The sequence below is a fragment of the Electrona antarctica genome (genome assembly GCF_951216825.1).
Source record: "Electrona antarctica genome assembly, chromosome: 3".
Lineage (NCBI taxonomy): Eukaryota > Metazoa > Chordata > Actinopteri > Myctophiformes > Myctophidae > Electrona > Electrona antarctica.
Window position 1 is genome coordinate 21,983,099 of NC_136808.1, and position 60,948 is coordinate 22,044,046.

A 60,948-nucleotide genomic window follows, 5' to 3' on the forward strand; every position below is an offset into this window, starting at 1 on the left:
TTTAATCTACATTTACAGGCTGCAGAGAAAATCCCCTCAAACAGCTTCTCCTGTGCCTTTCATAGGTGATGACTCTGATGAGACTATATTTTACGATCATCATTTTCCACAAGGCACTTCCTTGCGTCTCTCTCGCTGTCATATTCAAAGTAATCCCATATTGGACTGTCTTTCTTCCAACTTTTGCAGTGTTTTTGACACCAAATGTTGATGTTTTAGTCGGTCTTTTTAACTTTACTTAATTGTGTTTTCTTTCTTCCCCAGGAGTCCAGTAAATAAAATAAAAAATTCTTCAGGTTGGACAAAATTGGATTATTTGTTTCTCAACTGATTCTGACAGGACATTAAACAAATGGGGACCCCAAAAAAGCCAGGCCTCTCTGGTCAACCAACCAGCCAGGTCTGGCTAGTAGACCTAATGTCCTGTCAGAATCGGTTGAGAAACAAAATAATCCAATTTTGTCCAACTTCTGCCCCCTTCAAAAATTGGGGCGCACGGTGGCACATGCCAGTAGTGCTATCGCCTCACAGCTAGAAGGTCCTGGGTTCGATTCCCGCTGTGGGTGCTGGGGCCGTGTTCCCTCCTCCGTGTCATCAGTGCCCATACCAAATCGTGGGATAGAAATTATATTAAAAAAAATGGGGACCCCAAAAAAGCCAGGCCTCTCTGGTCAACCAACCAGCCAGGTCTGGCTTGGGTCCCCCCCCCCCCCCCCCAACTGGTCGGAATAACGTGTTCCTTCCACGTGCTATGTCTGGCCAGGGGGTTGCAAAATCGTGGGATAAAAATTATATAAAAAATAAATAAATGGGGACCCCAAAAAAGCCAGGCCTCTCTGGTCAACCAACCAGCCAGGTCTGGCTTGGGTCCCCCCCCCCCCCCCCCAACTGGTCGGAATAACGTGTTCCTTCCACGTGCTATGGCCAGGGGGTTGCAAAATAGTGGGATAAAAAAAAGAATATGGGGACCCCAAAAAAGCCAGGCCTCTCTGGTCAACCAACCAGCCAGGTCTGGCTTGGGTCCCCCCCCCCCCCCCCCCCCCCCCCCCCAACTGGTCGGAATACCGTGTTCCTTCCACGTATTATGTCTGGCCAGGGGGTTGCAAAATCATGGGATAAAAAAATAATTTGGACTCCAAAAAAGCCAGGCCTCTCTGGTCAACCAACCAGCCAGGTCTGGCTTGGGTCCCCCCCCCCCAACTGGTCGGAATAACGTGTTCCTTCCACGTGCTATGGCCAGGGGGTTGCAAAATAGTGGGATATAAAAAAAGAAAATGGGGACCCCAAAAAAGCCAGGCCTCTCTGGTCAACCAACCAGCCAGGTCTGGCTTGGGTCCCCCCAACTGGTCGGAATACCGTGTTCCTTCCACGTCCCTTCCACGGACCCCAAAAAAGCCAGGCCTCTCTGGTCAACTAACCAGCCAGGTCTGGCTTGGGTCCCCCCCCCCCCCCCCCCCCCCCCCCCCGGACCCTAACCACTAGGACAATCAAGGATTGGCTGGATTACAAAACGCCTCCCCCTTTAAGAGTCATGGGCGTGGCCACAGAGCTCTTGGCTACACCTGGCAGACCCTCCATGCGCTGCATCAAAGACGCCTCACTTTCGCCTACATAGGAGGAGGGGCATACATAGCCCCAGAAATACTGCTGGTCCCCCCAAGGTGGTGGGTAAAATATTATATATATTTACAAAGTGGCCCTTAATGTATGCAACATAATGAATGCCTGATCATTCGATGAGAAAAATATTTTTTTTGCTTTGTGTTTTTTGACTCTGGCTACAGGAATCTCCAGGTCTATCACACCTAGTGCAGAATCTGGAGATACAGGTAAGCATTAGTTAAAAACCTTAAAGTCGGCCATTCCACCCATGACCAAAAATGAAAAATTGCATTATAAAACAAAATGCCGAGGATTAATCGGTTTAATTTAGCATATAAAGAGATTATACATTCCAAGTGTAAACACCACTTGTTTAGTGTACTTTAGCTGAATTTTGGTATGTTGTCAAGTATCACATTGCATTGTGGGACATTCAGACTAGTCTAGTGCCAGTATTGCATGCTATAATATTCACCAAATTTAGTTCACATTTCATGTCTTATTGAATAGTACTAACTTAAGCTTTCGTACATGCAAAAAATGCCAAAGCATTTCCAGGGATCCCCAGCCAAAAACGTTGAGAACCCATGTTATAGTATATATCATTGTGTTGTCAATTCAAATGAATCTCACCCAGATAACATGCATTTATACAAACATTTCTACCACTTGAAGACTTTTTTTTGTTCTCGGAAACTATTGGTTTGAACAAATTGCCATTCTGCTGAGTAATATGAGATGTACATGCCACGTTTGAGACTGTTTAGTCAGGTGCTTTCCAAGTCACCCCCGAGAGACAGACACACACACATAATGAAACAAGTGTTGTCCTCTCTATATCCAGTAACCAGTGGAGTGTATTTGCTTTTTCTGTGTATTCAGGTCAAACTCGTACAGCCTCTGCTGTCCCTGCAATGAGGACTGGCCGAGCACTTGATCAGGCGAAGAGGCATGTAACGAGCAGTAGGGAGCCTTTGCCAGGAGCAAAAAGGAAAAATCCCCCCACACTCTCTGACGGCCTCTGGGCAGAGAGATTTGAGGGAATTCTTGCCTTCAACATCTACTCCCCAACCAGACACTCACTCTGTTGGCTCCACCGACAAACATTGTTGATGCAAAGCATCTCACACCTCACTTTCGCCTACATAGGAGGAGGGGCATACATGGCCCCAGAAATACTGCTGGTCCCCCCCCCCCCCCCCGGGGCACTGATGAGGGAACACGGCGTGTTCCCTCCTCCGTGTCATCAGTGCCCATACCAAATCGTGGGATAGAAATTATATTAAAAAAAATGGGGACCCCAAAAAAGCCAGGCCTCTCTGGTCAACCAACCAGCCAGGTCTGGCTTGGGTCCCCCCCCCCACAACTGGTCGGAATAACGTGTTCGGAATAACGTCTGGCCAGGGGGTTGCAAAATCATGGGATAAAAAAAAAATGTGGACTCCAAAAAAGCCAGGCCTCTCTGGTCAACCAACCAGCCAGGTCTGGCTTGGGTCCCCCCCCCCCCCCCCCCCAACTGGTCGGAATAACGTGTTCCTTCCACGTGCTATGGCCAGGGCAGTGGCGATTTTATCGACGGTGCAACAGGTGCATTGCACCGGGGCCCAGCCCCCCAAGGGGCCCATGAAGGGGAAGGAAAAAAAAGAAAAGAAACAGCTGACGCCGGGCCCCTGTTTTGTGAATGAAATAGCTGTGGCCGGTCGGTAAGGGGTTAAACGCTGAGAGAGTGGCTGGGCCCGTTTAGCAGTGGGAGGAGTAATGATAATTTGTCCAATCACCTTGATACCTGAACTGTCAATCACGAGTCGTGGAAATGAATGATGTCAGTCAGTTCCCCTTTCAAAAAAAACAAAGCGCGAATGGAATGGATGTGGAAGTTAATGTTGACACAAAAAGTGCAGCCTAGGCTAGGCTGGCTAGTGTATACTGTGCTTCTTAGCTTAGCTAGTAAAGCTAGCGCCTAGCATCATCATCATGTCTAAGAAGAACGACAAGAACAACAACAAGATTCCAACACAGTCAAAAAAGCATAAAAGTGGTAATGAAAAGAGGAAGCAAAAAGAGGAGCGCGATGAGCGTATAGCTAAAATGACAAAATTAGACAAGTTTTTTACAACACAGCAGCCTACCCAGCCCCAGGCAAACGCTAGCAGCGGTGCCTCTACAAATGAAGCGCCAGCCCCACCAGAAGCTGCCCAACTTCCCGCGGCTCCCGCCTCTCCAGGCGGCCAGGAGGAGACTTCCCCCCCGGGCTCTGCTCGTTCTTCTTCCCCTCCACCACCCCAGCCTCAGCGGTCGGAGTTGCCAACGAGTTCGACCCAACCGCCCCGTCCGGTAACAGGTACGGACGTCACGTGGCCTAGCTCAGCTGTAAATAACATAATTCTGATTATAAAAGGTATTTATCATATTAATTTATTTTATCACCCCCGTGCCGTGGCCGGTGGCCCCGTCCAGCCTCTCCAGGCGGCCAGGAGGAGACTCCCCCCCCGGGCTCTGCTCGTTCTTCTTCCCCGCCGGCGCCACCACCCCAGCCTCAGCGGTCGGAGTGGCCAACGAGTTCGACCCAACCGCCCCGTACGGTAACAGGTACGGACGTCACGTCGCCTAGCTGTAAATAACAAACATAATTCTGATTATATAAAAGGTATTTATCATATTAATTTATTTTATCACCCCCGTGCCCCGTCCCACTTCTCCAGGCGGTCAGAAGGAGACAGAGTCGGCGGACTCTGTGACTGTCACTGTGCCCAGTGTACCCGCCACCAGTGAACCTGTTGCAGCAGCAGAGCCTATTGATCCCCCCCGAATGCCCAGCACAGATCGAGGACTCTACCAGGGGGTTGCAAAATAGTGGGATAAGAAAATGGGGACCCCAAAAAAGCCAGGCCTCTCTAGTCAAACAACCAGCCAGGTCTGGCTTGGGTCCCCCCAACTGGTCGGAATACCGTGTTCCTTCCACGTCCTTCCACGTTCCTTCCACGGACCCCAAAAAAGCCAGGCCTCTCTGGTCAACCAACCAGCCAGGTCTGGCTTGGGTCCCCCCCCCCTGGACCCTAACCACTAGGACAATCAAGGATTGGCTGGATTACAAAACGCCTCCCCCTTTAAGAGTCATGGGCGTGGCCACAGAGCTCTTGGCTACACCCGGCAGACCCTCCATGCGCTGCATCAAAGACGCCTCACTTTCGCCTACATAGGAGGAGGGGCATACATAGCCCCAGAAATACTGCTGGTCCCCCCAAGGTGGTGGGTAAAATATTATATATATATTTACAAAGTGGCCCTTAATGTATGCAACATAATGAATGCCTGATCATTCGATGAGAAAAATGTTTTTTTTGCTTTGTGTTTTTTGACTCTGGCTACAGGAGTCTCCAGGTCTATCACACCTAGTGCAGAATCTGGAGATACAGGTAAGCATTAGTTAAAAACCTTAAAGTCGGCCATTCCACCCATGACCAAAAATGAAAAATTGCATTATAAAACAAAATGCCAGAGGATTAATCGGTTTAATTTAGCATATAAAGAGATTATACATTCCAAGTGTAAACACCACTTGTTTAGTGTACTTTAGCTGTATTTTGGTATGTTGTCAAGTATCACATTGCATTGTGGGACATTCAGACTAGTCTAGTGCCAGTATTGCATGCTATAATATTCAAATTTAGTTCACATTTCATGTCTTATTGAATAGTACTAACTTAAGCTTTCGTACATGCAAAAAAATGCCAAAGCATTTCCAGCCAAAAACGTTGAGAACCCATGTTATAGTATATAACATTGCATTTATACAAACATTTATACCACTTGAAGACTTATTTTTTTTGTTCTCGGAACTATTGGTTTGAACAAATTGCCATTCTGCTGAGTAATATGAGATGTACATGCCACGTTTGAGACTGTTTAGTCAGGCGCTTTCCAAGTCACCCCCGAGAGACAGACACACGCACATAATGAAACAAGTGTTGTCCTCTCTATATCCAGTAACCAGTGGAGTGTATTTGCTTTTTCTGTGTATTCAGGTCAAACTCATACAGCCTCTGCTGTCATCATCATGTCTAAGAAGAACGACAAGAACAACAACAAGATTCCAACACAGTCAAAAAAGCATAAAAGTGGTAATGAAAAGAGTAAGCAAAAAGAGGAGCGCGATGAGCGTATAGCTAAAATGACAAAATTAGACAAGTTTTTTACAACACAGCAGCCTACCCAGCCCCAGGCAAACGCTAGCAGCGGTGCCTCTACAAATGAAGCGCCAGCCCCACCAGAAGCTGCCCAACTTCCCGCGGCTCCCGCCTCTCCAGGCGGCCAGGAGGAGACTTCCCCCCCGGGCTCTGCTCGTTCTTCTTCCCCTCCACCACCCCAGCCTCAGCGGTCGGAGTTGCCAACGAGTTCGACCCAACCGCCCCGTCCGGTAACAGGTACGGACGTCACGTGGCCTAGCTCAGCTGTAAATAACATAATTCTGATTATAAAAGGTATTTATCATATTAATTTATTTTATCACCCCCGTGCCGTGGCCGGTGGCCCCGTCCAGCCTCTCCAGGCGGCCAGGAGGAGACTCCCCCCCCCGGGCTCTGCTCGTTCTTCTTCCCCGCCGGCGCCACCACCCCAGCCTCAGCGGTCGGAGTGGCCAACGAGTTCGACCCAACCGCCCCGTACGGTAACAGGTACGGACGTCACGTCGCCTAGCTGTAAATAACAAACATAATTCTGATTATATAAAAGGTATTTATCATATTAATTTATTTTATCACCCCCGTGCCCCGTCCCACTTCTCCAGGCGGTCAGAAGGAGACAGAGTCGGCGGACTCTGTGACTGTCACTGTGCCCAGTGTACCCGCCACCAGTGAACCTGTTGCAGCAGCAGAGCCTATTGATCCCCCCCGAATGCCCAGCACAGATCGAGGACTCTACCAGGGGGTTGCAAAATAGTGGGATAAGAAAATGGGGACCCCAAAAAAGCCAGGCCTCTCTAGTCAAACAACCAGCCAGGTCTGGCTTGGGTCCCCCCAACTGGTCGGAATACCGTGTTCCTTCCACGTCCTTCCACGTTCCTTCCACGGACCCCAAAAAAGCCAGGCCTCTCTGGTCAACCAACCAGCCAGGTCTGGCTTGGGTCCCCCCCCCCTGGACCCTAACCACTAGGACAATCAAGGATTGGCTGGATTACAAAACGCCTCCCCCTTTAAGAGTCATGGGCGTGGCCACAGAGCTCTTGGCTACACCCGGCAGACCCTCCATGCGCTGCATCAAAGACGCCTCACTTTCGCCTACATAGGAGGAGGGGCATACATAGCCCCAGAAATACTGCTGGTCCCCCCAAGGTGGTGGGTAAAATATTATATATATATTTACAAAGTGGCCCTTAATGTATGCAACATAATGAATGCCTGATCATTCGATGAGAAAAATGTTTTTTTTGCTTTGTGTTTTTTGACTCTGGCTACAGGAGTCTCCAGGTCTATCACACCTAGTGCAGAATCTGGAGATACAGGTAAGCATTAGTTAAAAACCTTAAAGTCGGCCATTCCACCCATGACCAAAAATGAAAAATTGCATTATAAAACAAAATGCCAGAGGATTAATCGGTTTAATTTAGCATATAAAGAGATTATACATTCCAAGTGTAAACACCACTTGTTTAGTGTACTTTAGCTGAATTTTGGTATGTTGTCAAGTATCACATTGCATTGTGGGACATTCAGACTAGTCTAGTGCCAGTATTGCATGCTATAATATTCAAATTTAGTTCACATTTCATGTCTTATTGAATAGTACTAACTTAAGCTTTCGTACATGCAAAAAAATGCCAAAGCATTTCCAGCCAAAAACGTTGAGAACCCATGTTATAGTATATAACATTGCATTTATACAAACATTTCTACCACTTGAAGACTTATTTTTTTTGTTCTCGGAAACTATTGGTTTGAACAAATTGCCATTCTGCTGAGTAATATGAGATGTACATGCCACGTTTGAGACTGTTTAGTCAGGCGCTTTCCAAGTCACCCCCGAGAGACAGACACACGCACATAATGAAACAAGTGTTGTCCTCTCTATATCCAGTAACCAGTGGAGTGTATTTGCTTTTTCTGTGTATTCAGGTCAAACTCATACAGCCTCTGCTGTCATCATCATGTCTAAGAAGAACGACAAGAACAACAACAAGATTCCAACACAGTCAAAAAAGCATAAAAGTGGTAATGAAAAGAGGAAGCAAAAAGAGGAGCGCGATGAGCGTATAGCTAAAATGACAAAATTAGACAAGTTTTTTACAACACAGCAGCCTACCCAGCCCCAGGCAAACGCTAGCAGCGGTGCCTCTACAAATGAAGCGCCAGCCCCACCAGAAGCTGCCCAACTTCCCGCGGCTCCCGCCTCTCCAGGCGGCCAGGAGGAGACTTCCCCCCCGGGCTCTGCTCGTTCTTCTTCCCCTCCACCACCCCAGCCTCAGCGGTCGGAGTTGCCAACGAGTTCGACCCAACCGCCCCGTCCGGTAACAGGTACGGACGTCACGTGGCCTAGCTCAGCTGTAAATAACATAATTCTGATTATAAAAGGTATTTATCATATTAATTTATTTTATCACCCCCGTGCCGTGGCCGGTGGCCCCGTCCAGCCTCTCCAGGCGGCCAGGAGGAGACTCCCCCCCCCCCCCCGGGCTCTGCTCGTTCTTCTTCCCCGCCGGCGCCACCACCCCAGCCTCAGCGGTCGGAGTGGCCAACGAGTTCGACCCAACCGCCCCGTACGGTAACAGGTACGGACGTCACGTCGCCTAGCTGTAAATAACAAACATAATTCTGATTATATAAAAGGTATTTATCATATTAATTTATTTTATCACCCCCGTGCCCCGTCCCACTTCTCCAGGCGGTCAGAAGGAGACAGAGTCGGCGGACTCTGTGACTGTCACTGTGCCCAGTGTACCCGCCACCAGTGAACCTGTTGCAGCAGCAGAGCCTATTGATCCCCCCCGAATGCCCAGCACAGATCGAGGACTCTACCAGGGGGTTGCAAGATAGTGGGATAAGAAAATGGGGACCCCAAAAAAGCCAGGCCTCTCTAGTCAAACAACCAGCCAGGTCTGGCTTGGGTCCCCCCAACTGGTCGGAATACCGTGTTCCTTCCACGTCCTTCCACGTTCCTTCCACGGACCCCAAAAAAGCCAGGCCTCTCTGGTCAACCAACCAGCCAGGTCTGGCTTGGGTCCCCCCCCCCTGGACCCTAACCACTAGGACAATCAAGGATTGGCTGGATTACAAAACGCCTCCCCCTTTAAGAGTCATGGGCGTGGCCACAGAGCTCTTGGCTACACCCGGCAGACCCTCCATGCGCTGCATCAAAGACGCCTCACTTTCGCCTACATAGGAGGAGGGGCATACATAGCCCCAGAAATACTGCTGGTCCCCCCAAGGTGGTGGGTAAAATATTATATATATATATTTACAAAGTGGCCCTTAATGTATGCAACATAATGAATGCCTGATCATTCGATGAGAAAAATGTTTTTTTTGCTTTGTGTTTTTTGACTCTGGCTACAGGAGTCTCCAGGTCTATCACACCTAGTGCAGAATCTGGAGATACAGGTAAGCATTAGTTAAAAACCTTAAAGTCGGCCATTCCACCCATGACCAAAAATGAAAAATTGCATTATAAAACAAAATGCCAGAGGATTAATCGGTTTAATTTAGCATATAAAGAGATTATACATTCCAAGTGTAAACACCACTTGTTTAGTGTACTTTAGCTGAATTTTGGTATGTTGTCAAGTATCACATTGCATTGTGGGACATTCAGACTAGTCTAGTGCCAGTATTGCATGCTATAATATTCAAATTTAGTTCACATTTCATGTCTTATTGAATAGTACTAACTTAAGCTTTCGTACATGCAAAAAAATGCCAAAGCATTTCCAGCCAAAAACGTTGAGAACCCATGTTATAGTATATAACATTGCATTTATACAAACATTTATACCACTTGAAGACTTATTTTTTTTGTTCTCGGAAACTATTGGTTTGAACAAATTGCCATTCTGCTGAGTAATATGAGATGTACATGCCACGTTTGAGACTGTTTAGTCAGGCGCTTTCCAAGTCACCCCCGAGAGACAGACACACGCACATAATGAAACAAGTGTTGTCCTCTCTATATCCAGTAACCAGTGGAGTGTATTTGCTTTTTCTGTGTATTCAGGTCAAACTCATACAGCCTCTGCTGTCCTTGCAATGAGGACTGGCCGAGCACTTGATCAGGCGAAGAGGCATGTAACGAGCAGTAGGGAGCCTTTGCCAGGAGCAAAAAGGAAAAATCCCCCCACACTCTCTGACGGCCTCTGGGCAGAGAGATTTGAGGGAATTCTTGCCTTCAACATCTACTCCCCAACCAGACACTCACTCTGTTGGCTCCACCGACAAACATTGTTGATGCGAAGCATCTCACACCTCACTTTCGCCTACATAGGAGGAGGGGCATACATGGCCCCAGAAATACTGCTGGTCCCCCCCCCCCCCGGGGGTGAGTAAAATATGTATATATATACACACGCACACACACAGGCCCTCATTAATGTATGTAACAATGAAAACACCTGATCAAAAAAAACATTTTTTTTTTTTTTGCTTCGTGTTTTTTGACTCTCAGGCTACAGTAATCTCCAGGTCTATCGTGACAGCCTCTGCTGTCCCTGCAGTGAGGACTGGCCGAGAGGCACGTAACGACCAGTAGGGAGCTTTTGCCAGGAGCAAAAAGATAGGTCAGTGTTTACGTTTAAATGTTTAGTTATGGCATTGAACACCCTTCCACCTCATGCCTCAAGCATCTTAGTGCTTCTATTAAAGCTAACTTGAAGTTTGCATACAAAACGGCCATCATAGCATAGAATCTTCTTGTGGACCATGTTAGCTTAACCCCAACCCCAATATTCATACTTTCACACAGACCTCATTTTGTTCACGTATAGTAAAATCTTTCTATACAGCATTCATCCAAGTTTTGTTTTTGCAAAAATCAACAATTATAAAATATATTGGCTAAAACTGATATTATTTTGATCTTGGCTATGTCAGCTTGAATCACACAGTTCTCTTGTAGGCCTACAGTGATTCTCAACACCGTTTGATATGCGTTAGGTCACAGATCCCATGTGATACAATCTCTCATATATTCATGATGAATTGCTTTTTCTTTCTTTCAGAACTGCAAAAGTTGAGGGAAGAAAAGGCCAGCTGGAAAGGATGTGATGTGTATTCCAGAATGGAGATGCAAGATCATGTTTTATTTTGTTAATAAAGTCAATTTACCAACCATGTTTTTGTCCTATACATGTTATTCAGATTACTCAATTTATCAACAAGGCTGAATTGAAAATGATTGCTCCATATGACACCAATGGGGATAAAATAAAATCCAATCCAAAGTATTGCCAGTAGGGCAACTGCAGGAGTATAGAGAATGTATCTGTGTGGGAGTAAACCGGTGTTCAGGAGTATAGAGAATGTATCTGTGGGAGTAAACCGGTGTTCAGGAGTACAGGAGTATAGAGAATGTATCTGTGTGGGAGTAAACCGGTGTTCGGAAACATACAAACACGGGGAGGGAGAACAGGTGAACTACACGGAAAGGCCCCATGCTGGGGTCATTCCAATCACCTCAGAGTGTGAGTGATGTGGGTTTATACTTATAGGAAAGGCCCCATGCTGGGGTCATTCCAATCACCTCAGAGTGTGAGTGATGTGGGTTTATACTTATAGGAAAGGCCCCATGCTGGGGTCATTCCAATCACCTCAGAGTGTGAGTGATGTGGGTTTATACTTATAGGAAAGGCCCCATGCTGGGGTCATTCCAATCACCTCAAAGTGTGAGTGATGTGGGTTTATACTTATAGGAAAGGCCCCATGCTGGGGTCATTCCAATCACCTCAGAGTGTGAGAGTGATGTGGGTTTATACTTATACGGTATTTCAAAGTGTCCTTTGGGTCATTTAATAAGATCAGTGCAGATTTGTGAAAAATAATTCTTGCGATTTTTTTTTCTTTTTGCTTTAGCTTAAGCCCTGTATATTCATTACTAACGGCAATGCTTATTTCATTCCTAATTTCTGTTATTGAACAGTGAAGTTCTGTTCTGCATTCTGTAAGTTTAATGTCCTGGCTGGTAGTGTAGGGCACTACTACCAGTACCTTGCCTTGGTCGCCCATGCGGTGAACCAGCTCCTTCAAAAGGGCTTAGGTTCCTGCAGAGCTTGAGATTGCCATTTCAGTGCTACACTGCTAGCAGGTTTCCAGGAGTCCGTCCAGAGCCAAATTAGCTATTGGGCCGGTGGGGCAGGGGCCCTTGGCTCTCAGGGGCCCTTCGGGGAAATTGGACTGCACAGTACTGGGTTTGAGGCCCTGAAAAGGGCTCTTGGGGCCATGCATTGGCTTTTTTTGTTAAATTTAGGTAAAAATTATAAAAGAAACCACATGTGTGAAGTGAGGGGGGCGCTAATTACATTCTAACTCATGTTGATTAGGGATTAGGTGATATAAAACAAACTGTGCCAACACAAACATTAAATGCCATTAACAAGAGACATGATGTACATTTTCCCTTCATTGTTAATGGCGTTTTAAAAACAAACATTAAACCTTTGTATAGGAGGGGCTAGCACCCCTCAACACAAAACAATTAAGATGTGGACAGGTGAAATATATGATCCGTCGTCAACTCATCTTCTTAGGACTCTGAAAATAGAAGTATTACACATATATTCTTGCACCCACGATCAAAGTTTAGTCCAAAACAGATGTCCATGACGATAGGAGGAATGATAGGAAACAACTGGAGTTGTGCCCTGCATGGCAGTGAGGGAACTCTGAAAGACTTCCCAGCTGCAGCCTCTAGTCCAGGGGTGCCCACTCTTTTTTGACATGAGAGCTACTTTCAAAATGACCAGCTCAACAAGATCTACTCACTGAAAACATAATACCATTGGTGAAAATGGCTTTTGAATAGCGCAGCGCTGGCATTACATTTAAGACAAATGCACTTGGAATGGGAAAGGGGAGAAATGGAATAGGTAGTTTTTTTGTATTTCATTTGTAATCTACCGACATTTGTGCGCAGCAATACTCTTGAAAACAAAGTATTGCATTATGGGTTTGAGCTGACAGGCACTTTTTTATGTCAGTCAAGTCAACTTAATTGAAGTGGCAGATGCCAAAAAAAAAATTATATTTAAATTAAATATTCTTTACAGGCATGTCATGTGATCTACCTGCACGGCCTTTGTGATCTACTGGTAGATCGCGATCTACCTTTTGGGAACCTTTGCTCTAGTCTAATGGTTGACTGGCTGGCCATCTCCATTCATGGACAGGCCAGGGACACAACTACACATTTTAGATTAAAAACCTTCATCAGTGAGTAACTATAGGCTAAATCAGTGGTTCTCAACCTGTGGATCTCAGGGTCTGGATCCTCAGGGGGTCCCCCACATGATTTTAATGGATGGATGGATGGATGGATAAATACTTTATTGTTCCCCGAGGAGAAATTCAGATGATCCTCATACAGGCATACAATAAGGTTAAAATAAATATAAATATAAGAATATATAATGAATAAGCATAAAAAATTATTTAAAAGGTGTCAGTGGATATTGCACATATAGACCCATCAATAACTAAAAACTAAAAGTTGGAAAGTTAAAGAGCCTGATTGCTGTTGGTACAAAAGTGTTCTTGAATCGTTTGTTCTTACATGTCAAAGAACGGAACAGATATTATAATATATCATATTATAATTTAATATAATATAATATATCTTATAATATCTTATAACATCACAACATAACATACAGCAACATAACAACATACACAGCCTACATATATACACCACTGGACTACAAACATACAATACATTTACTTGAGTCTCATCTTATTTTGTGTGCATCTCTCCACAACAGACTCCTGCAGTCCAGTGAGTCTGGCCTCTCCCCCAGTAGCCTACTGGGCCAGCCAGCCTTCTTCACCAGTTTGTTCAGCCGCTTGGCATCCTTGTCCATCACTCATGACTGGTAAAGGACACTTAATTGCCACTGCTGACTGGTAGAACATGTACAGCATTCTGCTGCACACACACGTCGAAGGATCTGATTCTGAGCCTCCTCAGAAAGAAGTGTGTCTTTTTATAGACAGCGTCTGTGTTCAGGTTCAGAGTCCAGGTTCTCGTCTATAGGTGAGCTCCCTGCAGGTACTTGTAGGACTGTACTGGTTCGATAGCTGTCCCTTAATTGGACATTAATACCTTTTAATACCAAAAAATAATTAAATATAAATGAAACGATAAATATAGGCCATTATACTGCATCAAAAGTAATCAACAACTTATTTTATAAAAAAATAAACTGGCCAAACTATTTTCACAATATTTAACAGAGTCAAACTAAATGTAATGCCTCAACTCCTTGTCAAAACTCTGATGCTGGCATTCAAAGCAACCAAAGGTATGGCTCCCCCATATCTTGCAAGTATGATCGAACCCTACAAACCCACCCGCGCACTCAGCCAACCCAGGGAAGCTGGAAGTACCTTCATTAAAAACGCCGGGACAATGCTCCACACGTCCCAAACTCTTCTCCCTTCTGGCTCCAAAACTATGGAATGCACTTCCTATTACAATCAGAACTGCAGCCTCATTCCCAATCTTCCGCCGTAGTCTGAAAACCCACCTCTTCAGACTCCATCATGGCCCGTAGCACTTGCCCTAGCCCCGACATTTTTATGTAGACTTTGATAGCATTTTATGTAGACTTATAGCATTTTTATGTAGACATAGCACTATAAAGTATACATGCGTAGTTCCATTAGATATTCTACTATTACGTTCTTGATTTATGATAACTACTGTCATACGTGATATCATTATTCTGTTTAGAGAATATATTTTTGCCATTGGATTACCCTACTGCAAAAATACAGTCTCATACAGTCTCGTAATCTCACACTCGCAAGACTTATTTAACACAAAAACAGCATTCAACACTTCTGTCCATATTAAAGAACCACGTAAAGGTGTGTTTGGGGTGTGTATTCACCTTTGTTTTTAAGCCCTTTTAAGTACTTAGTGCACGGATTCATCTCTGATTTAAAAAAAATGAAGCTTGGCTGTTGAAGTATTGGTATTTATAATAATAACCTCAGAGAACAACCTATTGTTATAGGTGGATATTTTTAGACGTCCGTCCATCCAAGGACAGTATTTTCCGCTGTGATTCCCCTGGCCACCACAGACACACAAAGAGCCATCAATCATCGGCACATTAGTGTACAATGCCTCCTCTGGCCCCTGACTGTCATATTTATTCCATCTGCTCTTTCAGTACAATGCCTCCTCTCTGGCCCCTGACTGTCATATTCCATCTCCTCTTTCAGCGAGAGGGTGAACTCTGGTGTCTGCCTGCCCTTCCTCGACTGCATGTCATCCTAATGTACAACGGTTCTATGTATAGAGCTGGTCTATTCTAGTATAGCCGGCGTGGACACAGAATACAAACAGTCGATACAGTTAAGCTTGTGCATCTGCTCTGCTCTGGACTGGACTGGACTGGCAGCATTTACACTGCATGGTTGCCGGTGATGCCCAAAGGACGTATTATGGAATCTTTCTAGGATTTAGATTGTTCTAATCATCCGCTGGGTGCGTTTTCTGTGCGTACGTGTGTGTGTGTGCGCGTGTGTGAGTGTGAGTGTGAGTGTGAGTGTGAGTGTGAGTGTGAGTGTGAGTGTGAGTGAGTGAGTGAGTGAGTGAGTGTGTGTGTGTGTGTGTGTGTGTGTGTGTGTGTGTGTGTGTGTGTGTGTGTGTGTGTGTGTGTGTGTGTGTGTGTGTGTGAGTGTGAGTGTGAGTGTGTGTGGTTGCATCGTAATGAAGATCTTTGCCTGTGAAGTGATGGAGGTGAGCAGCTGCCCGGGCTCAGAGGAGGCTGGCAGCCAGCGGGATCCGGAGGTCCACTGCAAAGCGCCCAACTCACCGGTAGTGCTGCACGATTCTCGCTCAAATGTGAATCTCGATTTTTATAGTCGACAAGATTTGAGATCCCGATTCTCACACGATTCTCATTTTATCCAGGAGAATATGTATTGTATCTGTAAGTTGCTGAACATTACTACATTAAAAATGTGTCACCGCTGGAGCCATAACTACGGCAGTGGCTTTAAACAGACAACATCAAGTTGTCAACAACAAGTGCTCGACTTAAACCTCTCTTAAAGTCTCTCTTGTAGCAAAAACACAAGAGTAATGAATTGGACAGCTTAACTAGTTCCTGCACCATTCTTGCTCAAATTTAGAAATTAAATCGTAAAAGTGCATGTCTGAATCTTAGCCTGGGCACCATTTCATTTAGGTATATGATCCTGTCGGGAGCGGATGATGGTCGACAGGCAGGAACAACAGGCGGCAACTTCCTTTTCCCTCAAACCGAATTTTCTCAATAAAAGCTACAGGCTACGAGAGCTTTTATTGTTTGAGGGAAAAAGAAGTTGCCGCCTGTTGTTCCTGCCTGTCGCCTACAAAACAATACTACAACATGACGTAACGATATCATCCGCTCCCGACAGGATCATACGGACTTTTGAAACAGAGACCAGGCTTTCCTCCGAGGTGGTGGAAAGCCTGGTGAGGCGAGGTTATCTGAATCTAGATCTCGATATTTTTTATTTTTTTTAATTAATTGTGCAGCACTCACTCACGGAGAGGCCGGAAAGCCTGAGGGTTAGAGTGGACGACAGCATTTTCGAGGTGGACAGAGCCCTCCTGGGTCACGGCTGCGAGTACTTCCGGGCCCTCTTCCGGTCGGGGATGAGGGAGTCCCGCCAGGAGGAGATCTGTCTGCAGGGCGTGGGCTCCCTGGGCTTCCTGGTGGCGCTGTGCGTCCTGCGCGGCGAACGGCCCGTCCTGCAGGCATGGATTAAAGTTCTCAAGTACTCGCCCCCACAACTGATTTCCGTCATTTGGATTCCATAGAAGCCATGCAAGCATGTCTTCTATATAGACGATATGTTGCGCACTGAAAATAGTCGATCTACAAGCTCACAACACGTCGCGCTGTGTTGTGAGCTTGTAGATCGGCCATTTTCTGTCATTAGTCATTTTAAGATTATAAAGGGTATGTATTTGTTGTTATAAGTTGTTAAACTAGCAATAGAATACGTATGTTCAGAAGCTTCTTCTATAAACACAAAATGTAAGAAATGCCATAAAAGCAAAGGTTTAAAGCCTCACACTGTGATTTCTGTGTAGAACAGCAGGACCATGAGGTTTAGGATGATAATAATACCTAAAACATCATCATTAATCTATAACTTTCAGTCAAAGCGTCACAATACAATAAAAACAGTTGAAAATGGGGAAAGTACAGTTGGAGGGGGTACACAGCATTTTGTAAACGGAGCTTTGTCACATTGCATCATACATCAGACTATATAAAATCGTATACAGAACAACTCAGATTTAAGATCTGTTTAAAGGTACCAGCTCTGTTTTACATGTGCAAGGTCCAGCGGTACAGATAGTAGTCCTTAGGGTGGTTGTATTCCATTGGCTAACCTTCTTTTGTCGCAACAGTTTACACATCTTGCTACTGTGTTTGCACATTGTTGTAGTTCTCCCAATAGGTATGTTTTTTTGTGTGTCATTGGTCATAGTAATCTGTGGGAAGTATACTGTAGGGCTCCATCTTGCATCTTGCGTTAGAAAGTGTAGCTCTGTTTCCACCACAGTCTGTGTGCAGTGCAGTGTTGTTTTGGCAGCAAATCTCCATTTGAATTCCATTCATTAGTCTCTTGAATAGTTTTAATTTACTTTTAGTCACATTTTAGTCAACTGGAATGTTTTGGTGTTAGTTTAGTTTTAGTCGACTAAATGTCATGTGATTTTAGTCGACTAAATCTACAGTTGATTTAGTCGACAAAAAAGTATTTTGGCGGGCCTTGATGCCGTCGTAATGACTGTTTTTGCAACCAAGTGTAAAATGACTTATACTGGATCTCATCTCCACTAGTCCCTTCCTAACATTTTAGTCTAGTTTTTATTTGTTGACAAAATTGTCAGTATATTTAGTCTCAGTTTTAGTCATCATGGCTTAGTTTTCATTTAGTTTCCAATTAGTTTTCATCAGTGAAAAAAGGTAGTCGACGAACATTTTTCGTCTTAGTTTTAGTCAACGAAATCAACACTGGTGCAATGAGTGCATAATAGTCTGTCTTCCCTTGGGAGCGGAGGGTCTGTCTGTGTCTGTGTCAGTCATATAATAGTCTGTCTTCCCTTGGGAGCGGGGGTCTGTCTGTGTCAGTCATATAATAGTCTGTCTTCCCTTGGGAGCGGAGGGTCTGTCTGTGTCTGTGTCAGTCATATAATAGTCTGTCTTCCCTTGGGAGCGGGGGTCTGTCTGTGTCTGTGTCAGTCATGATAGTCTGTCTTCCCTTGGGAGCGGGGGTCTGTCTGTGTCTGTGTCATACTAGTCTGTCTTCCCTTGGGAGCGGAGGGTCTGTCTGTGTCTTCCCTTGGGAGCGGAGGGTCTGTCTGTGTCTGTGTCTTCCCTTGGGAGCGGGGGTCTGTCTGTGTCTGTGTCATAATAGTCTGTCTTCCCTTGGGAGCGGAGGGTCTGTCTGTGTCTGTGTCAGTCATGAGATTTTTACTTATATCTTTATTCCATGTGCTGCAGGGCGGTGACCAGATCGTGGCGGCCATCGAGTGTGCCGCGTTCCTCCAGGTGGGAGCGCTCACCGAGCACCTGATCCACAGCATCGACTCCGACAACTGTCTGCTCATGCTCCACACGGCGGCCACCTTCGGCCTGTGGGAGCTGTCCCACAGCGCCGCTCTGTTCGTCAGGGACATGTACCGGGACCTGCGGGAGCACCTCAGCACCTTGCCGGCAGAGCTGGTCCAATACGTGGAGTCTCTGGCTCCCAGCAGCTACGCGGCGGTGTGCACCCATTCGCCGACCACCCAGGCGCTGAAGGGCTGCCAGAGGACGGTGTTTTATTTGGACGAAGAGAGCAATGGAGGAGAGTGGAAGGCCCTGACCGATCTGCCCATGAGCGCTAGCACCACCATGGCAGGTAGGGGTGGGTGGGACGACTCACTTACCTGCCGATACGATATCGATACCTGTCGATTTGATTTATATTGCGATTCTTATTTCATTGACACACTTCAGCTCAGATTGACCATAAACCATTTTATTGCAAAGCTATTGCATGTTAGTATGGCGTTGTGGCTCACTGGCTCTGCTCATGTGATTATCAGATAATCTGAGTACCGAGACACAGGTCTGATATCACATTTGATATCTCTATTATCTGTGCACCGAGACACAGCTCTGATATCAACAACCCCCCAGAGCAGAGCCAAAGATACAATAATCCATGAACAACAATACACAATATCAACACATGATTCAACACAATGAATCTACACAATCACAAACAATACAATAATATCCCATAACCTCTGGACTAAGAACTACAGGGAGGAGGCCGGGGAGGTGGGGGACATTTTCACGCAGACGCTGCACGAGCTGCTTGTCAGCTCAGCATGGAGAATGAGTAGTGAGCTGAGGCTGCTAAAGAAGGCCGCCTGAATTCCATTGTGGGAATGAGGGCATAGATGAGATAGCTCGTAGCGAATGAGTCTTTCTGACATGGACAAAAATAAATAAAAAATAAATACACACACAACTGTAAAAATCTATTTGAACTTGGCGATTCGATTTTAATACCGCAGCATCACGATATATCCCTGAATCTTTTTTTTGTTTTGCCCACCTCTAGGTGTTACCGTCCTCGACAACAGACTGTACATCGTGGGCGGTGTGCACGACGTCAGCAAGAAGGTGGTGCAGGGCGGCTTCTGCTACGACCCGGCCAGTAACGGCTGGTCCGCCATTCCCAGTCCGCGGCAGCTACGCTACAACCTCACTCTGATAGGACACGAGGGCTGCCTCTACGCCCTGGGAGGGGAGTACGAGCGCAAGGCCATGTCGTCCGTGGAGAGGTAGGGGTGGGTGCGATATGGTGATGAATATCATATCGTGATACGATATTCAGAGATATCGTATATATCCTGAACATTGTTGGAACTAACGCCCTTAACCACCCTTGGACTGCCACTCCCAATAGCAGCTTTTCTGTGACATATATTCATATTTTTAATTCATAATTTTAATGCCAAAAGAAAAATCCGCGATATACACACTATATCTCATTTTGACGGGGCAAGACTATAGTATTGGGACAATCAGTCCTGATGGTGGCGGTAACGTCACCATTATGCCGATTCTGACCAAATAGAGCGAGTGAGCGATGACCACTTCCGGTTTGCGATCAAAATATCCGGTAGTATCTTTGCTACTGTGCAGCACTATCAGATGTCCGGAATGCTAAGCTATCATCGTATTTTTCATAACTAAGTCAAATTAAGCTCTAATCAAGCCCAAAATAGCGCATTTTACGCAGCTCGTGCGTGATCGACCGTGCACGCGCGGATTTCGGCCGGTTTTAGGAAGATTACATCGGCCGTTAGCCAAATTAGCCAAAAGATGCTACATTTTGTTATATTAAGCTCCCGATTGTAGGGAATTAAACCAGCCCGTCAATTCCGTCAACGGAAGGTTTGGATTTATTAATCCAAACTTTACATAAATAAACTACTTTTTGCTGTAACTTGTAACGTAACTTTTTACATTTTCCCATTAAGTAACGCCATTATAGTTACTGTGTTTTCAATGGGTGAGTTAGTAGTTACCCACATTACATAATGTGATCCAAAAGAACCGTCTCCTTCTCCTGCCAGTGCGGAGTCTGTCATGTAAACTGACATGGTGCGCTGAGTGCACTCCCAGAGTGAAACACATTCCACATGAGAAAGAGAGAGTGGCTTCTACAGGGCCAGAGCCATTTTTTCTAAGGCTCTGTACAGGGCATAACCTCATCATAATGATGATGATTGGTCAACATAGGGTAACATAGGGTAATTACTTTAGGCCTGTCTGCATGGGCAGGGCATCAGTATTATATCCATATCATTCTATTCTGTTTTTTAGAGTAGAGCTTAAAATAAACCACAACTGCACAATTGGAAAATCTTATATATATCTTTTTAAAACCTTTATTTTTTTTTATAAAGTAAAGTAACTAGTAACTAGTTACTTTCATAATTTAGTAACTAGTAAAATAATTAGTTACTTTTTCCAGACTAGTAACTAACTATGACTAATTACTTTTTAAAAGTAACTTGAACAACACTGATAGTGAAGGCACATTCTATGATTTGCAGTTCTATACCTTGAATTATACTTTTGTAGAACGACGGTTTCGTTAGCCAAATTCTGTTCTGTCACTCCTTTTTCTTTTAGTTTTTGTTATACCTTCTAGGACTCTAGGTGGTTGTACTGTTAAGTAACTTGACCGCACACAAAAAGATTGTGATAACATCATGTATCGTGATGATACTGCTTGATATATATCGCCCACCCCAAAAGGTACAGCGTGTCCGACGCCAGCTGGAGCTTCACGTCTCAGCTGCCCTGCCCAGTGGCGTCCGTGCCCTCCGCCAAGGCCATGAACAGGATCTTCGTCTGCCTCTGGAGGGCACATGGCGCCACGGAGATCCACGAGTACGTGCCCCAAACGGACCGCTGGGTGCTGGTCACGACGCTCGTTCGCCCGCAGAGCTACGGGCATTGCATGGTGGCACACCAGGACAAGGTTTGATTTGATGTCTTTATTAGATCCCCACAGCAGCTATACTCTTAAAAAAATATATATACTTAAAAATACGTAATGAGTTCCATGCCACCATTTCTCTGTAATGGACTGTTCTTTTATTTGTTTAACATTTTGTTCTATAAGGGAAGGGAGCAGGAACCGACACCTCTGATAACTGCCCAGTAAAATAATGATGTGGATTCTGAGACCGATGATACGTTATTAACTTATTATAAATTATTGCAGGGGCTTATAGTTGTGATTACTGTATGTATTTGACAAAACACAGTAACGAATAATCCAACCATGTTTTAACCACACTAATTGTTCATTGTACTTTATACTCTTGTTCTATATGGCAGTGGTTCCCCGAAGTGGGGTCCGGGGACCCCCAGGGGTCCTTGAGGGAGTTCCATGGGGTCCCCATGCAGCTAAATGATGGTTTGGAACCAAATGGACCCTTATGGGTCTGTAACTCTGAGAGTGTACAAATTAGTACACTCTCAGAGTTAAATTAACATTGATTTTACAATATAAATTGGGGGTCCCAGATATAGAAATGCCATTAAATGGGGGTCCGTAGAGTAGACTAATGCATGTCAAACTGGGGGGTCCTTGAAATTAAACGGGTTGAGAATCACTGCTAGAGCCGTAAATATCTTCTCTCATGGGGGGGGGGTCCCTGCGGCATATCTCTTCAAATGTGGCTAATTAGTGTCAGTTTGGGGGGTCCTTGACATGAAAAAGGATTGAGAACCACTGCTATGTGGGAATTTAAAGCAGTGCTCTGTTTGTTCCAAGGTGTACGTGATGCGCAACGGGCCGTGCGACGACTTCCTGCTGTGCGTGATGGACTGCTACAGCCTGACCTCAGGTCAGTGGACGTCTGTGGCGGGACAGTACGCCAACAGCAACTGTTCCCTGTTCACGGCGGCGGTGCGCGGCGACTCCGCCTTCACCCTGGACCAGGCGGTGACCACGGAGTACGCAGTGGAGGAGCGTGGCTGGAAGACCAGGAGGCGGATGAAGGGGTTCGGAAGGATCGGATCCATGTACACCTTTCTGATGCGGCTTCCCAAAGCCGCCGCCGGTGGTGGTGATGTCACCGTCCATCCTCGCGTGGCGGGAAACACCACGGACGTTCTGACGACGACGACTCGCGGGCGGTGGCGGGCAAAGTACTCAAATGTTGCACTTAAGTAATAGTATAAATACTGCAATGTAGGTGTTACGAGTAGAAGTCCCATATTCGAAAATTTACTTGAGTAAAAGTAATATTGTGAGCTTGTAGATCTGCTATTTTTCAAACGGCCGAAATGTATATTGACGAATTCAGAAACGTGTCTCATGGTTGCAGCTTACGTGTTTCCTGTAGGCGGAGCCGCCATAGCTGCGGTTTAAACCCGCACCTCTTCTACTACAGTGAATGGTAGAGTGACTGATGTTAGTCTGCTCAAATCTTTTACCTGCTTTTTACTAACACTAACTTTACAAAGATGCCCAGAACATCGGGATGAACCTGTGTAGTTTATGGCTGCTCCAACAGTAGTGGCAACATTCAACTTTGGAGAAAAACAGAATGTCAAAAAATACACCGCGGTGGCTGAGACCAGAGCCATGATAGAGTAATGGTTGAGACGAAGCAGTGAAAGGTCCTGAAAGATACATAATGCCAGTCTTACCCAATACCCAGTCTTTCTGTTGTATGAACACAAGGCTGCTGTACTTTATACCGGTGGTTCCCAAACTTTTTCATGTCTAGGACCCCCAAATTGACACTAATTAGCCCGCGGACCCCCATTTGAAAATATATGCCAGGGACCCCAATACGAGTTTACGGCTCCAGCAGTGATTCTCAACCCGTTTAATTTCAAGGACCCCCCAGTTTGACATGCATTAGTCTACGGACCCCCATTTAATGGCATTTCTGTCTCTGGGGCCCACAACTTATATTGTAAAATCAATGTTATTTTAACTCTGAGAGTGTACAAATGGACCCGTTAGGGTCCATTTGGTTCCATTTGTACACTCAGAGTTAAAATAACATTGATTTTACAATATAAATCGGGGGTCCCAGAGACAGAAATGCCATTAAATGGGGGTCTGTAGACTAATGCATGTCAAACTGGGGGGTCCTTGAAATTAAACGGGTTGAGAATCACTGCTGGAGCCGTAAACATCTTCTCTTATGGGGGTCCCTGGCATATCTTTTCAAATGGGGGTCCGTGGGCTAATTAGTGTCAATTTGGGGGTCCTTGACATGAAAAGGTTTTGGAACCACTGGCCTAAAGGACTCTCTCTCTCTTAGCCCTGGTCCAGTGTGTTAGCGAGAGAAGAACACTGGAACAGGGCTATAATGCTCTCTCCGTAATGAGAACACTGGAACAGGGCTATAATGCTCTCTCCGTAATGAGAACACTGGAACAGGGCTATAATGCTCTCTCCGTGAGGAGAGAAAACTATGAAAATGAAATAGCAAATTAAATGAGTCGCTTCAGTTAGTTTTGGCAGCGGAAGAGTGAAACCAGATCCAGCCATCGATACACTGGCGAATGGCGATGCCAGTCAACCCCTGATAACAGGCGCTCTGTGCAAAGCAGACACTGGCAGACACATGCACTTTTACTGTTTTTACAGAAAACAAACACTTATAACGGCACGCTCCCAGGGGGGGGCATTCATTCTGGGAACCATGGGGCTAGATAAGGCCAACAAGATGGTGTTCCCTGAGAGGGAAATAAGAACACTTGTGCGTAGCTGTGTTGAAGTCTCCCTGGATTGACGTGTTATTAGATTTAAAATTGTGGATTGTTGTTAGATGACTAAACATTATCTTATACTTTGTAAGCCACAAAGAGTGCATATATTTGTGATGTCACTGATCACAGGTTCTACACCTCCAGTTCTAGGCTAAACAAGGGGGGAACTTTTTTTATGTAAACACATCTCTAAGGTATATTAATAGTTCAAATGTTGAAAATCTGTGGTTTGCCCCATTACATTTATCCACTGCTTTCTGTACTCCAACATTTCTTTAACGTTGCGTTTGGCTCCATGTGTAATGATTAAAAGGGCGACCATCTCCAAGGCATCTAGAAGTCTCATAATCCCTTGGGTGGTGGGTGAAGATCCATTGCGAGTCGCAGGTAGGGATGGAGCTCGTTTTTATTGATAACGATCACCTTATCGATCAGGCTTATCGAGCTGGGTTCTTATCGAGCCCACTATCGAGCATTTTATATTATTTTGTGGAAAGACGGGAGATGACAATACATTCTGAAGAGAACCAGTATCTTTTATTAGGGCCTACTAGATGGAAGGCAATTGACCTTTTTACCAATCAAATAATATTATAGAAACTGTTAACTGGTTAATATGTGTACCGTCACCTTTAAAGCGTAATTTTGTTTACCCGAGCAGCGCTGGTTGGCTGGCAGGTATCAATACACTTTTAGACCGAAATGCCTCTTGTCTTGATTGTTTAAACATGACGTCATGGGCCATACTATGCTCGATAACAGGCTTGATAAGCCCAAAGCTTATTGATAGCGAGTACTCAATAAGCTTGTTATCGAGCTCCATCCCTAGTCGCAGGCACGGAGGAACACATGTCAGACACACAGTTAGCCATGCATTAAGTTTATTACACACACAGAGGAATATATACAAGTAAGACGCGTAAACGTGGGAAGCGAACGCAGCTCGTAAATTGCAATAACAATTAGAATAAATTACGTACTTTTTAAGGTTTTTTTTAAGTTCTATTTTTTTGTATTGTTTTTTTAAAGATTTTTTTCTTCTATAGTTAGTGCTCACTGCGTTTGCAACAATAGGACAGTAGATCTATGACGTTCCTAGTAGATTATGGAAACCATGATAAGAACAGAATGAGCAGGAACACGCTTCCATCTCATATGGTACGAACAGTCAGTCCCTCTGATACAGTAGTAGACATGGTTATCAATATGCTTATGCAGCTATTTGTGTCGTCTGAGTCAGGCAGCTGAGGCCGTATTAGGCTTCGTACACACAAAGAACAACTGTGCTGTGCTGTGTTTCACGTGGTTCACATGGTTTTACCAAACTTGTGTTTGATTGCCCCTCTCCCCCCATCACACACAACTGTTTGGTCAAACCACGTGACTTTCATTGGAAAAGCATTGAGAAACACATGAAACACAGACAGCACATGAGCATGTTCGTCTGATGTGTGTACGAAGCCTTACAACACCATGCAGTAGGTATAGGTGGGTATGACTATGTTCATTACATTAGCATTGCACCGATGAACAAAAAAAAAGGTTAAAAGGTATTCTCCCTTCGTAGAGTGTTTTCTGTCCATCATCACAGATACACATCTTTAATATCCACAGACTTCCCTTTGCTCGGCTCCGATGCTAAGCTGCTGAATCGCACACTGAAATAGGCTGCTCACAAACCTGTATTGTACAGCCATGTGAAAACTGGCACGAGTCCACAGCGAAGGCATGGCAAATATGTGCACGAATACAGTTATGTTATGAAGAGCTGCTGAAAACACAATAAAAACACAACCGTCTTTGTACTGTATGTTTAATGAATTTTAGACTGTTTTGTGTATACACTCTGTAGGCTATGTATGCATATATATATAGTCACAATTTGCATTCTTATAAATTAGAGTTATAGGCATATTCAGGTAAAAAGAGTTGGCAAAGCCAGCCAGGACTTGCCAGATTTATGTATGTACATCATTCATTCACTTGGCAAAAGCATCCATCAAACACATGGGAAACATTACGTGACTTTTGCACATTGAATAAACTATTTGCAAACTAAACCATTTTGGTCAAAGGCTCAATAACGAAACTAAAAAAAAAAAAGCAATATGGGCAAATTACTTAGTACACGATATCCTTATTTAAAGGCCACTGGTCCATAAATGAGCAAAACTATTAATACTTTTCTTTTAAATTCAGAGCGCCCTCTACAGATCTGGTCAATGGGTCATTTATGTTGCGCTAAATGTAGAGAGAGCAAAATTAAACCATGTTATGCTCTCGAGTCAAATTAAATGCTAAACATCTGCGTTACTTAATTTACAAGAAGTCTACACAATTTGACAATGTAGAAGAATTGTTGATTTTGATCAACATTTGATTGTTATCTCTCCTAATGGTACCAACATCAATACAGCATGGAATTGTGGACAAAATCTTTCAACAGAAGGTTTTGGGTCTGAGAGTCTAAATGTCATCAAACGGCGGTCCGCCACTCAAATGTGGCCCTTTTTTTAATATATAATTCTTATCCCACGATTTTGTAACCCATTTTTCACCCCTGTGTGGAAAACATGGGAGTTTCCCTGGTTGGACGTAGCGTGTGGAAGGAACACGTTATTCCAACCAGTTCCTTTCCCCTCCATCAGGCACCCCAGCTGGCCAGGGGGAGGTAGTGTAGAGACCAGGATTACTGCATGTTTTTTGTGAGGGTACCTACCCTATGGGACACGGGGAGAACATGCAAACTCCAAACAGAAAGGCCCTTTCGCCAACCCCGCCTCGGGTATGGACACTGATGACGGGGAGGAGGAAACACGCCACCAGCGCCCACAGCGTCACGAGCGGGAATTGAACCCAGGGCCTTCTAGCTGTGAGGCGACAGCACTACTGACTGTGCCACCGTGGCCCCTCTCAGTGGTTGTTGTCATGCATGCATCATTAGATCCTCCAGGGCTCTCTCCCAGTGGTTGTCATGGACAAGCAGGACCTCTTTGATGGCGTTCTGCTGGAAGCCCATCTCGTTGAACTGCCTGAGCAGATGAAGGAACTCCTTAGCCTGAGAACGGACACGACAAGATCATTTTACACTCTTCCTCCATTCAAAGATGCAGCTTTTTGGTTGTTTTGTTGTTGTTGTTGTTGGGGCAATTAATAATTATATAATTATTATATACACAAGCAGTGTATACATGACATAGGAGGAGGAGGGCGATCTTTACCTTGGTCTCACAGTTCTGGAACATCTCCAGGGCCTCCTCCACCTGAGCTTCATCGTAACCCAGCTCACAGAGACGCTCACAGGCCAGCATGTAGTTCAAGATCTACAGACAGACACAGAGACACACCATGTAGCTCAAGATCTACAGACATAGAGACAGAGACACACCATGTAGCTCAAGATCTACAGACAGAGACAGAGACACACCATGTAGCTCAAGATCTACAGACAGACACAGAGACACACCATGTAGCTCAAGATCTACAGACAGAGACAGAGACACACCATGTAGCTCAAGATCTACAGACAGACACAGAGACACACCATGTAGCTCAAGATCTACAGACATAGAGACAGAGACACACCATGTAGCTCAAGATCTACAGACATAGAGACAGAGACACACCATGTAGCTCAAGATCTACAGACATAGAGACACACCATGTAGCTCAAGATCTACAGACATAGAGACAGAGACACACCATGTAGCTCAAGATCTACAGACGGACACAGAGACACACCATGTAGCTCAAGATCTACAGACAGAGACACACCATGTAGCTCAAGATCTACAGACGGACACAGAGACACACCATGTAGCTCAAGATCTACAGACAGAGACACACCATGTAGCTCAAGATCTACAGACAGAGACACACCATGTAGCTCAAGATCTACAGACAGAGACACACGAGACACACCATGTAGCTCAAGATCTACAGACATACAGAGACACACCATGTAGCTCAAGATTTACAGACAGAGACACACCATGTAGCTCAAGATCTACAGACAGAGACAGAGACACACCATGTAGCTCAAGATCTACAGACAGAGAGACAGAGATGGTCACATCAGGCCACCATGTAACTGCAGCATCTGTCAAACGGTTCCCAAACCTTTTAGCCTGTGACCCAAAGGAGAAATAGCCGATCTATTTTTGATCGTGTTGTGAGCTTGTAGATCGGCTAATTTCACTAGTTCTGAAACATTTGTTTTCTAATTGATGGGATTTCTTAGATTTTCCATTGATTACCTTTTCATGAAACTACAAAAAGAAAAAGAAAAATTATTAAATTTTGTTTTGAATTAACCTTGGAATGTTTTAGTGTTAGTCTAGTTTTAGTCGACTAAATGTCATGTGATTTTAGTGTATTTTGGCAGGCCTTAATGTCGTCGTAATGGCTGATTTTACACTTTACTTGCTGAAAATCATCATTCATTTAGTTTCCATTTAGTTTTCGTTAGTGAAAAAAGGTAGTCGAGAAACATTTTTCGTCTTAGTTTTAGTCGACGAAATCTACACTGCTCTAGTAGACAATGAAACACACAGATGATCACATCAACATGCTGCATCACAGTGAATGACAACAATGTTCATCAATGGCGGCCTGCCTGCCTGCCTGCCTGTCTATATATATATATATACACACACACACACTGGTCTTTGATGGATTGGGACTCTTGGGAGTGACGCCGATGAGAAACACACATGGAAACTGTGGAAGATCTGGTATCTATTTGTGCAACGCTGCTGCTGTGCTGTGTTTTCCCCTTCCTTCCCACGGGGCAACAACATGCATCAACCAGTGGTTCCCAAAGTGGGGTCCGGGGACCCCCAGGGGTCCTTGAGCTAAATGATATGGAACCAAATGGACCCTTATGGGTCTGTAACTCGAGTGTACAAATGGACCCGTTAGGGTTAAATTAACATTGATTAAAAAAAAAGAGATAGCAATTCCATTAAATGGGGGTCCGTAGACTAATGCATGTCAAATTGGGAGTCCTTGAAATTAAACAGGTTGAGAGCTGCTAGAGCCGTACAAATCTTCTTATGGGAGTCTTTGGCATATCTTTTCAAATGGGGGTCCGCGGGCTAATTAGTGTCAATTTGGGGGTCCTTCACATGGAAAAGGTTTGGGAACCACTGAGATACACTGGGAACTGAAACCAGATGTTGCATTGGTTCAACCAACGCCAACAGTGAGCTAGAGGCGGTCTTGCTTCACGTTAGGAAAGGTGCAAAAAAGGAAAAAAAGAAGAAGAAGAAAAAATGGATTTGGCAGACCGTTGCAAGAATTACATAAGTTAAATAAATTCTATCAGTTGTATGACGGGGATCATTGCACAAAAATGTTGGCCCCGTCGCAAATTACACAAACGTTCAGTGACAGTGATGGATTGCTGCGATTAGATCTTTGAAAGTGTACCAATATTACTATACAAAGGAATAAGATGTCAGCGTGCGTTAGAGCTCTGAATGGGATAACAGAAGAACAGCCAGATAAGAGAGACATGTTGACTTTACTGAACCGTGCAGGGTTGATGTCGTCGACTAAAAACTAAGACGAAAAACTACCTATTTTCACTGACGAAAAGTAAATGGAAACTAAATGAAAACTAAGACGAAAAATGTTCGTCGACTACCTATTTTCACTGACGAAAACTAAATGAAAACTAAGCTATGATGACTAAAACTAAGACTAAATATATTGACAATTTCGTCAACAAATAAAAACTAGACGAAAATGTTAGGAAGGGACTAGTGGACGAGAGATCCAGTATAAGTCATTTTACACTTGGTTGCATGCTGAAAATAGCCGATCTACAAGCTCACAACGCGTCGCAGCGCGACGGCCAATTACAGATAATTCTGGGGGTCCTTGACGTGAAAAAGGTTGAGAACCACTACGTTTTTTTCAGAAAACCGTCAGGATTTAGAAGACATTTTGTAGAATCGTCCTCAGGTCTGATTGGGTGAACCAACCGACCTGTTCCGGGGACTGCTGGCCCGTCCTCTGCAGGGCGACGATGGCCTCTCGGAGGGGGTACCCTCGGTCCGTGACGGCCCTCAGCAGAGCCCTCTCCTCGGGGCTCAGAGCCGACAGCAGTTCCACCGACCAGTCCGGCTGTAGTGGTGCTGCTGCTGTGTGGGAACCCAGGGGTCGCGGCGGGGTCGCAGAGCAGGAATAATAATATGGGCTGAGAGACTGCAGCAGGGGGGTGGGGGGTGGGGGGAGAGAGAGAAGAGACCAGATGTCATGGAATGTGTCCCTCGTGTTCGTATATGAGTCAAGGTCAAGGTAAACTTTATTGTCCACAAGGGAAATTTGTCTTGGGCTTTCACCCCAGCTACAGCCACACATAAAACATCAATGACAACAAAAATACATTACAGAGGAAGACACAACATTACACAATTGCACACATGATGTGGATAATCTAGCCTCACACAGTTACTGCTGTTTCAGAGCCTCGTTCAACATCTTAGTGGTGGTACAAACGATATTTTAAATCTGATGTACTTCCACTTTGGTTCTTTGTATCTTCTCCCAGAGGGCAGAAGTACAAACTCGCCATTTAAAACATGGGTAACATCACTGACGATTTTTTGAGCCTGTTTTAATGTAGCCTGCTCATAAATAGACTGCAGAGATGGGATTTGTCTTACCCCTATGATCTTCCCTGCAGTCTGCACCAATCTGAACAATTTGGACCTCAGTTGCACTGAGAGATTACCGAACCAAACTGTGATGCCAAACCTGACCAGGCGTTCCAAGACTGCTCGATACAACACTAACATAAATCTTTGGTCAACACCATGAACCCTGAGACGCCGAAGGAAGTGCAGTCTTTGCTGTAGTTTACATGACTGGATGTATAAAGACAGAGGAAGATAAACAGGGTGTGGAAAAACTAAATATGACTTTTGATGCCCATGTGGGGGCTGACTGTGGCCCTGCATGCTGACAGACAGTGGTGGTGGAACAAGTACTGAAATGATTTACTTAACCCATTTTGACCCTGAGGACGATTCTAATGCCTTCTAAATCCTGACAGTTTTCTGAAAAACCCTATGTTTCTATGTCAGTCGTTTTCAAACATTTTCAGGTCAAGGACCCCCAAAAATATACGTAATTGGCCGCCGACCCCCCCATCTGAAAATATGTTCCAGGGACCCCTCACCCAGAAGCAAAGATTTGAGCAAAACGTTCGCTCTGAAATAATATATATAAAGATTTGTAATACTACTAATAATCAAAATCTACAAAATAACTATAGTAACTTAAGTTACTGTATTGGACTAAAAGTATACAAAATGTGCCTTCCGAGATGTAGTGGAGTAGAAGTAAAAGTATTGGAAATTGGAAATACTCAAGGAAAGTACAAAATAATACCTCAGAATTGTACTAAATTACAGTACTTGAGTAAATGAACTTAGTTACTTTCCTACCGCTGGCTGACAAGACGGTGTGAACGTGTCAAATGGAATGACATTCATGGCATGTCTCACCTCCGGGCGAGTAACCTTGAGACGCTTTGCCTTGCTGAGAAAGACCATTTCGAGGCACATCCACTTGTTAATCCTGGTGAACTCGTAGTAGAATCTTGGCCAGATTCCAGGGCCAGACTTTACGCTAGCTAAATTTAGACAGCACAGTAATCCCCAGGAACATTTTAGAAATGTGCGGTGAAAAGTGAAAGGGGGGGTTGATAGTTATAGCTAGGATCAATTTTCAACCAAAACATTGTACGTAATGAATTGAAACAAATGCCTCAAATGACATGGAATTGAATTACGTGAACTGTAAATTATGTGAACTTGAACACAAGCGAGTTCAGCTAGGTCGGACATGTGTGTATGAGCCTACAAGCTCACACACGTTGTGAGCTTGTAGATCGGCCACTTTCCAAAAGTGTTTTGTATCTCAATACTCTAAACAAGGCTACCCCTTATCCTTAAACTCATTTGCCATTTTATGCTATTTTGAAAAACCTTTTAAAATAGTTCAAATAGCCGATCTACAAGCTCACAACGTGATGATGTAGATCGGCTATAGTCGAACTATTTTAAAATGTTTTTCAAAAGCAAGATAGGGCATTCTGCAAAGTAACTAGTACTGTAAGTTGTCAAATTATTGTTGTGTAGTAAAAAAGTATTTAACAATGGAATGCTCAAGAAAAGTACATACCGGTATGTAAGTAACCCAAGTCAAAAAAGTATAATTACACAGAGTAAATGTAATTTGTTACTTTCCATCACTACTTGGTGATTAAAATGCCTACTGTATGTAATAGAGCTACTCATAGTAAGGTCATTCCTCCTGGCCGCTAAAAATAAGAGATCTGGGCTTCCAGCTAGAAAACATCCCAAGAGAAAAGGACTTTGTTTTTTATAGCCAACATATTTCCAGCGATTCCAGTAAACACAGCTCAGTGTAACTAAAATAGTCACCGACTCTTATGTAAAAAACAAAAAGGCCAAATTTAGAATTCTCCATTTCTTCTGTGTGATGATGGGCGCTAAAGAATGAATGAAATTAAGAGAAATTAGAGTTGGTTTTGTGAGTTATTTTTATGAGGTTTCTCAGGGGGGGGAGGGGGTGTTCAATCATCCCCCGTGGTGGGACATGTATTCCAATGTTTTACTTAAGTAAAAGTATAAATACTGCAATATAGAAATACTCTGTTACAAGTAAATGTCCAGAATTCAAAATGTACTCGAGTAAAAGTACAAAAGGTGTGTAAAATCAGTCATTACGATGGCATCAAGGCCCGCCAAAATACATTTAAAAAACTAGACTAACACTAGACTAACACTAAAACATTCCAGGTGACTAAAATGTGACTAAAACTAAGTGAAAAATATTCAAGAGACTATGACTAAAACTAAAATCAAAACGCGTTGCCAAAAACAACACTGCCCCTTACCAGCTTGTTGTTGTGTTTAATGTCGGTGACCCCGCCGACCGTGTTGGCCCTGGTGGTGGGAGGTCTGTGCTTCTGGGCCGTGGGAGCCTGCGTGGCTTTCTTCTGGGCCGTGGGAGCCTGCATGGGTTCTGCACCGTGATTGGTCTTCTTCTGGCCGCCTTCGCCGGAAGCGTCCAACGACCCCGAGAGGGAACACTGGCGCAGGTTCTTCCTGCGCTGATGCGGCAGGCTGCGCAGACACAGGGACGTGCAGAGTGTTATAGAGAGACATGCAGGCTGCGCAGACACAGGGACATGCAGAGTGTTATAGAGAGGCATGCAGGCTGCGCAGACACAGGGACATGCAGGGAGTATTATAGAGAGGCATGCAGGCTGCGCAGACACAGGGACATGCAGGGAGTATTATAGAGAGGCATGCAGGCTGCGCAGACACAGGGACATGCAGGGAGTATTATAGAGAGGCATGCAGGCTGCGCAGACACAGGGACATGCAGGGAGTATTATAGAGAGGCATGCAGGCTGCGCAGACACAGGGACGTGCAGGGAGTATTATAGAGAGGCATGCAGGCTGCGCAGACAGAGAGTGTTATAGAGAGGCATGCAGGCGCTTAAATCCCCCCCCCCCCCACGATTTTTCAAAAATAGCAGATCTACAAGCTCGCTATGAGCTTGTAGATCTGCTATTGTTCAATAGCTAAAGTATAACATAATGCTTAAAAAAAGGGGTTCCCGTCCAGAATGGGCCAGGAGACTTCTGATTGCTGGCTTCCGGTATGGAATCATGGAAAGAAAAGGGAGTTGTTTTTACAGACTGGGTAAAAGGGGCAGGGGCTGAAGCCCCCCTTTGATGTCTATGTGTGCACGTGCCTGCTCAGACAGGTGGGCGGGTTGAGCAGGTCTGGGGTGAAGGCTCTCTGGGCTCTCCTCTGGCCTGGCAGCTGGCATGAAGCGGGCACGGTGGGGCCTCCTCCTGCTCCTGTTTCTCCTCCTCCTCCTCCTGCCAAAGAGTAGGGCTGCACGATATGGACAAAATGTCATATCTCTGTATTTATGCCAAATATTGCGATACACAATATTACCGTTAAACGGTCATATTCTATATATTAAGTTCCCACACTTGTTATTGTAGCGACAATGAACTAGCATCGATGGGATGGCTTTACAAGTGGACGAAATATCTATATATCAATGATATATTGATACCGGTATATCGATACTGATATTGCGCATGTTCATACCTTGACAACAATAACGATGTATTGTGCAGCCTTACCAAAGAGGCTTCTTTCGCCGGCAGAAGAAACGTTTTTGTTTTCTCCGCGGCGGAAGGGCTCTTCTCTCCTTCGTCGCCCGAGGAGTCCGAGCGGGCGAAGTTGATGGCGGTGCGCGGGTCCTTGGGGTCGAGGCTGTGGGACCTGATTGATTGATTGAGTTTTTTTATTTCACAGTATGTAGAATGAGTATATTTCAAACGAAAGCGCAAGTCAATACAAAAACTGCTACTTTATAGACAAAACCATGATAAAGCACTTATTTGCATCAGGGTCCACCATTTTCAATTCATGCATAACAATTAAAGACAAATATACACTTCTATGACAAAAAAATGCATACAGTATGGGAAAAAAGGAACTCCGATTTTTATTACGGGGGCCAGTTTTTCAAATTTTTCTAATTCCACCTCAGAGGAAAGCCTGGTCTGTGTTACTAAATCACTGTGTGATCCGGTCAGGAGCGGGTGATATTGTTACGTCATGTTGTAGTCATTGTTTTGTAGTCATCAGGATGATAACGTTACGTCATGTTGTAGTCACTGTTTTGTAGTCATCAGGATGATATCGTTCTGTCATGTTGTAGTCATTGTTTTGTAGTCATCACCCTCTAAACCAGAACTTCCTTTCCCTCAAACCAGAAGAACCCCCCCCCCCCCCCCCCACAAAAAAGCCTTGATGGGGTGTAGTGCGAGTCACAATTTTATTGGAAAGGCATTATTCTTCCGGTTTGAGGGAAAGGGAGTTCTGGTTGAGACGGTTCCGGCCTGATGACTACAAAACAATGACTACAACATGACGATATCATCAGCTCCCGACCGGATCATAAACGTGAAAAGGAATGCTGCCCAGGCATACACATTTCTTAACCCATTTAGATCTGAGGACGATTCTACCAAAATGTCTTCTAAATCAGACAGTTTTCTGAAATACCGATGTTTCTATATCAGTGGTGCTCAATATTTCATGTTTGACCCCCAGAATTATCTGTAATTGGCCACGGACCCCCATCTGAAAATATGTTGTTCCAGGGACGACCCCGGAAGCAACGATTTGAGTAAAAACGTTTGCTCTGAAAGAATCTATTTTCAAAGCCATATTTTTCAAAAAATAGCAGATCTACAAGCCGAGTGCCACGCTACGAGCTTGTAGATGTGCTATTTTTCAATATCTAAAGTAGAACAAAATGCTTAAAACACCAACATGAGTTATAACGGCTATAATAACCTCTGTCGAGGGTTGGGCTCCCAGAAGTCTGAGTGGTGTCGGCTGGCCAGGCGGCTCTGCTGAGGGCTGCTGAACATCATCCAATATGGCGGGCAGGACGGCTGCGCCTCTGACGAGGAGGAGTGCGGGACAGGAGGTTTAGGTTGGCTGGGGGGGGTAGCGTAGCCCCCCTGGAGCCCTGTCAGTACCCACTTCTCCAGACTGAACTCGTACTGCATGAGACACAAAAACATCAAGAAAAATGTATAGTGTGTACATTTCTTCACTCCATTTCTTCCTCGGCTAAATAATAAAACTATAGGGGTATCGCAAACTTGGGGTGACAGTGGGCTTTCGCAGTGGCCGCGCCCTTCACTGTGGAACTCACATCAGAGCTGCCCCCCCCCCCCCACCACCACCTTCACCGCGTTCAAAAGCACACTCAAAACCCACCTTTTCAGACTTACTTTCCCTACATACTGTAAATCCCTACCACTATTTGTTTCCCATAAGGGATCTCTTAAAGGCAATGGCATGTGGCACAGTGCTTGGTTTAATAATTACGGGTAACGGAGGTGTTTTAGGGATTTAGACAGGTAACCAAAATACCAACTTTAGTGGGGGAACACCCCTTCCCCACTGATAAATCCCCAAATAGTGTATTTAGAATGCTCAAACGAAAATGGAGCCCATAGTGTTGCACTGTTGCCTGGAAATTACAATGGAGAGAGAGAGAGAGCTAGGTCTGCTATTTCCCCCACACAGTAACTCTGTCATTTCTTGACCGTTTTGGACGCAGGGCGGCTCGATGGAACCAGGCCGGCACCCTGTGGGTCTGGAAGTTCCACTGGGGACCCCCAAACGGAGTTGCACCACTCAGTTCACACGGGTGAACTGAGTGGATGCTCTGAAGAAGGAAGGCTCAACGCTAAAACACGTTGGTGTGTCTGTAAATTAAACACTTCAAAAAAGGAAAAGAGATAGTGATTTGTTCTGCCTGTTCTTGGAGTGCTGCCTTTTTCTTTGCAGTCTCTCTCTCTCTTTATATGGGCTATAAGTGTATCTTTACGTACTTCTCATGACTATATGATGCAGACCTACCGCCGCGTCTTAAGACTCTTAGCTATAGTCCGACAACATTAACAAGTACGTCGTTTCTTTCTAATAAGTCACAAGCGATCCATGTCCAAATATACAGAGGAATGAGACTGGACGTGCAGTCACTGCAGCTGAGGGGGATCAGAGTTGATTGTTATGATAATGCTAATTACAATCAGACGAGACGAGAGAGAGGTACATTCACAGGATGTTTCACATGCCTCCTTGTAGCCGTTTGATACATTGTGATGCAGAAAGAATAGAAAGCAGGCACTGACACCTCACTAGTTATGAGCTGAATGTTAAAGAATAGAAAGCAGGCACTGACACCTCACTAGTTATGAGCTGAATGTTAAAGAATAGAAAGCAGGCACTGACACCTCATTAGTTATGAGCTAAATGTTAACGAACAGAAAGCAGGCACTGACACCTCATTAGTTATGAGCTAAATGTTAAAGAATAGAAAGCAGGCACTGACACCTCACTAGTTATGAGCTAAATGTTAAAGAACAGAAAGCAGGCACTGACACCTCACTAGTTATGAGCTAAATGTTAAAGAATAGAAAGCAGGCACTGACACCTCACTAGTTATGAGCTAAATGTTAAAGAACAGAAAGCAGGCACTGACACCTCACTAGTTATGAGCTAATTGTTAAAGAACAGAAATCAGGCACTGACACCTCACTAGTTATGAGCTAAATGTTAAAGAACAGAAAGCAGGCACTGACACCTCACTAGTTATGAGCTAAATGTTAAAGAACAGAAAGCAGGCACTGACACCTCATTATATGAGCTAAATGTTAAAGAACAGAAAGCAGGCACTGACACCTCACTAGTTATGAGCTGAATGTTAAAGAACAGAAAGCAGGCACTGACACCTCACTAGTTATGAGCTAAATGTTAAAGAACAGAAAGCAGGCACTGACACCTCACTAGTTATGAGCTAAATGTTAAAGAATAGAAAGCAGGCACCGACAGTCCAGTGTTGTTTTTGGCAGCACATTTCTATTTGAGTTTAGTCATAGTCTTTGGAAAGAAACTTCATTTAGTTTTAGTCACCTGGAATGTTTTAGTGTTAGTCTAGTTTTAGTCGACTAAATGTCATGTGATTTTAGTCGGGTAAATCTACAGGTGATTTAGTCAACTAAAATGTATTCCGGCGGGCCTTAAAGGACCTATAACATAAAATTCAAGAATGTGTTTTTTGAGCTCCCCTGTGTACAGTATTTTCTATCCCCACAAATATGCAATTTTGAACAATCAGGATTTCTCTTAGGGGCTTTTATGGAAATTGCTCTCAGAAACAGCTCAACTGATTTGGTCGTATTTGTGATGTCATCAATGTCACCCTACTTTGTATTGCGGACATTTTGTGGGGACAAAAATAGAGGTCTCCAGTCTCCATTGAAGGCAGGAAGTCAAGCGGAAGTGCTGAAGGCACGCTGCGTCGCTGCCCAAGTGACATCACTCATGCGACTCCTCCATGTCTCTCGCTGTCACTCAACTCACTACTGGCCAATCACAGGGACTTATGTTACGCACGTGGAAGCTTGACAAGCTTCGTTCCGAATCCACTCCTGCTTCCGCTGTGCTTCGCAAGGAATCTCGGGACAATTGCACATGCACCTACCCCTGTCTCTTGCAGTATGGTGAGGTAGTAATCAGGGACCGTCATGTCTGGGGCAGTAATCAGTTCCACCTCTTCCTTGGCTTCTTGTAGATTCCCCAGAGGCATCCTCATAGGAACACAGTCCATTTTAACTGCTAGAGGCATAGGAACACAATAGTTACTTGGTTTTCTTGCTCCTAATACTGTGTTACATCCTTTTTTTAAAGCTTTCAGATGACCAGATATGAAAGCCATATCCACCTAAATTTGATTTTGTGGCTCGAAGGCCTATAGCCCTATATCCTACAATTTACAATGTGTGCATTTAGCAGACACTCTTAATACAGAGTGATTTACAGTAAGCAAGAACACTGTATGGTAATACATCATATACATAGAAATAGTCATCAAGAACCATACGTAAGCTAAGAAGTAAGAACCTAACATCCATCTAACAGTGGAATATCTATATGCATGTGTAATATACTATAGAGTGATATGTCTACATAAAATGCTATCTAAGTTACATAAGTTGAGCCTTTGCATACGCCTGTAAGGTCGTCAAGGCTAGGGCAGGTGCTATGGGCTAAGATGGAGTCTGAAGAGGTGGGTTTTAAGACTACGGTGGAAGATTGGGAGTGAGTCTGCAGTTCTGATGGCAATGGCATTATGGGAAGTGCGTTCCATAGTTTTGGAGCCAGAAGGGAGAAGAGTTTGGGATGTGTGGAGTGTTGTCCCGGCTGTTTTTAATGAATGTTCTTCCAGCTTCCCTGCATTGGCTGATCTGAACATGCGGGAGGGTTTGTAGGGTACGATCAGACTCAATTGGAGAGACTTAAGTGTGCATGTAGGCCAGTAGAGAGTGAGTTACAATAGTCAAGTTTTGATATGACTGATGTCTGGATAAAGAGCTGGGCTGACTCCTGGGTGAGGAAGGGTCTAATTTGTCGAATGTTACACTCTATAACATAATATAGAGTGTAAGCCTACAGGACCAAGTGACCGTTGTAATGTGTACTTTGAATGAGAGACTGTCCAGGACAACACCAAGGTTCTTGGTTGTTGGAACCAAAGTTAAGGCGTTGTCTATGGAAACAGTTAGCTCCTGCAGGACTGGGAAGAAGAGAAGCTCAGTCTTTTCTGGGTTCAGCTTGAGGTGATGAGAAGACATCCACTGTACCCTAGTCTTATTTTATACATTGTTGGTTCTATATTGGTTAAGAGTGAATTTACACACCTAGGCCCAACAGAGAACAGACTAAAGCTAGTCTGCAGGTGCACAAAGCGTGCGTGCGCGCACACACACAAGCAGCAAGCGTGTCCTACTTAGCAATTAACAGTATCGGGGGAGGGGCGGGGGAGGTGCGGGAGCGGGGTGGCGCTTAATTACCGTAAGGTCAGTTGAGAGGAGCCAGACTTAATCTGCCTGGGGAAATATGCATCGCAAAGGCAGATGAAGGCTGGCTACACGAGGCTAGTGACAGACAGGCCAGATGCTGCTGTCCTTCCATAAGCTCATTAAGTGCTTTCAAGAACGAGAGTATCAGAAAGTACTGGTGGTGTACGTGATGAATAACAGCATGTTAAACACATGTAACTAAGGCATACATATACAGTTGGATGCTTCAGTTTTCACATGCATCTATTCAAGGCCAGAATATTTGCACAGCACACGAGGTCCAAAAGTTTGCTCCGATGCGGTTTTATCAACATTATTCAAGTGAAATGAGTTGGTTCGTTTAATTTAACAGCAACATTGGGCTAATATACTGTAGCTACCATGTACGACACAGGACAGGGATTTACCCAAGGAATAAAGGTTATATTAGTCCGTGAGCCAGGGGGGTTGGTCTGTACCATCTGGCTGAATAAGGCTCATAGTGATTTTTGTGAAGGTATACATGTCTAGAGTTAGAAAATATGTGATAGCATTGCACCCGTGGTAGCTTTATGAGTGCTATCATGCATTTTATTTTATAACACTAGGCGAAAATTGCATGGATCAATATGAAAGAAAAATAGTAATACACCCCCCAAAAATGATAGAAAAGGTTTTTCCAATTGGTTCTGGTACCTCTAGGCATGCTTAAGAATATACTGAAAATATAGGAAAATATACATTTTCAAGATGGCGTCCAATATGGCTGCCAGGAGAAAATGGCTATAACATCATTATTTGGGGGTTTAGGACTAAAGGAATGTGGCTGAATCAGTGAAAGTGATCAGTTAATTATAGGGATGTGCCGATGAGACAGTTTGGCCGATATCGATATCCGATATAATTAATTGCTGTTATGGCCGATAACCAATATTACCAATGTCGATCTCATTCTGTATTGAAAGATTATAATTTTGTCTATTCTGAAAAATACATGTAACAGGGTGTCTGCACTGCAGGCTTAGGCAAGTCACATCTAACTTAAATACCTTTATAATATTGTGAGCTTGTAGATCTGTTCAAACTGTTACTTTGGGCTTGTTTATCTGTAAAGACAGACCGATTCATTAATTTAATTATTTTCATTTTTTTATTTATTCCAAACATGTTAAAATATAAATGAGAAAAGACAAAGGAAATAAACGTCCAAAAATAATAATAATAATGATCTTTCATAATCCTTAACTTATGTTTATGTTCGAAAGTCGGGCAGACACTGGCACTGAGGAGGATATTGGAAGGGGTATGGGAGCGCAACCTGTCAGCGGTGATCACATTCATTGACTTCCAAAAGGCTTTCGACACCATCCACCGGGGGAAACTCATGAGTATTCTACGTGCCTACGGAGTTCCAGAAAAGTTGGTCCAGATGATAGAGTCAAGCTACAGCCAGACTCGAGCCAAGGTCCAAGTTCGGCCTCAAGCTCAATACCAAGAAAACAAAGGTAATGACAGTCAACACAGAGGACAAAACCATTGCCACTGCAGACGGGACGGTGCTCGAGCGAGTCGAGGACTTCAAGTACCTCGGGGCCTGGACTGCCTCAACTGAAAAGGATCTGAAGGTTCGGAGAGCACTTGCCTGGAAAGCCTTGCACGGGATGAGGAGAGTGTGGAAATCAGACATGGGAGAAGACCTTAAGAGGCGGCTGTTCATAGATACTGTCGAGACATGGACCCTCACAGTACAACAGGAAAAATCCCTGGATGGAGTCTACACAAGAATGCTACGAATGGCACTAGGTGTCACATCAGAAATGTGGACCTCTTCTATGGGGACCTACCACGGGTCACGGACAAAGTCAGAGAGAGAAGGATGAGGCTGGCAGGGCACTGCGTCAGGTACCCAGAACTTGAGGCAAGTAAATTGACTATGGGAGCCAAACCCAGGGCAAAGCCAAGGGGGGGAAAGAAGCGTACCACCTATGTAGACGTGCTGCGGCGCGACAGCTTGGCTAACAACACTGCAGAGCTCAATAACCTGATGTTGGATAGGACATTGTGGAGGGCAGCGATCCAGGAATCCCGAGTTGGTGTTGGCTAGACCTCACTCTCGCAGTTACTGTGTTCGAAAAAGGAGTAGGGAAAAGTTTATTGAAAAACGTAATCGGTCTGATTAATCAAACCGATGCCGATTAATCTAAAAACAACTAAAATCGTCCGATACCGATGTGTTTGCCGATTAATCTCCCATCACTAGTTAATTATGTATTGCCAAATCCAAAATGGTGTCCATACCACACCCAAAGTGATGTTCTATTGTACTGCATTATGTAAAAACATTACAATTACAAAATGAACAGAATAACTGTCACATAAAATCAATTTCTTATAAGTAGGTCAATCTTATGTGCTAAAGGTCAGGTCAATGTCTGTCTCATAAGCAGGTGTGTCCAAGCATGCAGGAGATACAGTATGGTCACTGGTTGACATGCACAGTATTCACCTTACCATTGATATGCAGCTGTTTGTTGTTGTAACCTACAGCAGGGGTATTCAACTAGATTGAACTGTAGAATGATGGTGTGTGGGGGGCCGCACAGCGTGCACGCTTTACTGAAAATGTGGGGGTTCTCAAAATGCATTTGTGCTCAAACACAAAGATGTATACATTTGTGCACAGTAATGAGCAGGATAATATGACTATACAGCTATATGTTACCATAGAATAGATGTAGACCTATTTGACAGTGCATAAACATAATTGCCTTGACATTAACGACCTTCAATGGGACAGTCCTGTGCAACCTCATATCCATGTGCAAAGGCAAGATCAGAGCACAAAATACTTTGCTGGCAGGGAACTTCCCAGACTACCCTGATGTGCTGGGTGAGTTGGGTGTCACAATGTAACAATCTGTTGCTGCTGTTGTACCACGACAGTTGTACTCATATACAAGTGGAATGTGGCAGACCACCAAGCTCAATTTGAAAGTTCAGGTGATGTCACACAATTTGGATGGGAGATCCACATTTTGCTAAGGGTGACCTGACACCTGATGAGATGTTGAAGCTACAAATGAGTGATGTTGATAATAAAGAGACGATGAGGTAGATCAGGATTTGGGTAAGATATTGCTGCCAATCAGGAGGGCTAGGGGGATGTGGTGGGTTGATTTTATGTTCCTGATTATGAGTTGAAGCTTACAGATATTGAATGTAGTTGCAAAAGATAAATATTATCATATTTTCTTATGCTATTATTACAAATGTATAAGTATAAGTTGTTATAGAAATAGAAATAGTTGTTTCTGTTTCATTGACTAGACCTTTAACATGTGAGATTGACCTGATATAAAGGCCTTTTTTGATTATGCCAATTACCAAAGTTTGGGCAACCAAGCTAAAATTGTCCCCAAATACAAATCAACAACAAAAACGTAATATGAAACAGCATTATTAGGTTTGGTATTGAACAGATAGAAGTGTCAAATGGACTAAAAGGTGATGTAATGGTGAACGGAAAGTTATCTTATGCATTACTTACACTGTACACTTACACTATATTTAGTTTATTGAATTTCATAAAACATTTCATTAGAATTTATGTTCTAAGATGGTTTTAAATATTTACATTTATTTACAGAGGGAACCTTTGTGCTGCATCTTTCATGAAAACAGAAGTACGTCTCATGTAATATATAGTCCCTATATGTTGTCTCTCCTGTAATAGATAACATTTCTAGATGTGCTAATTTTAACAACTTTTCAGAGAAATATATAGTCTGAGCTGTATCCCAACCATTCTTCAAAGATATATGATCAATAATAGGAGAGAACCATCAGTTTGAAGTAGAATGCTCCATTCGGATTTTGAAAATTGAGTTTTGGCATGTGGTTATAAATGGAGTGATAACACACAGAAAGCTACCACAGATGCAATGCTATCACATTTTTCCTAGCACTAGGGATGTATACCTTCCCAAAAATCACTATGAGACTTATTCACCCCATCGGTACAGATGACCCCAGATTTGGGGTCCTGGCTCACGGCCTATATATATTATCATCTGATCATCTATCGATAGTCGACATGACAGACAGTGTCAGTGAGCACAGCTGTCCTGTGCTCTCATTGGCTGTAATACAGGACGCGGTCACAACCCATTTCATACTGTACGATGTCCAGTCGGCGACAGAGCCAAATATCAAACCTGCTAGATATTCAGAATCGGCCAGGAAGGCGTCGGCGAGCACTTTTATCGGCGCTGGGTCTTCTCGCAGAGCCTTTCACACACAGCGAGCAAAACCTCTGCGATCAAAGCCCGATCTTGCATCAGATCGGGAGTTTTGTCGGCGAGCGCCAAAAATGGTCCCGACAGCATAACAGCATAATCGGAGCAAATATCGTGCAATGTGTACGAGCCATAAGTGAAATCACTGAAGATACCTTTAAAGTGTGAACTAATATATTATTTATCAATAAATAAATAATAGATTGCTGGTCTATATAGTGTCGCAGTCCCGCTCCGTTTCATGATGACGAGCGGCCCGGAAGAGAATTTCCCATTAATTTTTCCCATAGACGTTTCAGAAAGTATTGATTTAAAGACCCGTAGGCCTCGGACAAAGCCAACTCGGATGGTGACAAATCATGACAATAAACACAATTTTTGGGGCCGAACAAATAATTAGAAAGAAGGGGGCGGGACTGCGACGCTATATAGACCAGCAATCTATTATTTATTTATTGATAAATAATATATTAGTTCACACTTTATAGGGACAAGCAGCCTACAGAGAACAGCAGGATTATTTTCTATAGCCAATTTTGTTTCAGAACAACATATTGAGGCAGTGGGTGCTCAGCTGTGAAAATAACTTAACTCATAAACCAACTAAATGGAAAAAAGTGGCACTCGAAAATAAAAGATGCAAGACGGGCTCAGATGCAATTTTCAAATAAACATAAGAGTGCCGCTTTTTCCATTTAGTTGGTCTATGAGTTAATATATTTAATTCAATTTAAAATAAGTGTGGTATTATTTGACCGTGAGAAGCACTTTCACAGGTCAACTTATCGAGAGTACTTTTAGGAACAAAATTGAATATCAAAAATAGTAAACTGACTCTAGTGGGAGCCAACCAGTGACGTAGAGTCTGTGGGGGCCGGGGGGGGATCGGTTGGGCAGGCCCCCATGACGATTATAAAAACATTTAGTCTCTGGAGCCAACCCTGGGTAAAGCGCAGGAGGAGAAAAAAGCGCACCACCTATGTAGACGCACTGCGGCCCGGGGCGAAAGCTTAGCAAAGAGTGTGGACGTAGTTAACACTGTAGATCGCTCTAGACCCTGATGTAAATAGGAGTGCTGTTGGCTAGACCTCACTCTCACAGTAACTTATTGCCTACACTTTATATACATTTGTTTTGAGAGATGTGGAATGACAGATAACAAAAAACATCTTTATATTTTCTATAGAGAACCACCGAATGCCATTTTATGAAAGCAATAAAGTCGCATACCCGTTTCCTTTAGAGTAGAGCAGACCAACCAGCTTCTTCTCAAATGCTTTGTTCTCTCCTCTCTGGTTATCTTCTTACGGTGTGTCTGAATCGTGTTGTTGTTGTCTAGGTATCTTCTTAGCGTGCATGTCTGAATTGTGACGTCTCCGACTCGCTGGAGCTACAAAGACTAACGTCAGGATCAGAAGATGCACCTGACGACACTTAATCCCACTGAACCACCTGCTGGACCAATAAAGCCACCACACTGACACACTGTAACTTAGTGAATGACGATACTTAATCCTCCTGAACCAAGTGAACCACTGAACAAAAAACAGCTGCGGTCTGCGAGGCTAATGAACCACTGACATTAACCTCCTGACCCCGGGCTGTGTGTGCGCATGTGACTGTCCACGCACGCACACAGACATTACACACATTCAGAATGTGCAGGTGTGGTCTACTCTAAACCAGTGGTACCCAAACTTTTCCATGTCAAGGAACCCCAAATTGGCACTAATCACCCACAGACCCCCATTTGAAGAGATATGCCAGGGACCCCCATAAGAGAAGATTTTTACGGCTCTAGCAGAGATTCTCAACCCCTTTAATTTTAAGGACCCCCAGTTTGACATGCATTAGTCTACGGACCCCCATTTAATGGCATTTCTATCTCTGGGACGCCCCAATTTATATTGTAAAATCAATGTTAATTTAACTCTGAGAACCAATGTTCCATTTGTACACTTATGGGTTACAGACCCATAAGGGTCCACTTGGTTCCAAACTATCATTTAGCTGGGGACCCCCTGGAACTCCCTCAAGGGCCTCTAGGGGTCCCCGGACCCCACTTTGGTAACCACTGCTCTAAACCATTGTTTCCTAAACAGTGGGTCTGGTCACAGACCAATTTTTGGGTGGTCACAACTAGAGTAAATCCCATTTTCTTTTCGTACATAAAAAATAAAACAAATTAATAAAATAAATGTTAAAACAAGCTAACACATCTAAGAAATACCATAAATGAAAAAATAAAATAATTAAGAAGCAGTGAAAATAGCGGATCTACAGGCTCTACAGGTAACGCGGTGCAAATTAGGGGTGTCAAAAGAAAATCGATTAGACTTAGAATCACGATTCCCGTTATGAACGATTCAAAATTCGATTCATAATTTCTGGTTACAGTTACAGGAGTTTACACTACATGGTGTTGGGGATATGAAATGTAAGCTTACCCTAATCACAGTAAACATCATGTCTTCAGTCATTTTCAAGTTACTCTAGTCACTTCAGTTCAAGACTGGAGTAGATTGTGATGAAATCCTATGTATAATTGAATGGAGAATCATTTTGAATAGAGAATCGTTTTGAATCTGGGAAAAAAAATGACCCCAAGAATCGGAATCGAATCGCGGGACACCCAAAGATTCACAGCCCTAGTGCAAAGTGATGTGTGCTTGTAGATCTGCTATTTTCACTTTGGGTTTGGGTCCCGGGCAAAACCTCTATTCTCTCTTTTGGGTTGACTCTCACGCTGAAACGTTTGTAAACCAGTGGTTATAGTAAAAGTTTTGGAATTGAGGCCAAATGTATTTTAAAGGGATAGTTCAGTTTTTTTTAGGCTGTATGAAATACATGCCATTAATATAGTGGTTGCAACTGTATTAATTGATTGCCCGAGTCCCGTGGTGGGAGTTCTGCTCTGGTTTTCGGTGAAATATTAAGTAGTTCTGGTCATTTTGTGAGGGGCACTGAGGCCACACATTAAAAGTAAATTAATTTACAAAACTAGCATCATTTGTATTGTTGACCTATTTCTACCATATAGTGCAACTTTCGTTCATTTTGACCCCTCTATCACACAGTTTTTTGTGTCCATAATATATCACTACGCCCAAAAAATAGTTCCATGTGATAGAGGGGTCAAAGTTGAACGAAAGTTGCACTATATTTTAGAAATAGGTCAACAATACAAATGATCCTAGTTTTGTGGATTCATTTATTTTAAATTGATGTCAAGTTGGGGGTCAAATACCCCCAAATTGACACTAATTAGCCCGCAGACCCCCATTTGAAAATATATGCCAAGGATTCCCATGAGAGAAGTTTTTTACGGCTCTAGCAGTGATTCTCAACCTGTTTATTTTCATGGACCCCCAGTTTGACATGCATTAGTCTACAGACCCCCATTTAATGGCGATCATGAGATCCAATTTACTGAATGTCAATTCTCCAGGTTTTCTTCAAAATATTAGGACACTGATTTACTATGACACCATGTATGGCACATTAGGAGTCCAACTAGGACAGCGGTTTCCAAAAGTTATTTTTTAAGGATCCCCAAAACTCTGAGATCCTTGAGGTCCATTTGGTTCCATTTGTACACTCATCCATTTGTACACTCTCAGAGTTTGTCTACTCACTTTGCACGTCCGTGGCAAAAATAGCATTTTGACCAAAATGCACACCGCAAGCCAGCATGGTGACTGATGACTCTGGTGACTGCTGACTATAGAGCACCGAAGTCTGACGTCGATATCGCTAGAGGGCGCTATGTCCACGGGTTCGTGTGTTAATTTATTTGTATTATAATCCCCATTAGGGGATCTTAGATCACCTCATATAAGAACTGTGTTTGAAAAATAAACAAATCATCCCGGCCGTTTTCACTCATATGGATATGAAAAATCAACCGACAGAGAAAACGCTAATGTTACTGCTGCTGAATTAGTACATTTTGTGCTAGAAACAAACTGTATCAAATATGAGTGACTGACGTAAACAATACAGAGACACCTCCCTGACAATATTGCAGAGACAGTTTGTTTATTTTTGGACCACAATTCTTATATGAGATAGATGTTATTCTCCATAGAGAAAAAACATCCGCGAACCCCTTGGAACCAGGGGATGAGCGAGTGACGTCAGGACTTTAGAACCAGGGGATGAGCGAGTGACGTCAGGACTTTAGAACCAGGGGATGAGTGAGTGACGTCAGGACTTTAGAACCAGGGGATGAGTGAGTGACGTCAGGACTTCAGCAGCGCTCTATTGTCCGATGGAGCCTCAGGAAGGACATATCCCTGGGGAATGGGTCATTGTTCCAGGGCTGAAGCCCAGGCCTGGTCATTGTTCCAGGGCTGAGGCCCAGGCCCAGTCCGATGGAGCCTCCGGAAGGACCCATCCCTGGGGAATGGGTGTACCATCGGGGTGATCCACAGCAACCAGGAACACATCCCACTCTCTCCTGCCATGAGGAAGCAGAATGGAGAAATCATCCGTCAGACAGAAATATGGGTCACTCAGCCCACATGTTCATTTTGTTGACTTAAGCCCAAAACACACCCAAGGGTCACCATGCAACTCCTTGGGTCCAAACAGTTGCAAGGAGTTAACGCTAAAACCGGCTCGACCCTTGGGCCATTGAATTCCATGCGTTGAATCACTAGGGTCAACGTGGGTTGTCACGGGGCAGCCCGTGCCCTAGACAATATCAAGTACCTTGCACACAGACCACACAGCTAAGTCAACTTGATCATTGACAAACCAGCTGGATTGGAAGTGACGGTTCATATATTGTACAATGACATTTTTAATAATTAACACAATGATGGAAAGAGTTTTAAATATGTTTACATTTGTATTTATTGACACTGAAGTTGAATTATGTTTGTCACATGTCTCTCCTCTGCAGTGCTGGCACTGGTCTTATTTATGTTAGGTTCTCTAAATGAATTGGACCTGTGAAATTGAGTGAAGTTGTATATTTAATATTCCTAAAATATAGTAAGGTGGAAGAATTACTTGTAGGCCTTAGTTGGCCGTGTGGTTGAGTTAATTAATGAACTTACTGATTAGAGGATGGTTAGGGCTTAAGACTAAGGTTTTTCATTAGACTAAATAAGACTAAGACTAAATGGTGTTATTAAAAAAACTAAGACTGGATTTGGATGTGTTTTTTACGTCCGGATACCCCATCCAGGATAGGCTTCAGACCAGTGTTGTTTTTGGCAGCAAATTTAGATTTTAGTTTTAGTCATAGTCTCTTGAATAGCGCAACACGTTGTGAGCTTGTAGATCGGCTATTTTCAGCATGCAACTAATTGTAATATGACTAATATGACTCCACTAGTCCCTTCCTAACATTTCAGTCTAGTTTTTATCTGCACCAGAGCGGGTAGGGAGTGTTCTATATAGAATATACTGTACCTTATCTGCACCAGAGCGGGTAGGGGCGGAGTGCTCTATATAGTATACTATAGTATGTACTGTACCTTATCTGCACCAGAGCAGGTAGGGAGTGTTCTGCCTGTGTATAATATTCTCTGAACGGCTGCAGAAGGTGATCAGCGGGCATCTCATCTAAAAGATCATGTGAAAAACAAATAATGATAGAAAGTAAGTCTATCTGATTAAGAATCTGACAGATTTTTATATATAATATATATATATATAGTACACACACACACACACACACACACACACACACACACACACACACACACACACACACACACACACACACACACACACACACACACACACACACACACACACACACACACACACACACACACACACACACACACACACACACAGTTTTGTTACAGCCTCATTTCTACTTCGACTACCTGTATTTGAGGGTGGTATCGGCCCGAGTACCCGTTACCAGTATCGGTATCGGAACAACTCTACTAAATACATTACCTCCAAACAGCATGGCCTCCATGTCTCGTTTCTTCTGCAGATGTCGCTCTCTCTCCTTCCTCTGGCGTCTCTCCAGGTCTTTTTTGCGTTCCTCCTCCTGCTCTCCTTCCAGCATGACGCGGAGCATGTTCTCCTCCGCTCCGTACACGGCCGTCCTCTTCCTGATCAGAGCTCTGAGCTGCTCCAGCTGCTGGTCAAACACCTGGTCTGCCTCGGGCTCTGGGAAGATACCTGGAGAAACACACACACAGCAAATTTTTGTTTTAGTCATAGTCTTTTGAATAGTTTTCCCTTGGAATGTTCTAGTGTTAGTCCGGTTTTAGTCGACTAAATATCATAAGATTTTAGTCGACTTAAATCTACAGTTGATTTAGTCTAAAATGTGTTTTGACAGGCCTTGATATCGTTGTAATGGCAGATGTCTACAAGCTCACAACACGTCGCAGCACTAGTCCCTTCCTAACAGTTTAGTCTAGTTTTTATTTATTGACAAAATTGTCAATATATTCAGTCATAGTTTTAGTCATCATATATTCGTTTTCATTTAGTTTTAGTCAGTGAAAAAGGGTAGTCGACGAACAGTTTTCATCTTAGTTTTAGTCGACGAAAACAACACTGCACCACTCCAAAACATCTGAAGATCTGAAGATACCTGGAGAAACACACACCACACCAAAACTATCTGTCACCACACCAAAACATCTGACTTCTGTTCTGGGAAGCATGGAATAAAGCTAAATAAAATCTCAAGACTGAAAAGGTAACGATGATGTTTTAAGGCCAGGGGTGCCCAAAAGGTAGATCGTGATCTACCAGTAGATCACAAAGGCTGTTCAGTTCGATCAAAGCCCCTTCGGGTACAACTATTTTCAGCAATGGGATAATATTTTTTTGGGTGGGTAGATCTTGTTTGAAAGTAGAATCTCAAGTCAAAAAAGTGCGGGCACCCCTGTTTTAGGCTGACCAGCTGAAGAACTTAACTGAGACCATTCATGTTTCTGGAAGATGCTTCTAAACTTGTATTCTATTGCTAGTTTTGATAACTTCAAATACTCTTTCATCTTAAAATAACTAATGACCGAAAATAGCCAATCTACAATCTCACAACACGTCGCGCTGCGCCGTGTTGTGATCTTGTAGATCGTCTATTTTCGATGCAGCGCAGCAAGCTTTCACAGAAGACAGTCTGGCTTCTTATGGAATCCAAATGACTGAAATCAGTCGTGGCAACTGATAACTTTAATCCATGGGGAAGATACCTGGAAAAAACACACCACACCAAAACTATCGTGACAGAACATGACATCAAAACATCTGCCTCATGCTCTTTTTTTGTTTTTGCATAGAAGTGTATACAGTATGTGTTATGTCTTTAAATGTTCTGATGAATTGAAAATGGAGGACCCTGTCTTTTTCTGGTTCCATCCTCTTTATCCTCAGTTTTTGTATTGACCTGCACTTTCCTTGAACTGTTCCCATTCTACAAACTGTGAATAACATTTTCAATCAATCAATCAATGGGAAGATACCTGGAAAAAACACCACACCAAACATAAACACTATTACATTTTTCCTGACGATTAATTGTCACAGAAGATAATTGTGATTAACAATTTAATAGTTTTTTTGGCAATGAACATTATGAATAAAAACGTAACTTTTCCTTTTAGGCTTCGTTGTCAAACACAAAATGACAAAATACAAAATAGTTTATCCCATTCAGGACGGGAACCCCTTTTGGTGTTTTACGCATTTTGTTATACTTTAGCTGTGCCACGCTACGAGCTTGTAGATCTGCTATTTATTTTAAAATACATTGCGTGCCCACACAACACTTTCAAAATAGCGACCCAGGGTGCCCACTTTTTACATTCATTTTTTTGACATTTCTTTTTTTTTATAAAAACCAAAAAAACCCTACCATAGGATGTTAATGGTAGGGTCACAAGAAACCCCTATTAAAATTCATGAATGTATGTATATAGACAATATTTTAGGCCAATAAAAAAGACTATACCAAATTTCCCACCTGTCCACTTCGGCTGCCGGACTAAACAGACATATTACCGCGTCTGCCTTTTGATTTTCATACGATGTTCAGATGGTAATAATCTGACATTAAACTGGCACAACCTACTGACGTGGGCGGGACCAACTCGAGATATCTCAGCCAGGGTCAGAGGCTACATAACATAAAGCAACCGTTTGTCAATAATAATAATAAAAGACACATTATCTGTGCCTGTGTGAGCACTGGGCAGAAGTATATTATCAAGGGAGGACAATGGTGGAGATGGCTTTAATGAATGCTCATTAATATGAGAGCATATACCGGTAGTTATAGTTAGATGTTTTACTTTTATGTACATACTGTAATATACTGTACTGTAGCTTACATTTCCATTTCCAAGTAAGGGGATGTAGGCTATGGAAATTATACATAGCCTAGTTAAATGGGAATGTCAGGTTGGAAGGAATACACACACATTGTAGTAAAATGTGTGCAGAGATGCTAAATGAATGATGTCCCTGATGTAATGGATATTATTGTCTTGCAAGCAATTATACCATTTGCAACTAATCCCTATTCCTATTTAGGAATGACCAGCTGTCTGCACAGAGCTGTAAGGACTGTGGGTACCCAGCTGTCAGAGGGAACTTTGGGGAAATGCATAAGAAGCAAATGTGTGCACTGTGCAGCCATCTCTGCAATATACACATCTATTCTTCCATTCCTATCATAAAGTGATGACAAATTATTTTCATGTCTAATGTGGGTCTCCAGGTGAAATTCCCCAATAAAACAGTTGGAGTGGCTACGGCCACCCCTATTACAGATGATGGTCCCCCAACAATGAAGAGGGCATTGCCTCCTTGTCCTTCATCTGAACCAGAATCTGGCTCAAACATATGGCTGAATCTCACCAATCCGTCATCCCTTTGCCATTTTGTAAACAATTGGGCAGAGCTATGGGCAGTCCTTTTGTAAGGAGGGGGAGGGACTAGGACAGGTCTTAAAGTAGGAGGCGGAGAGACTGGATTAGGTGGGTGGTGCTAAGGTTAAACTCACGTATACGTAATGAATGTGGGTGTGTCCACATAAAAATACAGATAATTCTGGGGGTCCTTGACATGAAAATGGTTGAGCACCACTGACATAGAAAAATAGGTTTTTCAGAAAACTGTTTTTTCTGGTGGTTTGCACCACTCAAAAATAGATCTGTGCAGATTTCTTTCAGAATCGTCGATGTATAACAAATAAAACAAATGATCAAAGAACAGGCACTTCTCGTAGAATAGATGGAATAGATAGAATAATGGCTGAATAAAGCGCTAACCTTTCCTGGACGCAGCCTCCTTCCTCAGTTTGCGTAGTTTCTCCAGAGACCTGAGGATAGTATACTATTAAAATAGTTTCTGCACAGACCAGAGGTTGTAATAACAGCTAGATCAATTGCCCCTCGGGGCACAGGTCTCCACCAGGGCAGGTCAGGTTGTGGCCTCCTGGTTGCGCTATAATAGACCAATGTGAGGTGCCATTTCTTCTTATTTGGATGATTTGAGGCATTTTGTTCCAAAAATGTGTTTTTCAAAAATCCACCTGTTGGTGGCACTATAACAGGCCAAAGTGAAAAGGGTGGGATATATTCCTCAGCCTAGTAGGAAAGTGCGTGAAAGATATCACGTAAATTGCACACTGTGTTCATGATTTGAGGCATTTTGTTCAAAACGAGCCAATCCTGCAAACTTTGAAAGCCAATGTTAGCCAATTAGGATGGAATATGAAATATCGGACAGATCCGTCTTGAACACATGCCTATAGAGATAGTGTGTAACGATTTGCGGGATTTTTGGACAGAATCTGGAGGAGTAATATCAAAAAATGTGTTTTTCAAAAGTCGGCCTGCACGTCCCACTGGGAAGAGACCCCGTGGCAGACCAAGGCGCAGTTGGAGGAAACACATCGACTCACTGGCCTTGGAACGTAGCTTGTGCACAGACCAGCATTCTCTTCATAATAATAATAATAACAATAACCTGAGGATATCCAGCATTCTCTTCACGTCTGCTTGTTTCTTCAGAACTTCACCGAGGACAGAATCCGTGGCCAGCTTCAGTTCCAGTTCCTGTTTGACAGGAAGCCATCTATGTTGTTAGATTCACTTCCTGTTTGACACGAGTCATCTATCTATATTGTTATATTCAAGGCTAGCACTAAACTAAAAACAAGTCGACTATGTGCAATAAGCACAAAAGTAAAACAAATTTTAATTTCAAGGACCCCCAGTTTGACATTAGTCTACGGAGCCCCATTTAATGGCATTTCTATCTCTGGGACCCCCAATTTATATTGTAAAATCAATGTTAATTTAACCCTGAGAGTGTACAAATGGAACCAAATGGACCCTAACGGGTTTTCCTTTTTTAGTTTTTTTGTTTACCATGATGAAAAGTTTCATCATGGTGGGTTTGTGGTGCCATCTACAGGCTAAAATATGTAACAGACGGCACAACCAATTTAGGACTGAGGCCCATTCTAAAACAATGTCTTCTAAATCCTAAACGTTTTCTGAAAACCTCATGTTTCTATGCCAGTGGTGCTCAACCTATTTCATTTCAAGGACCCCCAGAATTATCTGTATTTGGATGCGGACCCCCATCTGAAAATATGTTTTTTCTCAGTGACCCCCCCCCCCCCCCCCCCAGATGCAAAGCTTTGAGTTAAAAACGTTTTGTGCAACATTTTCCCGATCTTTCAAAATTAGCAGATCTACAAGCACGTAGCGCAGCACTCGGTGCCGCGCTATGAGCTTGTAGATCTGCTTGTAGATCAATAGCTAAAGTATAACATAATGCTTACAACAGCAAAAGGGGTTCCCGTCCTGAATGGTTTAAATTTCATTTAAATGTTGTGCCTCATTCACTCACCCTCTTCTCCTCTTCTACCTCCAGAATATCATTAAATTGAATTCATTTGAACGTTAACTCACCCTCTTCTTCTCTTCTACCTCCAGAATCTTCTTCAACCTCCATTTATCTATCTCCGCCTCCTTCTCCGCAACGCGCTCCTCCTCCAGCCGTTTCTCTTCCCTCTGTCGGAGTTTCTTCCTCCGCTGCCACGCCCTCTTCTTGGCAACGCGGGACAGTTTGCTCTTCAGCGCGTCCAGGCGTCGTCCCCCGTGGTCGTCGTTAACCACCGTCATTCTGTCCCGCAGCTCTCCTTTCAGTCTCAGGGCCGCGGCGTAGGAGTCCCCCCAGACGCTCTCGTCCTCGTTCTCCAGGTTGCGTCTCAGCGTTTCGCAGGCGAGCGACAGTTCCGAGACGAGCCTGGCGGCGCCGTAGAGCGCGCTCTGCATGAGCGGAACGGACACCTCGTTGGAGGAGCGTGATGGTTGCTCCCCCTCCTCCTCCTCCTCCTCCTCCTCCGAGGCTGGCATCTTGAAGGTTCTCCCTCTGCTCTGCAGGAAGCGCCTGAGCCACTGTTCGTCTTGTCTCCTCTGGACGGCGTCTTCGTCCGGGGGGGGTTGTGTTTCTGGTGCCTTCACGTAGGGGTGGGGCGATATGGGAAAAATATCATATCACATTTTTTCCAAGCAGTATCACAACATGGGCCAACATGATGTAAATAGGTTTTCAATGTAATGAGTCCCGGGATGCAGGGATGGTCTTTTAGATTTTTACAAATTGCAGCATTTAACTCCCATTTCATTTTATATGGTTATAATGTGGTTATATTAATGTAGAAAACAGAAGAAATTATTATTATAACTAAAGCTAGCAAAATAAACTAGAATAAAAAACAGTACAGTAGTACAGTAGTGCATCCCGTGGATGCAGAGGTCGTTGTTTTATTGCGTCCCTTAGCTATAAACAGCATTTTGGGATGCAAAATGCACCCTATTTTAATCTCTCACGATATTCATGCGTTCTTTTAGGGTTACTGTTCAAGTTACTTAACAGTACAACCACCTACAAGTTAACAGAAACTAAAAGAAAAAGCAGTAACAGAATATTTAGACCAAAATGCCTATTCATTTTGACTAACGAAACCGTCGTTCTACAAAAGTATAAATGAAGGTATAGAACTGCAAATCATAGAATGTGCATTCACTGTATCACGATATACAGTATATATATATATACGATATCACTGGATATCGTATCACGATATGATATGTATCACCATATCGCACCCGCCCCTACCTTCACAAAGCTCTGGTTCTGCACGTCTCCTCGACTCCACGCAGCAGCAGCAGGAGGGAAGGCTGGGGAGTCTAGGAGCGGTCCCCCTCCTCCTCCTCCCCCTCCCCCTCTCTCGGGCACATCACGGTGTGCGTGTTGTCTCAAAGAGTCGCTGCTGGGCAGGCCTGTCACGATCACACATTTTAACACAATTAAATCATTTAATTATTATCAAATAGATCAGTTTGTAGATCAGCTCAAATAGATTATTATCAAATAGATTATCTCAAATAATTGCGGTGATTATGTAATGCAGTGGTTCCCAAAGTGGGGTGCGGGGACCCCTAGCGGTTCTTGAGGGAGTTCCAGGGGGTCCCCAGCTAAATGATTATAAGGAACCAAATGGACCCTGGTCTGTAACTCAAGAGTGTACAAATAGTGTTCCATTTGTACACTCTCAGAGTTAAATTAACATTGATTTTACAATATAAATTGGGGGTCCCAGAGATAGAAATGCCATTAAATGGGGGTTCCGTAGACTAATGCATGTCAAACTGGGGGGTCCTTGAAATTAAACGTGTTGAGAATCACTGCAAGAGCCGTAAAACTCTTCTCTTATGGGGGGGGGGTCCCTGGCATATAATTTCAAATGGGGGGGTCCGCGGGGCTAATTCGTGTAAATTTGGGGGGTCCTTGACGTGAAAAGGTTTGGGAATGACTGTGACTGGCCTAGCGTTGGACCGACGACACTCACTCTGGACACCTTGTGGACCAAAGCCGCAGCTTTCCGCTTGACGCTGCTGTTGATGGAATCTCTGGCTGCTCGTCGAAGCCCCCGGGTTATTATTATGCACGTCCTCGAACCATGGACCGCTGGATGAGGGCGGCGGGGGGCCGGCCAGCGGTGGCGGCCTGAGGTCCGAGCAGGGCGGACCTCCATGGACAGATCTCTGAGCTGGTGGAGTTTAGCACAAGGTTATTATAGTAGTCAACTAAAACTAAAAGCTGCTATAAGCAATAATATGTCAACATTTTAATGACCTTTGGGTAGCAATGGGTAGATAGAACGCTCCCAAAAACATTTAGTCTCTGACACATCTAGGGGCCACAATCTGCATTCAAAGATTTTCCTAGAAGCTTTGCCATTGGTCGATTTGCCGGTCTGCTTCCTGATTGGTTAGTCATTGCGACCGGGTTTTTTTCGACCAATGACAAAGCTTCTAGGAACATCTTTGAGCGCAGATTGCGGCCCCTAGTTGTGTCACAGAGACTACCTTTTTTTGGGAGCGTTCTACCCATTGCTGGCTGTCTGAATACAAAAATAATAATACAAATAAAAAAAGTCATTAAAATGTTGACATATTATTGCTTATAGCAGCTTTAACGAAAAGACTAAAAATAAAATAAAATAAAAGCATTTTTGTTAACTGCAACTAAATAAAAACTAGAAAAAGAAAAGAAAAACGATAACTAAACTGAAACTGTTTACAAAACGAACTAAAACTGAACTGAAATGATAGACAAAATGCCATTAGTTTTCGTTTTTGTCGATTTATTTATGAGCTTAATCTGTAACTGAATATTCTTATTTTAAAAGCTATCTTTTCTTCAGTTTTTTATTACACAATACTTAATCTGGCCGAAAAAACACTAAAAACAATAAAAACTAAACTAAAACAAAATAAAATCTAGCAAACCCGCTCGAAAAAACAATTTAAAACTACTGAATTAGAAGGAAAAAAAAACGAACTAAAACTAAACTATAATGACAAATCCAAAACTTGTATAACCTTGGTTCAGCATGGGGGGGAACGGGGAGCCATGCAGAGCTGGTGGTGGTGGGCGGTTGAACGAAGGCGGCGGTACGGAGGGATCGAACCCGTAGCCGTGTCCCGCCATGTGAGGAGGTGGTGGGCCTGGGCCGTAGCCCTCTAACCTGGAGTGATGGGGGGAAAGTAATCGCATGTAAAAAATGTATCAATGCAATATAGAAATGCCGTACTCTGTTACAGAAGTGAAAGTTCCGGAATTCAAAATGTGCTAGAGTAAAAGTACAAAGGTAATGGTATCAAAATATACTTAAAGTACAAAGGTAATGGGTATCAAAATGTACTTAAAGGGTAAGACCACTATTTTGAGGTTTGGGTTGTGTTTGGGTTGTGCTTGCCATGATGTAACTCCAAATGTGGACAAGAAATACAAAATAATTGCTCCAGTGATTAGAAATTGATAATTCAAAATATGCTCCTCATATTGACTTACATTGTACACTGAAACAGCTGTCAAAGTCACTCTTAAGTACGTAAACAAACACAAACAAAGTTGATTCAGACGATATAGAGCATCACCAAAACTCATGTGGTTTTATTTTTTCATAAAAATGTTAAATCCAGATCTTCAAGTAGTAAAATCAACAGGAAGTTAACATTTTTCTAATCACTGGAACATTTTTTTTAAATATCTTGTCCACATTTGGAGTTACATCATGGCAAGGTAACTACACAACCCAAACCTCAAAAAAAGTGGTCTTACGCTTTAAAGTACCAAAGGTAAAAGTACTCATTATGTCCCATTTCACATGTATTTTTCAAATGTATAAAACTCTTTGGAAAACAGCCGATCTACAAGCTCACAATGGTAAATGGTGCATTTTTATAGCGCCTTTATCCAAGGCGCTTTATAGACCCATTCACTCACACATTCTCACACCGATGGCGGGGGAAACCATTCAAGGCACCAACCTGCTCATCAGGAGCAATTCAGCGTCTTGCTCAAGGACACTTCGACACTAACTCTGGGGGAGCCCGGGTTCGAACTGGGAACATCAAGGTTGCCATCCGGCCACTCTACCCCTGAGCCACCGCCCCCCAATAAGTCGCATCGTGACAATGCGGCGCATCACAATGCATTGTGAGCTTGTAGATCGGCTATTTTCCAATGGCTGAAATGTATATAGGGCTTAAGAGGTTACAGTGTACCTATTCTGTACACTGTGATATAAAATGTTCAATCAATCAAACAATGACTACAACATGACGTAACTATATCATCCGCTCCCTTATGGATCATAAACCCGAAAAGGAATGCTTCCCACTCCCAGGAGGCTAAAACACCAATACTGACCTGGGGGATGGTGCTGGTGGGAAGGCTGTTGGTCTGAATCCATAAGGTGGTTGACCTCCGTATACTGAACCACCAGACGCTGGGATGGGTGGACCGGTCCACTCATTGCTGGGTCCACCGGAGGCTGGGGGCGGGGCAGTCCACTCGTTACTAGGACCACCTGGACCGGTCCACTCATTGCTGGGTCCACCGGAGGCTGGGGGCGGGGCAGTCCACTCGTTACTGGGACCACCTGGACCGGTCCACTCATTGCTAGGTCCACCGTAGGCTGGGGGCGGGGCTGTCCACTCGTTACTGGGACCACCTGGGATGGGTGGACCGGTCCACTCATTGCTGGGTCCCCCGGAGGCTGGGTCGGGTCCCCCAGGGGGTCCCCACATGTTTGAGTTTTAATAAGGCGGTTTAAGACCTTTTTAATACCCAAAAAAGAAGGAAAAAAACACTTGTTAATGCATCAAATGTAGCCTAATCAACAAACTACACACTATTAAAAAACTGGTCAACATTGTTGGCCAAATTGTCAAATAAATAATGAAAGAGGCAAACATTTTGAAAATAGCTGCTTTACAAGCTCACGCTATTTATCAAGTTGAATTTATAACCCAAGAAAGCACTTAAATGTTATGTCGTTTACAAATAGGCTACCAAATGAGCCCTGGTTTCATTTTACACTCTCAAGAGTTAAATTATTCCTAAACATCTGCATGACTTAATTTACAAGAAGTCTACACAATTAGAATAGAATGTAGAAGAATTGTTATTTTGATCGACGTTTCCCTGTGGCTGTTATCTCTCCATCAAAACAGCATGGATGTGGTCAAAATCTTATTCAACGATAACAAAATATTCTTTATTTTTGGGTCTGCAGCCTAAAGCTCATCAGTCAAATGCTGAATAAATAATGGACCTTGATATGAAAAGGGTTGAAAACCACTGCTGTAGCTCAATAAATACCTTGTGGGGTGATGTCGATCCTTGGAGATCACAAAAAGGGGTTGCTGCTACTTTTTAGTAAAAGTATAATTTCAACAGTCTTGTTATTTTCCCCCCAAAAAATGATATTAATTAATGGCACGTTGTTTAATGTGAGCACGAAAGCAAACAAGTCACAAGAGGAAATTGTTCAAATGACGCGCTTTGGTTCATTCATGTTTACATCTTTCTACAACAGGGAGCCGCCATGTTGTTGTGACGTCATCAACGCAGGAAACACTTTACTTCTTCTTTTTGTTTAACGGCGGTTGGTTTTGATGCATTACCGCCACCTTGTGACCCAAATCATGGATCAACCAAAATTGCACGCACGCACGCACACACACACACACACACACACACACACACACACACACACACACACACACACACACACACACACACACACACACACCAAATATTTCATAACAATTATGTCTTCCGATTCCTCATCGCCTCCCGCGGACCCCCATTTGTTTGAAGATATATGCCAGCCTATAGGGACCCCCATAAGAGACGATTCGTAGCCGGTAACAGCCTGGTCAGGTCGCCGCCGACCTCACGCCGACAGTTCGGTGCGGCGGTTCTTGTATTCTTTATTTTGTTTTACTGAGAATAAGGTTAGAAATAAGTTTAGGGTTAGGCATAGTTTTACTGGCGTTACGTTTAGGAATAGGGTTAGGTTTAGGCATTGTTTTACTGAGGTTGAGGTTAGGAATAAGGTTAGGTTTAACCGTTTAAGCATAATTTACTTAGATTACTTTAGGAATACCAGGCCGTGCTGTTCCGCCGGCTGTACGCCCGGGGCGAGTTGGTAAAGGGGCGAGCAGTATTCGTAGGCAGC

General features: G+C 43.6%; 4 protein-coding genes across 6 annotated transcripts; 2 read left to right on the top strand and 2 right to left on the bottom strand.

Moving 5' to 3' along the window:
- The first annotated feature begins 3,188 nt into the window (after positions 1-3,188).
- LOC306920154 (uncharacterized protein) lies at positions 3,189-10,911 on the top strand. Of its 3 annotated transcripts, none has more exons than XM_079496800.1 (15): positions 3,189-3,943; positions 4,060-4,191; positions 4,305-4,851; positions 4,974-5,018; positions 5,628-6,026; positions 6,143-6,275; positions 6,389-6,935; positions 7,058-7,102; positions 7,713-8,111; positions 8,228-8,365; positions 8,479-9,025; positions 9,150-9,194; positions 9,805-10,138; positions 10,252-10,363; positions 10,805-10,911. In XM_079496800.1, the coding sequence occupies exons 9-11, from the start codon at positions 7,745-7,747 to the stop codon at positions 8,628-8,630; spliced, it is 657 nt and encodes a 218-aa protein (XP_079352926.1). In that variant the 5' UTR covers positions 3,189-3,943; positions 4,060-4,191; positions 4,305-4,851; positions 4,974-5,018; positions 5,628-6,026; positions 6,143-6,275; positions 6,389-6,935; positions 7,058-7,102; positions 7,713-7,744; the 3' UTR covers positions 8,631-9,025; positions 9,150-9,194; positions 9,805-10,138; positions 10,252-10,363; positions 10,805-10,911. The 3 variants fall into 2 exon arrangements, with proteins under 3 accessions (XP_079352926.1, XP_079352928.1, XP_079352927.1); XM_079496801.1 differs by having other exon boundaries at positions 9,805-10,125.
- Positions 10,912-15,468: 4,557 nt separating this feature from the next.
- kbtbd13a (kelch repeat and BTB domain containing 13a) lies at positions 15,469-22,562 on the top strand (the record flags this gene model as incomplete). Its single annotated transcript, XM_079496246.1, has 6 exons — positions 15,469-15,621; positions 16,330-16,548; positions 18,314-18,713; positions 19,425-19,647; positions 21,134-21,359; positions 22,161-22,562. Exons 1-6 carry the CDS (start codon positions 15,514-15,516, stop codon positions 22,560-22,562), a joined length of 1,578 nt encoding a protein of 525 aa, XP_079352372.1. The 5' UTR covers positions 15,469-15,513.
- Positions 22,563-27,036: 4,474 nt separating this feature from the next.
- On the bottom strand, positions 27,037-45,436 carry ubap1lb (ubiquitin associated protein 1-like b). The gene is made up of 9 exons (XM_079496247.1): positions 45,138-45,436; positions 38,256-38,389; positions 35,549-35,760; positions 34,324-34,465; positions 33,918-34,063; positions 33,051-33,279; positions 30,110-30,328; positions 27,340-27,441; positions 27,037-27,176 (listed from the first exon to the last, which is right to left on the bottom strand). The coding sequence occupies exons 2-9, from the start codon at positions 38,379-38,381 to the stop codon at positions 27,045-27,047; spliced, it is 1,308 nt and encodes a 435-aa protein (XP_079352373.1). The 5' UTR covers positions 38,382-38,389; positions 45,138-45,436; the 3' UTR covers positions 27,037-27,044.
- A 1,808-nt stretch (positions 45,437-47,244) lies between these two features.
- On the bottom strand, positions 47,245-60,341 carry pdcd7 (programmed cell death 7). Its single transcript, XM_079496753.1, has 11 exons — positions 60,087-60,341; positions 59,133-59,541; positions 57,800-57,945; positions 56,764-56,964; positions 56,031-56,194; positions 54,818-55,366; positions 53,865-53,953; positions 53,165-53,214; positions 49,827-50,057; positions 49,394-49,481; positions 47,245-48,366 (listed from the first exon to the last, which is right to left on the bottom strand). Exons 2-11 carry the CDS (start codon positions 59,510-59,512, stop codon positions 48,246-48,248), a joined length of 2,019 nt encoding a protein of 672 aa, XP_079352879.1. The 5' UTR covers positions 59,513-59,541; positions 60,087-60,341; the 3' UTR covers positions 47,245-48,245.
- Positions 60,342-60,948: the final 607 nt, after the last annotated feature.

Bases quoted from the DNA above. Each gene is read 5' to 3' on its own strand.
- LOC306920154 (XM_079496800.1), top strand. From the start codon at position 7,745: ATGTCTAAGAAGAACGACAAGAACAACAACAAGATTCCAACACAGTCA. The intron at 8,112-8,227 runs GTACGGACGTCA...GGCCCCGTCCAG, and splicing joins ACCGCCCCGTCCGGTAACAG to CCTCTCCAGGCGGCCAGGAG. The intron at 8,366-8,478 runs GTACGGACGTCA...CCACTTCTCCAG, and splicing joins ACCGCCCCGTACGGTAACAG to GCGGTCAGAAGGAGACAGAG.
- ubap1lb (XM_079496247.1), bottom strand. From the start codon at position 38,381: ATGGACTGTGTTCCTATGAGGATGCCTCTGGGGAATCTACAAGAAGCC. The intron at 33,280-33,917 runs GCACGTGCACAC...GTGTCTGCGCAG, and splicing joins CCGCCCACCTGTCTGAGCAG to CCTGCCGCATCAGCGCAGGA. The intron at 27,177-27,339 runs GTAAAGATCGCC...GTCCGTTCTCAG, and splicing joins TCCAGAACTGTGAGACCAAG to GCTAAGGAGTTCCTTCATCT.
- pdcd7 (XM_079496753.1), bottom strand. From the start codon at position 59,512: ATGTGGGGACCCCCTGGGGGACCCGACCCAGCCTCCGGGGGACCCAGC. The intron at 55,367-56,030 runs GTAGGGGCGGGT...CCCTACGTGAAG, and splicing joins AGAACCAGAGCTTTGTGAAG to GCACCAGAAACACAACCCCC. The intron at 50,058-53,164 runs GTTAGCGCTTTA...GTGTTTCTCCAG, and splicing joins GGAGGCTGCGTCCAGGAAAG to GTATCTTCCCAGAGCCCGAG.